Genomic DNA, 53,117 nt, shown 5'->3' with positions numbered 1-53,117 from the left:
TTTTGGGTATATCAGCAAGCCTAATGCATAATTGATGATATCTTGATTGCAAATCTATCTTTGTAAAGATACGAGCATGGGTGAGTTTATCAAATAACTCATCCACTCGAGGCAACGACTACTTGTTCTTAATAGTGACTTTGTTTAGCCCACGATAATCTATGCACATGTACATACTATCATCCTTTTTCTTGACCAACAAAATGGAAGAGGTCCATGATGAAGAACTGGCCGGTTGAATGAACCCTATATTGAGGTAGCCAACAAGCTGACATTCCACTTTGATAGCCTCGGAATGACTCTGTAGAGTGGTTTACTAATGGGCTTACTACATGCAACCACATCTATGTCGTGTTGCACATAACATGTTGACGTAATCGTGGTGGTAAATTGTCTGGAAACACATCCTTGGATTCCATTAATAGTTCTTTTAATTTACTAGCAACATTTGCTTGTTCTGGTGATAGAGAAGTACTCAGAGGTGGAAGGAAAGAGAGAGGAGAATGTTGTGTTGATTGTTATTTTTCAAACCATTATCAACATTTAAAAAAAAATGACACAACGAGCAACACAAAAAGAGTTCTTCTATTTTATCTTGAGTAGAGAGCTTCATAAGCTCTCAGGTGTACAAATAAGTGTGAGGAAGGAACATCCTTTTCCCCCAATAGCAGCATGTGCACACCATTTGATTCAAACATAAAACTATTATGCTCATAGCTATGCTTTAATGAGGAACATCCTTTTTCCCCAACAACAACATGTGCACACCAATTGGATTCAAACATCAAACTATTATGCTCATAGCTATGCTTTAACCACTCCTGACTTAGTATCACATCTGTCTAATCCATATTCATGACTTGGAAAATCAAAGACTTATGATACCCTTAAATCTCCAGTGGTACATCCTTTACTTGTGTATCCCGCACCTCGACATCATCGCCATTAATCATAGCTACATTAATGTAGCAATGGAAACTTAGGGTGTTTGTGTGGTGGGGGGGGAATTGAGCTATAGCTATTGAAATTGTGCGAAGCACCATCTTCTACCAAGATTCTCACCTTGTGACCTTAGATAAACCCATGCATGCACACCAACTCGTGTGGACCAAAGGTTAGTTGCCACATGGAGACTGTAATACAACACTCGTGCATGCCTTTGGTGTGTGTTAATTTTACATTCAAAAAATGAGAAGAGGACTTAAGGGGAAGCAATTTCATCATGTGCACCAATTTCTCTTTACCTTGAGTAGCAAATTTCCCCTTGGGACAATCCTTTTTGCTGCATGCACTTTCTAAGTAGGTAAAATATAGCTTTTTCTTCTTTGCTTTCTCAAACTCTTCATTAGACAGATTGCCCCTAGCCCCCTTGGGATTTTTGGATGCATTAAATGTAGCTACTACAAATATTCTCTTATTATTTCCACGAGATGCTTGTGCATTTGCATGTGAAGTGTCATGCATGTGTGTGCTATGCAATGCTTTTTCATTGGGATCATCATGTATATGCACCTACACTATAGATTCCTCAAGTGTCTTGGGGTCCTGGGTTTTAATGTGCTTCTTAAGCTCTAGTGTTAATGCATGGTTCTCTTATTATTTCCATGAGATGCTTGTGCATTTGCATGTGAAGTGTCATGCATGTGTGTGCTATGCAATGCTTTTTCATTGGGATCATCATGTATATGCACCTACACTATAGATTCCTCAAGTGTCTTGGGGTCCTGGGTTTTAATGTGCTTCTTAAGCTCTAGTGTTAATGCATGGTTGAACCCATGTACCTGTTGGAAAGCATCTAGAGCCTCCAACTTGAGGATCACATCACGATAGTGCAAAATATACTCCTACAATGTCGTATGCTGACGTATAGAGCACTTGTCCCATGTATTCCAATTTTTGTTCGCTTCGTTGGTGGGCATAAATTCTTTTTTGAACACATTCTCAAAGGCCATCCATGTCTATGGTATGATGCCCTTCTCCTCAAGCGACATCCACCATTTTTAGGCTTTACCCTCCAGTGTCAGATTTGTTTGCAGTGTTGCCGTGACTGCATCTTGAGTTTGTCCAAGATTGTGAATGCCATCCCATTTTCTCAGAAACATGCTCACAATATCCTTATTGCACTCCTTTTTCTCCCCTCAAAAAATCAATGGCTTGGTATGTTTTAATAAGTCATCCACCTCTTTTTGAGAAAGAAGGGGCAAAACTTCTACATTGGAGCCTTGCTCGTGCAGATTAGGGGTGTTTATTCTCGGCACAGGGATCAAAGAAACCCTAGTTCTCTCATTAACCGTGGCTGACTCTTTCATGAATTGCACAAGCATATCGGACATTTTTCTCACATTTGCATTCAACTTTGCAAAATCTGACTCTAAAAAGAACATGTGTGTTTGCACAACCCTAATTTTTTGCATATCAAGTATTTCTATGCTATCTTTCGGCCAGTTGTTGCACAGACACCCTTTGTGGTGAGAATGGCCAACCACGGAACAATAGGAGATGGAACTGGTGCAAGTTTTTGAAATCAAAACTATGATGCATGCCAATATTTGAATCCATGGTGTAAACACGCCGTGTGAGCCAAAAAAGATGAATACCTTATTTCAAGAACTTCTTGTCAAAAGCAAAGAGCGACTGCAAGAGAAAGATTGACTAGCCTTGCTAGATTGAAACCACGAATTCAAAAGAAGTTGTTGATGCCGATTACAAATGCTAAAAATCTCTTTCCCCCAAACAAACTTTCTGAATTTGCTGTTATCTTCAAGTATGACTTTCAAAAGTTGCCAGCTTTCGAACCGTGCTTGATAAGGAGTGAAAGTCGGTGGATACTTTGCAGTAACTTGAAATGTGCAAAGACAGAGAGCAAATTTTTTATAAAAACTCAAAAAAAAATTTGAAACGAAGTTGCCAAAAACTTGTAGGCCTTGCCAGAGGATCTACAAAAATTGCAGAGGCTGTGATGGCCGGTACCTTGCAAATGAGGAAGTTTTGGCACGTAATCACACTTGTTCAAGGCAAGGTTCCTAGGTGTGCATGGCCCCTTAGAGTTAAATGGTTAAGATGCCCAACCTTTGGGCACCTTAGTGTAAACTAAAGCATCCAAGCTATGGCGAGTGCGGGAGCACCATAGGGAGAGAGAGATGGTGAGTCGGCACCTGAACCAGTGGCCAAATGGGGATGCCTAAGAAATGTTTTTGCTCCATGCGGTAGTGCAAATCCATAGAGTGTAACCGTAAGCTGAATCTGTGCATATCGATTTTGCCCTCTCCTTTTGATTAAGGGGCTCATACCCGCGTTGTTGTCGAGAAAAACTCCATCGTTTTCTCCATGGTTTACATGACTTGCAAGTCAAAAAAGGACCACGCCCAACTTTTTTCTAAGAAAAGCCATGATACCACTATGAGGCCTTGGGCTCTAAAAACCTATGCCTCCTAGCCTCATGCCTCTTTTATAGCAACCCCTAAGCTTGGTTTCAGACTTGTCCCTTGGTCTTACACTCATTAAATATGTATATAGCAAATTTAGTAAATAGGATTTAAAAAATTGCAATCTAATTTCCTATATCCATGTTGAAGTGGAAGAGCAAGAAAAAGTTGCATAGATTATTACAAGTCTCAAGGAGAGGGAACCAATTCCTTCCTTGGAGGATGTGATCAGTTCTCTCCGACATAAGTAGAGTAAGCTTTCAAAGGGTGCAAAAGTCCATCGAAGGTGCTTAATGGTTGCAACCTTGAAGAAGAAGTGGTTTCATGTGGTAGAGACACTTGTGTGGCCATGACCATTATCTCATCAACCCATGTGAACACTATGGTAAGAATAACCATCCATACTATGATTTCTATCTCAAGGATTGAAATAAATCTAGGACACTAATCTTAAGGATACAGACAAGGGAAAAGTTCACGTTGTAGAAGAATAAGAAGCCATTTTTGGTTTTTCTATGAATCTAACTTGAATGTAATTCATACACATTTTTATCTCATCACATTTGGTTTCGAGTTCCTAGGCTCCTACACCCATTGAAAGGAGCGTGTCCAAAATTTGTTATTTGTTTTGGTCGTTAAATGTGATGTATACTCTTTGAGGGTGGATTTTGTGTGTTGAACCTAAGGCTTGTAGGCATTCCATAAGCTTGTAGTAGACATGATAGGATAGACCAAACCAATAAAGTCAAAACCATCAAAATCGACTCTACTGCCAATTTACTTATTAAGGACATTCTTAGCCTTTTGGAGTCTGGACTATGAATTTCCATTTCCCACATGTTGCAAAAAATTGAAATGGTGTAACAATGTGAAGTCCACTTTAATCACTATTTTTGGACTTGAAGGAGAAAGCAAGTTACTTTACTATTTTCAAAGAAAACAAAAAAGGAAGGACTGTCAAAGTTGTGGGTCATGTCTGGAATTTTCTAACAGCAATCATGCACCAAAGACCACAAGCAAGACAAGTGATTTGGGAGCATTATGACCAAGTGAGCTAGTGTTTTTGCCCCCTTTCAAATTCAACATAGAAGCTCCATCAAAGCAATGATTCATAAGCTACCCTTTTGGATCTTTGACTCCTCTCTACTTCTATCAACCTTCATCTGTACTCTCTTGTCTTCTCTATATTGCTCATTTATCTTCACATAATTGTTGGGCTTAAATGACCACTATGCTCGATGGCTGTGTCTGACCACCCACTAATATTAACTCTGATCATATACACACAGAATAAGCCTGCATATTCTGCAAGAGTACCACCCCCACTCATTGGGCAACCAATTCAAAAAAAACTGTGGAGGAATGCAAAGAATCTACCGCTTAACTGGGAACATGTGACAATGTCTCTGCTCAAAGAGAACAACACCTATAAGTGGTCATTGCAAAGAAACACTACTTGCAAATTGGTTAGTAGTTGTAGCTAAAGACCATAATTCCATTCACGACATAGACAAAACTTGTGTGTGTCAAAACCTGTCGTCAATACCTAGGAGCACTATGCTCAACCAACAATGCGCATACATCCACAATCACATACATGGAAAAACACTGCTCGCCGATGCCGATGCCGATGCCGATGCCGATGCCGATGCTGAGAGAGAGAGAGAGAGAGAGAGAGAGAGAGAGAGAGTGAGAGAGTGGGAAGAATGATGGGTTGATCTATGTGTGTGTGTGTGTGTGTGTGTGTGCTGAATCATCCCTCTCTCGATCTTTTTGATATCGAAGGAGTACACATCGACATTCTCTCTCTCGTTGCTTCCGATGTCAGTCTTCTCTCTTTCGATGCCCAAGAAGAGACCGTGGCTGAGAGCTCCATCTCTGTTATCTTGCTGTGTTGCCCAAAAAGTGTGTGTGTGTGTGTGTGCACACCTTCTTCTGTTACGGCTTCTCTCCCTCTCAGTGGTGCATAGAAGAGCTCCAGATTCACCAATGTCGTGCTTTTCTTTTCCTGCAGCACTGCTGACAAGCCCAAAAAATCTCCAACACCACTAAATTAGACCCACTTAGCGCTGCTGTATGCAATTCATGGCACTAAAATTTTTCAACATTGCCTTTGTTCCTTGCCTGTAGCACTACTTGTCTTCACTACAATATCCATCAATACTGTATAAAAGCTTTGTAATGCTTTCAATTTTTCTTTGCAAAGCTTTGCAAAATTATATTCAAAGATTTTCTCAAAAACTTGCACACAGTCAAGCTTTGCACACCAAGGTCCAATTGCTTTAGCTCGTCTCAGATCTTGTGCACACACGTCAGAGTTGAGAAGAACTGTGTGCTTTGATACCACTTGTGAGGCATTGCGACAGTGTGTGCGTGCAAGTGCGTGAGTGTGGTGCGATGTGAGAGAGGGAGGAAGACACACATTGTGGGTTAGATGTCATGTTCAAGGCAGTGAGTGAGTCTCCCTTATTATTTTATCTATGAAAGAATAGGGTTAGTAAGTAAGTGGACGGCCATATCCAAAGTGTCTGGCTCCATGGTTAAGGCACATCCCGACTTTACCCCAATAGGTTTTTGGGTCTAGGACATGACTAAATGAATTCAATTTTCTTTGTGTCTACATGAATTTTCTTTCTTGATACAACACATCCCAAATACTCAATTTCAAATTGGAAAAATGAACTCTTTTTGAGACTCAAATACAAGTGGTTTTGTGAAAGCAGATCAAACATACGTGTTAAATGTTCTTTATCTTCTTATTCAGATTTATTGAGTATCATAATATTATAAAAAAAGACAAAGACGAAATCTTGACGGTCAATAAAAATCTTGTTCATCATATGTGTGAAGTGGCTTGTGCATCTGTCAGACCAAATGGCGTTTTGAATGCAGTTTTGTAAACATCTTCCTCAAGAATTTTGACTTGGTGGTACCCCAATTTAAGGTCAATTTTAATGAAAATGTTTGCCCCCTTTAGTTTTCCTAGCATAGCATCAACTCTCAGAATAGGAAACCTATTTTTAATGTGGTGATGTTGTTTAATTCCTTGTAGTCGATAGACATACAAAAGGTTCCATTTATTTTCTTAACAAGAAAAATTGGAGCCTCATATGGTGAACTACTAGTCGTATGAGTGCTTGGTTAAGTAAGTCAGAGATCTGGTTTTGTATCTCCTTGTGTGCAATTGGGTTTACACAATATGATGCTCTACAAGGAGGTTCACTATCCGATATAATATCAATTTTATGGTCTTAAGCGCATGAAGGTGGAATTATAGGAGGCAAATCATGCATGAAACAATCCTTAAAATGTGAGAGAACGTCATCGTGTAAGGAGTGATATGGAGTTTTAGTTTTAGTAGAGACTTGGCCAGCAAGCACTAGGTATGTTTTCCCTTGCTTTCTAGTGGCTCGTTTGGCGTAAGTGTGAGAAAGAATTGGAAATTTTTTATGTTCGAGTGATGCTTCGACGGAGAAAGTTTTATGTTCATAAGTGAGAGTCTTTCATAAGTGAGAGTCAAAGTTTGTGTTTTGTATTTAACAAGGGGGGTTAAACTCATATTGGAAAGTCATTCCCAAAATCATATCAATACTATGTAGTGGTATCACTAAAAATGTATGTGTATGTGAAAATTCAAAAATGCAAACTTCAACAGTGACTTCAATTTTACAATTGAAATGCTAATTATCAGAACAATATTTACGTTGCGGGGTGAAGAGAATTTAGAGAGAATTGAGAGTGAGAGAGAGAGAGAGAGAGAGAGAGAGAGAGAGAGAGAGAGAGAGAGATCTATTGTGATAATCGTGCAAAATGAAGTCTTGACTACTTTCATCATTTAAGAGAATTGTGGTATCTTCTCCCTTAATTGTGCCCTTCACTTTAATTAAAGTGTGTGGAGATATAAGAATAACTAGAGAAGGGTTGTCATTGGCATCATATTTGAGATCGTATCCCTCATCATAATTGTCTTCAACTTCATTGTCGTCGGGGATAGCATTTTTAATGAGCTTAACTATTGCACCATTTGGGCGGGTTGTTGTTGAATGGTCTTTGGTTGGGATTATGTGCGACTCCATTGGGTTGGCCATTAGAATGAACATTGTTCTTAGCAATGTTGTTTGGGCACTTATTTTCATAGTGGCCAAATTGAAATCATTTCGCCTTTTTATTACCGTTGGAAGGTTGAGAAATATGTTGATTGGTTGAAGGAGTTTGGTTGTCCCACTGCTGCATGTTGCTGTTGTTATTTCCATGGGGTTGAGAGGGTATAGCAAAATTGTCAAATCTACATCTCTTGAATTAGGTGTGACTTTGGTTCTTGTTCTTGTCAAAGTTTGGAGAGAAAGGAACTCTCTTGTTCAATTAGTGTTAGTAGATTGATCGTTGTGGGAATGATGATGTCCACCCTTCTTTTTCTTCGCATTACGAGCAAAGTTAATATCCATTGACAATGAATCTGGCTCAAACATATCTACCTTGGCACTAATCTATAGTGCTAATCTTGACATGTACTTATGCGTTAGTTTCCTATAGCTGACATGTTCAATGGCTTGCAATTGAATGAGACAGTTCAAGAAACGATAAGTGTAAGCCTATACATCTTCATTTCTACCTTGATAAATTAAATCCCACTGACATCGTGCTTTAGCTGTATATTGTGTGGGTAAGAAGTGGGGTAGAAACAACTTTTTAAAGACATGCCATCTACTGTGTTGTTTGGTGGCATTCCACCATAGTGCACTGCTATTGGTGAGGTGATTTGATGCACATTTAACCATGTCACATTTAGGGAAGTCTTTGTCATGAAAGTATTCATCTTATTGACTAACCCATGCCAAAACAGTGCTAGCATCTTTAGTGATTTCAAAATCTTTGAAGGTAAAACCCTTTCTGTGTGCCATAGCTTCTCGTCCAGTTTTTGTCTATGCATACGCTCATATGCAAGTGATTGTTGCAAGTTTGTAAGTTGTTCAGCAATTGTGGGGGGATGTGGAAGGCATGTATTTTTCTTTTTATTTTTTTCCCTTTTTTGTCTCTCTCTCTCTCTACACACACACACACACACACACACACACACACACACACATATATATATATATATATATATATATATATGGATATGTTTGGTATGCAAGCAGTGAGATAATAGAAAAATAAAAACATTGTAAGGTCGATGGTGACATGCAGTCCATGTGTGACCAAGGTAAGGTTGAAAATTGGTGATAAAAGTATGAAAGAAAATTGAACTTTTGTTTAGCATATGAACTCCCTTGTCCTAGTCATAGACGACCAACAACACAATCGAAACTTTTGGATAAGGAAACCTTCAAAAATATGAGAATTTTCACTTTTCATAGTTTGTAATACGGTTTGAGTTTTGGTTTTTCAAACCTTCAAGAATTTTGTCTTGTATTGCCAAAGAATATTTGGAGATTATGTGTTGCCAAAGTGAAGTGGTAATTGCTAGCACAAACGTCATGGTGTTCTATAACATTTGGCGCTTGGAAAAGTGTCGACAAGAGGCCCTTTATATAAAATAGAAAGTTTGGAAGTTGCATGTTCAACCTCTACGCAAGGCTTTCGTTAAAAGCCTTCTTTTTTTACTTTGAAATATTTTGGGTAGCCACAGCTGAGCAAGGAAAGTTGTGTACCCTTTGAATTTTGAATGGCTTTGGAACTCTATGGGTGGCTCAGAGGAAGCTTTGCTTTGTTTCAATGACCAAAAATTGGTAGGTGGCCAAAGATAGATTGCACATGGCCGGCCGAACAAGGGTTAAATGGAGTAATTAAAGCCACATTTTTAAAGTAAAAGTGTGAAAGTAATGCATGGTAGCAAGCAGAGGTGGAAAACAATAGCACGTAGGGAGAAGGGGCTTGTTGGTGACCTGCTAAAGGGGTATCGGATCACGAGCAAGAAGGGGGAAAGTTTACATAGCCCAAGGTGCCCTGTTGTTACTATCTTTGCAAGATTTGATGAAGGTCAAAGAAAGGGCTTGCATGTGTGTAAGGAATTGAATCCACGGAGGTTTGCTAAAAAATCAAAGATGCTCAAATTTTTGAGATAATTACTTATTCCAAGTTCTCTCTTAATCAACATAAATTTGAAAGCAATTGGGTACTACTTCAAGCTTTTGAAAATTGAATCCAAGCTCCTCATCAATCCTTGGTCGGAACAAACTTCTCAAACCTTTGTATTCTAATCCTTGTAGCTTCAAACCTCTTGTTAGAGCTTAGATGCCTTGAAATACAGTATGCTAGCTTCTTTAAGGGCACAATTAGAGCCTTTTATTGAAGCTTTTTATATAGGGATCTTAAGTGCCTCGTTGAAAACCTTTTGATCTTATGATGCTTGTTCTTGGCCACCATTAGTAAGTATCTTGTGGAAGAACATAAGCCAACCTATGGTGTTAGGGTCATAGTTTGTTGATACCATAAAGTGAAAATGCTACGGTGTTAGGGTCATAGTCTGTTGATATCATAAAGTGAACATTCCCTAAGCCCATAGAGTAACATATAGCCTTCTGGCCATGTAGATTGCCCTTGATGGTGCAATGAACACTAATTGTAAACCAACAAAATCATTTGGCACATCAAATTCAAAAGCTACGTATAGCCATTGAAAGAAAAGTTTGCATAAGCATTAAAAAAACACATAAAGAGCTTTTGTGGATTTTATAATATTATAAAGCTCTACTCCATCATCTCCTTAATGGAGATTTACTTGAGATTCTACTAAATTTATAACTGCTTTATATAATTTTTGGCTTCATGTACTTTAATAAAGCCTAGACTTCTTCTACCAAAGATCTTTCAAAGCATGCCGATGTCGAATTGGAGTCACCAATTTACTCAAATTTCTTCAAAAGTTTCTTCTTCTCAGGTCCTTGTACTTTTGTCTTCACAATTTATAAAATTTAGCTATTGAATTGAATTTGAATGTTTGGCATACGTGCGATTACGGTTGTTGATAAGCATGATTTTTTGGACAATTTGCCAATTAATTGCCAATTAAAATTCTTTGGTTTTGAAGCTTATTGTAAACATGCCTAGAGGCAATTTGATGAGCCAATCAAAAGTTGCCCAAGCAAGCTTGAGGCTACACTCTATGATCCTTGAGGCTTACACTCTAGAGTATGAAAAGATTGTCAATGGTGTGGAGTCAACCTTCAAGGATCGTGTTAACACGCCTACAAACTTTTGACACTTACGAACTCTATAAATGTTGTTATTTTCTTTCAAACCCTATACAAGTATGATTCATCCAAGAAGGGATCCATAGTACTCACCGAAGAGAAGTTGTATATCTTTGCCATAATAAGGCTAAGTATTGAGAGGTAAGATATTTATTGCACTACCTTGGGTGCTTGCATTTTTTTTAAAATTGTAGGTGTCTACTTGAAAGAAAGCAAGAGATCTTTGCTTGTCAGATGCAAGCCCAAAGATGACATGGCTCGTCGCATTTTTGGGATAATAAGAAACTTCTCATACAAACTCATAAGGAGTTCTATTGTACAATAGGGAAGCCATGGTGGAGGAGATGCATTTTTTTTTATTTTTTATTTTTGGGGGGCGGGGGGGGGGGGGAGCTACCTCTAGTTTTTCCACGCAGTTGTACTCAAAATGGTGGAATTTTAATTATTGTTGAGAAATTCAAGGTTGGTTTAATTTTCTACTACTTGGCCATTAGGTATGTTAGTGAGCAACACTCATTGCACAACATTGAGTGGGCTTTCCATGAATTATGTCAAGATATTGGAGCTAAGAAGTCTACCAACAAGATCCCTGAAATCTTACTTCTCAATGATTGGTTTATAGGTACGACCATACAACCTCGCCCAACCACTAATTTTTTTTAGTGATAGTCAATCCTTGCATGCATTTTTACTCCCATTGTAGATGGGATAGACAACCCATTAGAGATTGAGTGATAGAGGAGATGCCACTACCCATAAGGTCATGGACTATGATGGGTGGAGACCATGATATGTTCTCAGCATCATGGAAGGACCATGATTCACTGAGTGGGATCAAAGTCCATTGTCCTTGGTGGCTTGATTATCCACTTGGAAGGCTTCCACCAGGAGAGGCCAAGATGTGGGAAAGGAACCTCTAACAATTTAGGTGAGTTTTTGACATTGTAGCTTAACTTCTAAACATGATTTCTATATATGTAGAGTTTGAGCATGATTTGGTGGAGCATGGGCAACCAAATCACAGCGAGGGCCAGGCTTCACTAGCCTCACCATCATGAGGAGTACAAACACATCCAATGCAGATTCAAGGAGGACACCTCCTACAAAAATTCCATCGGAAGAGGTTGGTTTAACCAAGAGTAGTCATAGAGTACCCTCTTTATAGCAAGAACTTTGAATAAAATGCAAATTGAACAAGTAAGGCAAGAGAGACAACCAACAAAGAGAAAAGGAGCGTGCTATTGTAGAGAGTAATCTTTTATGTGAAGTTTCTTGTTTGTAGGGCAATTTTATGTCAATCCAAAATTATTTTCTAAGACATAGTTATGTAGTAGTATCCAATGCTAATGTGTGTGTGTTCCTATACATTTTTTTAGGCTTGCTGCATTGCCTTTTCATATGTGATCGATTTATCTTCTATTTGTGGTCAGGCTAGAAAAGAAATTTTAGCATAATCCCTAACCACTTATCCTATCTTAGAGAGAGGCATGCATCCATGGAAAGGCATGTTTGGGTCTAGCACTGGTGTCGATCAAGTTAGTAGTGAGTGCCCTTGATGGAACCGGCTCTCCTAGCAAAGTTTCTTTGGAAGGCAATAGAGGGGCAATAGAGCTTGCAATGAGCTACATTGCAAATGACTTGTCTGATCTTTTCCCTTGAGTTCACGTCCGAGCACGAGACACAAAGTTCACTCTACATTGGACTATGATACTTATGGAAAATTTGGGATACTTGCATGAAGATGGCAAGCATGTGAGTTGTGAAGAAAATTTTGGTTATTGCTTGTATTTGCTGCTATAGAAATTATAAGTTCTATGTGTTGCAGGTGCAAACCCTTGTGTTGGGTAATACCATCACAAAGGGTGTGAGATTCCATGGATGATAGATAGAGCAATTGGAGAGGATGTGTGTGGGTAGCTATTTTGTGTTAGTCCCAATGTTATCTCTAAGGCATCTACAACTTTTCCTTTTTAGCATACCATCATTTTGGGGAGGCACATATGTTGTGGGCCAAGTGATCTCCATGTTTCTATAGGTACGTAAGCATCCTTTTAAATTAGCAAATGAGAAAACATTCCTTGTTTTGTCAAAACAATGATCTTCTCTAACTGTGGTGGAGACCTTCAACCGTGAGCACAACTACATAGTCGATGTGTTTGTAGAGTGTGGCTCACTTGGACAAATGTTTCATGATGCCCACTGTCATTATCTAGGCATAGAGAATAACCTTGAGGTTGCGCAATCCTACTTGTAAGGCATCTAGACAACTTTTTGATATTAGAGGATCTCTCATTGTATTGCCATGGGGTCAACTTGACTTTATGTGGCTATGTAATTTTACAATAGGTGTAATTTGTTATCATAAATTGTATCTCTCTGGAGTTAACTGCCTTCATGTTATTAGGTCACTTGCTTCCATGTAACTTGATGTGACTACATTTTTTTTTGCTATGGACCCTCTTTCATACTAGGGTAAGGTATTCTAGATAAGAATACACATGGGTTTATAAGAGTATCTAATAAGAGCATGATGTAGAAACTTGGTTTTTCAATGCTCGGTAATTTTTGTTAAGTGCTCACTTTATTCGATGGAGGAAGGAGTATTCACATAGATTTTATTACCATGAAGTTGGCTACATTGTTGGGAGTGCCATGATCAAGTGCATTGATATATTATAAGAAATTTGTTTAGTATATCCAAGTGCAATTTAGGACCACAATAATACAAGTCAAATTTGATAGCAAACTAACCACACCAATTATAATGTATTGACTGGTGAAAACAAATTACATTGGAATATTGTGCTGATAGTGTTGACAATGCCATAAATGGAGTACATGCAAGAAATGTCATCACAAAGTCTACTTTTATGATGGAGTAGGAATTTAGTACGATGTGAAATATAGATATGAGGTATGGGGTTAAGAAATTACGATAAGAAATATGATATATCATAAGAAATTTGTTTAGTATATCCAAGTGAAATTTAGGACCATAATATTACAAGTCAAGTTTGACAGTAAACTAGCCACACCAATTATAATATGTTTATGATGGAGTTAAAAATTTAGTATGATGTGAAATATAGATCTGAGGTATGGGGTTAAGTGTGGTTAAGAAGTAGTCTACTCTGGCAAGGGTCTTTATCCATTGGCACTAAAAAATACTAGAGAGAAGAAAAAAGAGAAGGCAATGTGTGTGTGTGTGTGTGTGTGTGTGTGTGTGTGTGTGTGTGTGTGTGTGTGTGTGTGTGTGTGTGTGAGAGAGAGAGAGAGAGAGAGAGAGAGAGAGAGAGAGAGTGAGTCTGTTGTGCAAGTCAAGAGCATCAAGGGAGACATCTTCAATGCATGAAAAAAACCACACTCTTAACTTCATAAATTTACTTCGAAATGGAGAAAGTGAGATTTACTTTGTGTGTGTGTGTGCGCTCGTGTGTGTGTGCACATTATGTAGCAATAACTCACTTGAACTTGAGATAAATGGAATGGAGGTCCTCTAGCAATAAATTTTTGCCTCCATTGCATCAAATTACAACAAGATAAAAGAAGGATTAGATCATGACATGCAAAACATTTTTTTCCCCTAGAATGGAACAACTTACAAATTGATCCATGAATTGAGATATGAAACATCATCCCAAACTAAACTAAGGTACTTGACTGTGGGTGAAAAAAACCCTTGGGGGGACAAGAGAAAAAACCACAGTCCCCATAAGTTGCTCATTGTTTCATTAAAGAAATACTATCTCAAAACAATACATAGAGTGAATTTACAAAAATAAGTGTCCAATGAAAATGCTAGATAATGAAAATGATTATCTAGCAGTTTTCGTCCCCAAAAATAAGTGTCCAATGAAAGCGACTATTTTCTAGTTTTCCTCCTCAAAAGGAGGATTGCAAACTTTCTTTTCCAAACACTCTAAGAAGACAAAGAAATTACCCTAATATCAAATAGTGACAGATCTCCTTCCAGTATAAGCCAGCCCCAAGACACCATATTGAGTAAAAACATAAACAACATAATCATCCTCATATGTAAAATTTTGCTAGCACCCCGCACAAGTTCCAACATAAAAAATAAATTGTAATGACGATATGAATTTGAAAAATTATGTGGGAAGAGATCTTGTCATGAAAGTATCAAGATGTGTATTTAAATTTACTAGAGTGTATAGTTAGAGAGTGCTTGCAAAAGTGTTAGTAAGCTTTGTTCCCCCTCCAATTAAATTTCCAGATACCCTTGTATAATCAGTAGCCGAACGTGGTGGAGGCTCTGCGAGATAGCTTCTTGAGACAAGAAAGAACTCAAGGGAAACATTCTCTCCGATCTTTCTATCATAATGAGGTGTTGTTCTTTCGGCATTCTTAAGATAAAACAAACCAATATTGAGATTCATCATTTATGAAAGGACAAACCAAGCATTACTCAAAGAGAAGATCTCCAAGTTTCAAAAGCAAGCTTCACTTAAAGAGAAGGCAACATCAAAGTAGAAACTCACCAGTCTTTGAATGTAATTATCCTCCATCACACATGTGGCCTTTGAGCTGCAAACTAAATCTACTAGTATGTGTGACAAGATCCCCCAAGAAAGCTCTGTGGAATTCAATAGCAGAAAGGGTTAATATCCTGCACTTTGGCTAATCCCTTGCCATTTTTTGAGTGTGTGTAGCCTCCTAAAAACCTACATGCTTAATTTCATTTATTTATTTTTTCGAGTGCCCTCACACAAAAAGTTGTATATCACTCTCTTCTTAAGAGTGTTTGTCTCAAGGATCTCGAGCACAAGGGTTCTTTTGCCCAGGTTTGTGGGCGGATTTATCATTCATTAAGTAGGCTTACGCAAACAACAACACCAATAGGTTCAAACCCGTGACATCTACAACCAAGTAAACAACCCTTACCATCACAAAAAACCTCTTGGTTTGGAGTAAAGCTTCAATTTCCCACCCGTTAGCATCACATCTATTGCTTCACATCATTGCCCTTACCGATCTGCTCCAAGGGCTTCATACATTTTTTGCTACCTCCTACATCATCTGGCTTGGTGCAATTTTGGAAGGCCTTCCCACAATCCACTTTGAGCTCAAGGCATCTTCCCATGTCCATTCACGCCATTGAGAGCCCCAAAAATCCTCCGGCCATATTAGTCATTCCCACAAAATTTAAAAGCCCCAAGGGCTCAAGATACTTGACTAGCAAATTTAACCAAAAGGCTTATTCTCCTCACTTGCTTAAGGGTAGGTAGCACCAAGAAAATTCAAGGGGGAATTCGCAAGGAAAAGTATCATTAAAATTTTCTCTCTCCAAAGCACAATGATATGTATGCAAAATTCAATCCAAAAATTACCCAAGCAACTCCAAACCATGCATTTGCACAAATTTGTTCATGAATTTTGTATGCACTACTTGCATTTAATTTTGCATACATACAAAGCATCATCACATTCAGCTTCAAGAAAAAAATTCTGCAAGGATCATACACTGCTCAGTTTTGCACATTATTTGTAAAGGATCAGACACTACTCGGTTTTGTAAGATCATCCTCACAAGCACATTATTTTCACCAAAATGTAAAATAAAAAATTGGTACACATGCCATGCCGACACCGACATCTACTTTGAAGATTTTGACATCACATTGGGAGAGGAGGAGAAGCATCAACAACAAACACAACAACACCAACACCAACACTTTGCAACCAACAATAGCAACAATGACAAAAATCATTTGAAAAATTAGGAATCACTTTTGGCTCTTCGACATCGGAGGCATGTACAAGCACCATTTGTATTTCGCTGACCACCTTGGCTAGCATATATCCTCTCAAGGGGAGGCATATTTTATCTACTCCCATTGCAAAATTCTCTAGGATAGATTTTTTGACTCCTACACCCTAGTTGGCAATCCCTACAGGAGGACACTTTGTATCTAGGTGCTACTTTGACACACGCGGGGGGAGGCTTGTTGGGATGTGTGACAAATCGCACCACCAACTAGTGGAAACTCCCTCTAGTTTTGAAGCCTACATGTTTGACATCATTGATTACATCAACACATGATCTCCCTCTACTCTATAAAAAAAGCTTAAGCTACACAATTTCTATCCTCTCATTGCCCATCATTATCCCTCCACTCTATAAAAGAAGCCTAAGCTACACACTTTTGTATCCTCTCATTACCCATCATTTCTTCTAGCCCACTTTGTATCCACCATTTGCATTCTAATTTGTTGCTCGTCTATTTGTGATTTTCTACTTTCATTATCATCTCTCTCTCTCTCTCTCTCTCTCTCTCTCTCTCTCTCTCTCTCTCTCTCTCTCTATAATCTATTGTAATTACCATGCCAATCACACCATGAATGGCACACTCTCATTTACGCCATAATCCCAATCCCTTTCATCCACCATTCCCACCAAAGCCTTGTAAGAAAGGATCGCGAGCCAAAATGGTGTCTTTGAGTGAGATTGAAAACATTATCCGAAAAGCCCCTTTTCCATGTGTGCTTCAAATAACGGATTAAATGAACAATTTGATAACAGGGAATGCAGCTGAGGACATACTATTCTTGATTTTGTCATAAGGCAATTTTTGCATAAACCATGCAAAGGGGGCCATCTTGAAAACTTCCATAAACTTGCATAATGATAGCTACTCTGAGAAAGTTTAGGTTTTGCCGTTGTAACCAACCCCTTTTGAGAAAGGTAATTTTTCAATGAGTTTCAAGTTCTAATATTGACATATGATGTGGGCGTGCCCAACCATTTTGGGTCATCATCCCCCCAATGGAATAATCACCTTGATTGTGTTTGAATGGGCTAGGATGGCCAAATTCCCACACAAGAGGATGAGGGGGGAGCGTGCAATGCATATAAGGGGGGGGGGGGGGGACTGAAGGATGCGATGTGCAAAATCCAACCAAGGATAGTAAGGTCACAAAATGCCCCTATCACCACGTGTTATGTCCTCTGTATGTCATGGTGCACATAGCTTGACAGTCCTCGACAGTGTCACAACACGTATTTATGCCCCCGGGCCCCTCCCCTATGGTGATTTAGCGCCCCCCCCCCCCCCCCCCCCCCCCCCCCCCCCCCTCACCCGTCTCCTTAAATTGGGAGGAGATCCAACAAGTAGCTCGTTTTAAGTCAAATGACTCATTGAAAATGTCCTTAAACCTTGAGAGTTCCTAGATTTTGTAGAGAAATCTCATCAATTTGTAATCTACACTCTTTAATGTCGTCGAATTGAAGCCCTTTGTACTCTGCCATCCTTATCTCTACTAAGACATTTGAAGACAGATGATAAGATGATGACATGCTTCGGGTGAGGGGGGGGGGGGGGGGGGGGGGGGTATTCACCTTGTACGCAAAATGTGAAGGGCCGAGTGACCCACTCGAATACCGAGTGGGTCACTCGGTATGCAAAATATGAAGGGTCCTTCATTGAAGGGGCCAAGGGGGGTCACTCAGAATGCGAAGGGAGGCCACTCGGTATGCGAAATATCAAGGGTCCTTCATTGAAGGGGCCGAGGGGGGTCACACGGTATGCGAAATAGGAAGGGACCTTCATTAAAGGGCCCTTCACATTTCGCGTACCAGGTGAACCCCCCCCCCCCCCCCCCCCCCCTCCCTTTTCCACACAGAACTCCTATTCTGCTCACATTGAATACATGGGTACATATGATCTGATAAAAATCCTAATAGGCATTAAAAAAAGACAAACAATCCCTAAGAAAGAGTGTTTCACTTCTTGTTCTCTGCAAAATTGGGAGGATTGTACATGTTGCCCTTGGTTTAGGAATTATTGTCGGTGTTGTAAGGATGGCAGCTAGGTCGCTAGAGCTATCTACCACTTCATAGGATAGTGGGTAAGGATATAGAGGCCTTGCCTACCTTTGTCTTGCACAAGGATCAAGGAGGATTGATTGAGTCCACATGACCATTGGGCACATTTTTTGAGGCAAAAATTTTGTTGCTATATTAGAGATGAGTCTCATTTCCACCATTTTTTGAAGAGAAAACAAATAGGCTACACAACAACCAGTAGAGGCAAAGTACACTACAACAAAAGGAAAGATTGGCTACAAACAACCCTAAGAGTGACTGCAATGTCTATAACCGAGAGAGCTACTGAAGAATCTGGCTGCAGGCTTGGTGAGAGGTTGGTTACAATATTAGGTTGCAAACTTGCCCGAGGCCTGAGATAGTAATCAAGTAGATGACACATGAAATGCTTTTGCGCCAAGTGCTTGTGGATAGCAAGCTCTTAGCGTATTCTATTAGTGTGCTAGATGGAGAGCCAAACAATACCTACGTGCTAGGAGAATATGGGGCTTGGATTAAAAAAAAGTAACAACTAGTGTATGGGGCTTGGAGAAGCTGAGACGCATTGAATTTTCGACCACAGCTTCATTCCCCAGGGCTGGCAGCTTTTCAAGAGGAGCAAGCTTATGGATGTGAGGAAGGTGGCAAGCTTTCACACGTGAGGTTGTCGCGAAGCTTTCACACGGGATGTGAATTTGTGATGCCACGTTGCGAGGGCTTCAATCTAACTTGCAATGTTCATACAAAGGAGATGCCCAACAAAGGTTTGCATGGAAGATCCAATTAGACTTAAGGACAGAGGAACGAAAATTCATAATGGGATTTTGATTAAGGTGTTACGTAGGTGTACAGGTGTGATATTTATGCAGGGAAAATGGAAAGCACACACTAATTAATAGCTTGGTTATGTAGACCCCTTGCAGGAACATCCATAATTGAAACCGATTGTCAATGAGTCTGCTTGATTGTATGGCCATAGATGCACACAAAGTGCTGACGTGGCATGGCCTACCGATCACGAAAGGACCAACACTAGTGAAGGAAGCAACCGAAAAAGTCGCCCAAAAGATCTTCACCTAGAAAGAAGGAAGAGAGAAGTGAAAGCCTTTGAAACGCACAGCCTAGGCCTTGGCTAGGCAGGCCAAAAGATCTCAACAGTAGTTCACAGTATCGCATCTTGAATTACAGTTTCATTCATGCAGACAATTTGAAAGCAAAACAATTAGCAACGTTCCTACAACTACAAAGTTGAGCCTTGTACTACTAACGACACGGTCAAGCGACAAGGTCCCTTCATGCATTGCCTCAACCTCCTTTTTACTACTCTTTGTTTCCTTAAAAGCTGTTATTAATTACAAGAACAATCAGCAAATCAAGTACAATGGCAAGCAGCTTTCGGCACGTTAAACTGGCAGTAATTAATAAGAATGGATGGGTTGTTGAATCCAGACAGCAACAAATAGACCTGCATTTCCTGTCTCTTTTTACACCTCCACCAAAATAGGGTCGACCCCACCTTTGACAGCCATCAACCTTTCTCACCCCCAACTTACTTGATGCAGCAGTTCAGGTCTGTTGCTTCTCATCATCGGTGGTAGTTGGCCATTTTACTGTCTGTACTAATCGCTCACGAAGAAGTTCCAGATTCTGATCTGTTATTGCCTGATACATTTTTGCATGATCATACTTCTGCAATCAAAGATGGGTAGATCTGAGATGGTTTTTGCATTATCATCTACTTTGCAATAGAAACGACACGCAAGCCTCTACATGATCAGGCTCCATAAATTACAAATTATCTACATCAACGAAACAAGAGGGAAATTATTTGCTTACAAAAAAGGGCAAGACAACCTATTAAATCAAAGACTGGTGGATACTTCTAACACTACGCATTCCCATCCTCAAAGACAGATTTGGTGGGTGATCTATAAGTGCCTCATCATTTGAATTTCCAAAAATAACCAAAGCTGAGCATGAAATTGAACCTTCCTCGTACCACAGGCCCCACAATGGACAAGAAAAAGGATGCACAGAACTAAACGCAAAACAAGACTTTTTCTTCTTACTCAGTGGCATGCCTTTGAGCATCTAAAACACACTAAAGTTCTGTGCTTTTCAATGCAAGTCTCCAGATAAACTTGGCCCTTCAGGCCTTTAGATCAAGTTGAACTCGAAATGAACCTCTTACTTCCAAAGAAAACGTCTACTCTATTGAATTCTCACTCAAAATCCTTACAAGAATTTTCCTTCAACTCAACCTAGCTAGCTGCATTTTCAAGAAGTACTCAATTTGTTTTGGAGAAAAATATATGAAACATTTACAAAGAGGTGAGATATAATGGTGTCTTTTTGTCACGAGCACATGGGCTTGATGTCCAATGAACCATGGGTTGACCTTGCCATTTTGTAGTCATCTGGTGACATTAGTTCGTAGCTTAGGACTAGGAGGAAGTCAATTGGGCGAGCGTAGACATCCAAGCAAGCGAGAAAGTCAGAGAGGAAGCATTTATCAGCAAAATGTTTAGAAGGTATTTCCTCAGTATAATATGGCAAGATGTTACAGCAAAGACGAGTGTCTAATGAAGGAAAGAAACGAAGTAGCACTGGTTGCTGAAACAACACATAGAAGGAGAAGACGTGATGACAAAGCCCTCTTAGAAACAGCCTTTGTGAAGACGTTTAATGCACTGTCCATTGTAAGACAAAGAAAGATCTCCAGCCAAAACCCACTCATGAACATAGTGGTACTGACCCTCAATCCGCTTCGTTCAAGCATGACACACTGAGTTTTTGGAGATTGTAATACAACTCTAGTTGTCGCACAAAAGAAAATCCCAACTCCCTAAGTAAACTACGAAACTAAATGCCTTCACAAGCAACAAAATAAGATCCTCTGAACTTCACTTCTATCAATGAAAGCGCCACCATTGGTTGTTGCTTCCTACTCCAAGAAATGGTCCCTAGTTGAGTGTGAAAACTAATCTTGTAGTAGAACGCTGAGAGATTGGGTTACCGGCCCAGTCTGCATCACACCAACCTCTCAATATGCATCCTCTGCCACGACCGTAAAATATGCCATACTCAAAGGTGCCATAGATGTACTGCAAAGTACAGAAAGCACACTGCCAATGTTGCTAACAAGGCTTAGCCAGAAAAAAAGTTGACATTGAGACTGAAAAGGCAATGTTTGGGGGAGAGTAGATGGGCTGCTAAATGAAATCACTGTCCAAATAGTGGTCATCCTTGCTGTAGGAGCAACAGTCTCGTCAAAGTCCCCGGGAAGGCGCTCCTTACCACAAGTCTTGCCTTGTGCTTCTTAATGGAGCCGTCGACCTTGTGCTTCATCTTGAAGGTCCATATGGTCCCAATGACTTTCCGTTTCATTGGCAAAGGAACCAATGTCCAAGTGCTGTTTGATGAGCGAGCGGCGGTGTGTGCAAGTGATAGAGCACGCGAAGATGTGCAGGCCTTGAGGCTTGAAGCGGAGGCACTGTGCTGTAGAAGGGAAGCGCTAGCAGAACGAAGAGGGAGAGAGAGAGAGAGAGCTCATGTTTTTGGGAAAAACTCAATAAGTGAGTTTTGGGTTTTCCCACTTTTATTATAAGTGACCTTTAAAAAATGTGTCCAGGTTCAATATGAACCTGGACGAAGTATAAAAATGTACAAAAAGGGGTTATTTAGGCCTTTAACCCAACAACCTCCTGGTTAAAGGCATAAATGATGCCTTTAAGTTAACCAACTCCCACCAGCTGTATGCAATGCTCATGTTGAGCCTTAGCAAGACTCTTGGTGAGAACATCTGCAAGGTTATCCTGTGTGTGAATCTTAGTCAAGGTGACTAGACCATCCTCCAATATCTGTCGTATGAAGTGGTGTCGCACATCAATGTGCTTTGTCCGTGCATGAAACATGGCATTCTTGGCCAAATAGACAGCACTTTGGCTATCACATCCCAAGACAGGAGTACTAGCAGGCATACCAAGCTCTTTGACAAGTATGCCCAACCATATGGCCTCTTTAGAAGCCTCAGTGGCTGAAATATATTCAGCCTCAGTAGTACTCAATGCCACAATTTTCCGCAGTCGTAAACACCAAGAGACAGCACCACCAACAATGGCAAATACATATCCACTGGTAGATTTCCTGGTATCCATGTCACCTGCCATGTCTGCATCACAATATCCCTGCAACTTTAAAGTCACTTTTGCCATAACAGATACACTTTGATTGTGTACCTTTCAAATATCTCAGAATGCATTTGACAGCTTCCCAATGCGCTTTGCTAGGATTCGACATGTATCGACTAACAACTCCCACTACATAAGCAATGTCGGGGAGTGGCAACCATAGCATACATAAGAGAACCACAAGCTGATGCATAAGGGATTCCCTTCATTGCTTTCAATGTTACCTCATCCTTTGGGCAATCTGCTTTGCTAAGCTTAGTGTATGGAGGTAAAGGTACTCCAAGAGGCTTAGCATCAGCCATATTAAACCTATCAAGTACTTTTGCAATGTACCTTTCTTGAGATAAAAACAACAATTTCAGCTTTCTATCTCTTTTAATACGCATGCCCAAAAAATGCTTTGCATCACCCAAATCCTTCATAGCAAATGTTGAATTTAGCTTACGTTTCAGAGCATCAAGACTAGTCCTTATGTTTCCCGGCAAGCAGCATGTCATCAACATAGAGAACAAGTATGATGGGACTACCATCTTCATCCCTTTTCGTATACAAACAATGATCTGCATGGCTGCGTTTAAAGCCTTGAGACAACATAAAAGTGTCAAACTTCTTATACCACTGCCGTGATGATTGTCTCAAACCATACAAAGCCCTTTTCAGTTTGCATACAAGTTCCTCACATGTAGGGACTACAAAACCTTCAGGTTGTTTCATGTTGTCCTCTTCAATGTCACCGTGCAAAAACGTTGTCTTTACATCCATTTGATTCAATTCCAAATCAAGCACCGCAACGAGAGCAAAAAGGACACGTAAAGTTGTAAGCTTTACAATGGGAGAAAAGATTTCTTGAAAATCAATTCCTTCTTTCTGTGCATATCCTTTTGCAACCAATCTTGCCTTGTACTTGGGTTTTTCATCCACAATCTTAATCTTGTATACCCATTTGTTAGGAAGAACCTTTCTCCCTTTAGGCAATGGCACAAGATCCCAAGTATCATTTGCATACAAGGATTTCATTTCCTCTTGCATTGCAAGCTTCCACTTACTGCTTGACTCACATGTCTTTGCCTCTTTATACGTAAGAGGCTCTCCCTCATCTGTCAACATAACATGATGCAAAGAGGGCTCAAAGCGTTGTATCAACCTTCTGACACGAGTAGACCTGCGTACCCAATGATCTACATTCTCAGGCACAGGTTCTACATCAGGAGGCAACTCATTTTCAACATGCTCATGCTGCTGAAAATCATTTTCAGCCATGACAGGTGGCTGTCCATCCTCATTTGGAGCATCTAAATCATGTCCTACCTGTTCTCGCTCAAGGTTAACCGGCTGATTATCAATTTCAGCTTGTGGTAATGCATCCTGAGACTCTTTTTCAACATCAATAGGTGGCAAGAGAGGCTGAAATTTGACCGATTTCTTGTCAATTTCAAAAGATGTAGCATTTTTCAGCAATTTAGCCTCATTGAACACTACATCTCGGCTACGTACTACCCACTTAAACTGAGGCAACCATATCCTGTAGCCCATTTCACCCTCTTCCCAATAACCTAGGAAGAGTCCTTAGATGGACTTGGCATCTAGCTTTGTCCTCAAGTCATTACGAACATGGACAAAAGCCTCGCAGCCAAACACTCTTAAATGATCATAAGAGGCAGGTTTGCTAGACCAAACCTCCTCTGGAATGTCATTTTTCAACGTACTGTTAGGAGAGCGATTGCATACATGAACTGCAGTTTTCAAAGCCTCTTCCCAAAACCCATGAGGGAGATTAGCCGTGGACAACATGCAACGCACTCTCTCACATAAAGTACGGTTATACCTCTCAGCCACACCATTAGAAGATGGATTATAAGGGGCTGTCAACTCCCTTTTAATCCCATATTCTTCGCAATAACGTTGAAATTCAACTGATGTGTACTCCCCCCCATTGTCAGATCTCAGACATTTAAGCTTACTACCCTTTTGCGTGGTCACAAAAGCATGAAACCTATTAAATGCATTAAATGTTTCACTCTTATTCTCTAACAAATATGCCCAGCCTTTCCTAGTGCAATCATCAATGAATGTAACAAAGTATGATGCACCACCAGAAGACTTAACAGGCATTGAACATACATCGGAGTGAATTAAATCAAGAGCATTAGCTTTGCGCGAGACACCAGAATAATAAGAAGACTTTTTTTGTTTACCATACAAACAGTCATTACAAAAATCTAACTTGGTGCCCTTTAATAACCCTACAATGTACCACTCTTGCATCCCTTGACAATGAGCATTGATCCCTTAAGCAACTTCCATGAACCCCTAGTAAAAATGGTTGTATAACCCTGTGCATCCATTTGGCCAACAGACAATAGACTCTTCTTGATGCCTGGTACATACCTTACATCTTTAAGCATAAACTCTTGGCCATTGTTTAATGCCAAGCGCACAGGGCCCATTCCTTCAATGTCACAAGCATGGTTATCCCCAAGGTAAACCTTGTCATACTTGCCTGCATGATAAGAAGCAAAACACTCCACAGATGGAGTCACATGAAATGAGGCACCCGAGTCTACTATCCAAGACTGTGTAAGGCCATCATTTGCACTTAGCAATGAATCAATGACATCTCTACGTGAGATAAGCATGTCTTCTGCATTTGCTGCAACAAAATCTGAGGGGCATGAAGCTGCAACCAAGATCTCCTCACTGTCGGAATAACTCTGTGATAACCACACTAGAGGATACATTGACAGTCTCCGAATCCTTGGAGGAGGTACCTACTGATTTTTCCCCTTTCTCATCCTCTGTCTTCTTCTTCTCCTGTGATTCCTTCTTTCTTTCCTGCTCTTTCTTGAAATACCTGCAATCTGGCTTCTTGTGGCCTTTTCTGCCACACTTGTAACAAGTCACATCCTTATCCCTAGACTTGCTTTTGCTCCTATTTTGAGTCTTGGTACCTGTATTTTGCTTCTGATTTCTGCCTCTAGCATTGTAAGCAGAACTGCCACCTTCCCCACCACTAGACTTGCGTCTAATTTCCTCATTTAAGATGGAGCCTCGCACTCCATCATATGTGAGGTTGAGGCTATTACTCAAAGAAACCACAAGCGTTTCCCAAGAGTCTGGCAAAGTCATCAACAAAAATATGGTTTTCAACTTGTCATCAAAAGGTTGAAGCCCAGTATCCTGTAGTCGACTCATAACACTGGTGAAAGCACTTAAGTGCTCAAAAGCCGACTTGGCTTCGTCAAGCATCATGTTCACCAGTTTGCGCATCAAATGCACCTGATTCACAGGGGTGGCATTCTCATAAGTGGCCTTCAACTTATGCCAAATTGCATGTGCAGTGTCCAAGCCCTTTATGTCCACCAGAATATCATCGGTCACAGCCATTTTGATATAGGCCTTTGCCCTCTTGTTGAGCTTGGCCCAATCCTCATCTGGCATATCCTCAAGCTTTACAGCCAAAAGGGCGTCCTCACAATCCTTGAGGAACAAAATCCCCTGCATCCTGTCCTGCCATAGGTCGAAACTTGTACCGTCAAATCGCTTGATTTCCATCAAGCTCTTGGCATCAGACGACGAGGAAGTAGAGGCCATTTGCACGGATAAAAATGCAGCAAAAAGTGTCTACACAAAATCTGAAAATTTTCAGTGATCACAATGTTCCGCACTTCGCATACAATGTGCTGAAAATTTCAGCAATTAACAAGTATCCCCAATACGTACTTGCATAAGCCCACAAAAGGCGTACATAAACCTCAATTTGTATACATAAAAACAGTCCAATTCTGAATTTTCTGCAAATTTACTATTTTTGGCGCATCAATTTGCATCAACTAGACCTGTTTTGAGTGGGAAAAGCAAGGGGCATTCACGGGAATCGATTTAGAACACCTGCGTTTTGCTGTTTTGACCTGTAATTTTTTGGTTTTTACCTGTTTTGACCTAATTTCAGCCTGTTTTGGAAACCCTAATCACCCTAGGTGACACCGGAAGCAAGGGGCTTCGCCATGAAAGCGGATTTTTGACGCGAGGGAAGACTTTTTGCCTCCTGTCCAACCACCTGCGCAAAGCTTCTGAAACCCTAATCTGGCTCTGATACCAGTTGATGAGCGCGCGGCGGTGTGTGCAAGTGATAGAGCGCACGAAGATGTGCAGGCCTTGAGGCTTGAAGTGGAGGCACTGTGCTGCAGAAGGGAAGCGCTAGCAGAACGAAGAGGGAGAGAGAGAGAGCTCACGTTTTTGGGGAAAATTCAATAAGTGAGTTTTGGGTTTTCCCACTTTTATTATAAGGTTCATATTGAACCTGGACAAATATGAATCTAGACAAAGTATAAAAATGTACAAAAAGGGGTTATTTAGGCCTTTAACCCAACATTGTTATGCTCGACTGTGTCCAGCTCACGCGTCCAAGTGTTATGCTCTAGGGGCTTCTTCCCAAAAGGAGGCTCAGCTCGTGTAGACTCAATCTGCGACATGAGGGCGAAGTGCACGAGATGGTTCCCCTCGTACATAGGCGCTCCTTACCACAAGTCTTGCCTTTGAGCCATTCTGAACGTCGAGGTTGCCCACGCTTAGGCAGTGGCGGTAACTCTAAATCATGACAAAGCGATCGTTTGGGACAGCCAACCAGGTATATGCTTCTCCCAACGGGGTGCCGCGGATGTACCTCAAAAGAATCCTCAGCATCATCAAAGTGGTCCTTTGACATCGCCTGATTTGGGGACTATACTGGCTGTTGGGTAGGTGTAATAGGTTGAGTTGGTAGAAGACAAGAAGACAAAGGAAAACTCCTTGAAGATGCCTTCTCTGAAATAGCAATGAAGGTCTCATCGAACACAGCATCACGAGTAGACCTGGTATCCAGATCACGAAGCTGGAAATCGTGGGACTCCTGCGAATAACCAACAAAGATCATCCTCTGAAATAGCAATGAAGGTCTCATCGAAGACAGCATCACGACTCATTGTAGTAGACCTGGTATCCAGATCACAAAGCTGGAAATCGTTGGACTCCTTCAAATAGCCAACAAAGATCATCCTCGTTGACTTGGAATCCAACTTCGTTCCCCTCTCCTTGGGAACATGTACGAAGTCCAAATGCCCAAACACCCGTAAGTGTGCCACTAAGGGCTTGCGCATGAAGTAAGCCTAAAACAGTGTCATATCCTCCACGCAGTAATACACGATCTATTGTAAATATAGATTGTTGGGGAGCAAGCCTCTACCCAAAACATTTAAGGAAGGGAATCATATTCAAGCATCACTCTAGCCATCTCCAAGATTGTGCCGTTCTTCCGTACAACTCCATTCTCCAATGGAGTGTGGGGAATTATCAACTCGCATTGAATGCTCCTTGACTTGCATCAATGTGTAAACTCCTTCGAGGAGAACTCACCCCCTTTGTCTATGCAAAGAGTGAAAACCTTGAGATCTTTCTCTTCCTTGACCATAGTCCTCCAATCTCGAAAGAATATAAAAGCCTCTGACTTGTGTTTTAGGAGGTAAGCCAAGTGTACTTGCTGAAATCATGCACAAGCACATGCATGTATAGGGATCCATTGAAAGCTGGGACGGATATGTCCACACACAAGTCCGGATGAATGAGTGCTAGGGCCTTTGAATCTCGATTATTGGCGTGCTTTGGAAAGGCATCTCTGTGTTGCTTTCCGAACTGACAAGCGTTGAAAACGCCAGACTAAATGCAAATGTTGGGCAATCCATCCACGAGAGATTCCGAGATGCCTTCTGTAGCTGTCCATAGTTCAAACGGACAAATCTAGCATGCCACAGTGAAGAACCCGCTCTAGGAGAAAGCAGAGCAGTTGGCTTGATAACCACGTGCAAGAGCTGAACCTGTAGCTAAATCGAAGATAGTAACCTGGCCTATGCCAAAGAGTACATGTGCTCCAAGCATAGTTACAGGGGACGGAGGGGCGGACCCTAGGGACGGGGGACGCCCGATTCCGGGACGGGGACGGGCGGGGACGGGTGGGGACGGACGGCAAAAGGGCTGCAAGGCCGGAACGCAGGCAAAACGTCCCCGGGACGGCAGGAGACTTTTTTAAAAATTTGAAAAATTGATCATTTCTAGTGGCTAGTTCCTCTCCAATAGCCATATGTTTGAACTTTGAAGCACCCCAATGGCTATAAAAGCCACCCTTTGGTCCTCATTTCTCGATGTTTTATAAGCACATTTGCGTCTATATCACTCATGTTATTTGGTCTAATTAGTGTAAATTTGTGGTCAAAGTGATGCTCTACGTGTGTTGCATGTGTGTAGGTCAAAAAATGCCAAAAAAAAATCTTCTTCTTTTTTTTGCCGTTCCGACCCCCGTCCCCGTTTCTTGACTTTTGCCGTCCCGTCCCCGTCCCCGTTCCCAACCCTGGCCCGCTGTCCCATGTAACTATGGCTCCAAGGTGGAAAGGTACACAAGATATGATACGGATTCAATATGTAACATACATACCTGTGTACTGATAAAATTTTAAGGTATGTAACAATGCGTACTCTTTAAAACATAAATTCTACATTTTTACATACATCAGTCATGTATCCATTACATAATGTCTGCAATGACCCTGCTCCATAGACAACTATCATAACTCGTAACGGTTTTTTTCCATGAGTGTGGGAACACTTGTTAGAGTTTGGGCATGTCTCAGGATTTGTTTAGTTAGTCCCGGTATCTCCTAAGGATAGGTGATAGGGAGTGAGGGCAGTTTTGTGCCGGAGCCCAGCCTGAATGAGGTAGTTTTCTCATGTCAAGATTTTCCTAACCACCAAACAAACACCCCGCCACCAATAAAAAAAGTAAAAAAAGCAACGAATCCGTATGTACGGTTCCGTTTCGTAAGGATGTACTCTATTGTACGGATCGGTACGTACATACGGATGCAACCTTGCTGTGCTCCTTGGGAATCCAAGCTAGCCACAGAAAGTAGGTTGCATGACATGATTGGCCGATTAAAGAATGACAGTTTAGTTAGTCCCGGTATCTCCTAAGGATAGGTGATAGGGAGTGAGGGCTGTTTTGTGGCTGTGCCCAGCTTGAATGAGGTAGTTTTCTCATGTCAAGATTTTCCTAGCATCCAAACAACACCCCGCCACCAAAAAAAAAAGTAAAAAAAGCAACAAATCCGTATGTACGGTTCCGTTTCGTAGGGATGTACTCTATTGTACGGATCGGTACGTACATACGGATGCAACCTTGCTGTGCTCCTTGGGAATCCAAGCTAGCCACAGAAAGTAGGTTGCACGACATGATTGGCCGGCTAAAGAATGACAAATCTGTATCTGATGTGCACCAGACACAAGGGACCTCATGGGAATCACCCGAAGTAATAGACTATCTATGAGTAGGGCGAAAGCTAAAAACACACTCATAGGAGTCATGTACGTCGTAGCACCACTGTCCACAATCCAAGCTCTGAATGAGACAAAGTGAGAGCAGTCTTGGTAATTGCTAGCAATGGCACTTCCTTTATGGCCTTTGTAAGTGCTGTAGAAGCCGATTTGCTTGTCCTTGCCCTCCTCTTGATCATTCTGTTGTACAGATCAGTATGTACGTACGGATGCAACCTTGTTGTGCTCCTTGGGAATCCAAGCTAGCCAAAGAAAGTAGGTTGCACGACATGACTGGAGTCTCATCGGCTAAATAATGACAGATCTGTATCTGGTGTGCACCAGACACAGGGACCTCGTGATAATCACCCAAAGTAATAGATTGTCTATGAGTAGGGCGAAGATAGCTGAAAACACACTCATAGGAGTCATGTACGTCGTAGCACCACTGTCCACAATCCAAGCTCCTGAGTGAGACAAACAGAGAGCAGTCTCGGTAATTGCTAGCAAGCACTGCCACCTTTGTAACTGTTCCTAAACCGATTTGACTACTCCTCCCTCAATCATTCTTCTCTGACAATTCAACCTCCAGTGTCCAATCTACCTTCTCCTGAGTGAGACAAACAGAGAGCAGTCTCGGTAATTGCTAGCAATGACACTGCCTTTGTGGCCTTTGTAACTGTTGTAGAAGCCGACTGCTTGTCCTTGCCCTCCTCTTGATCATTCTTCTTCTGACATTCAGCCTCCTTGTGTCCGTTCTTCTTGCAGAAGTGACAATGAAGGTTCTTGTTCTTCTTCGCCTTTATCTTAGCTGACTGCAAATCTTGCTTCTTCTTGACTTTGCCTTCACCGCCCTTTGCAACAAGAGCACCATCCGCTCCAATAGCCACTCCATCTCGATAGACAAAGTGGCCCTCAATCATCTTGAGCTACGGAACTTCTTCTTTCCCGCATAGGAAGAGAGGTAGGAATGGAGATGAGCATACTTTGAAAGTATGGGTCAAACTCCTCAAAAAGTTTGAAGAGAGGAAGTGCCTGTCACCAGGAGGTGTATTTTTCCTGTTGCCTTTTCTAAATATATATTACATATTTTTCTTTATTTTATTTTTATTTGTTTTCCCGGAACCCTTGAAAAGGTGCAAGTGGACATTGCATGACCAGTGTGAAACGGCTACGGCCGAATAGGTTTCTCACATCGGGAGTCTAGGCCGGTCAGTAGGTCTGGGACTGGTCAGCCAATTAACACTGAATGCTGATGAGTATGGAAGCCTGTGTGCGCCAAATAAAGTCTAGGCCACTCGGAAAGTCACTCACAACTTTATAAGTCAGTGGGAACTAAAGAATTAACTCAAAAGGGGCATACTGGACACATGGCGGCTCTAGAAGACTTTGCCACATCCATCATGAAGAGGGGGCGCCCAATTTGAGAGAGGAGGCTGATTTTTGTTGAGTGCAATTACAGTGTGTGTGTGTGTGTGAGTAGTGGGTGCAGGTCTACAACTTTAATGGAAAGCTTGCCTTCTCCTCTGTCTCATGTAGTGCGATGATTTTCTCTCATGCATCTCTCTCTCCCCTTTGGCACATATGGTAATGCCCCACTAGTTGGGCTACTTAGATGCATATGTACAGTTCCAAGGGTTTATGCGCGTTTGCCACGGCAAGAGCCTTTTGAACAGGAACCGGATTAGCTAACTACTAATCCCCCACAGGTACGCACAGTTCCATCGTGAAAGATTGCGAGTTTGGAGAGTTTTCTTGCGTGTAAACTCGTCCAATTAACAGGGGAACTATCCCATTGTGTGCGGGAGCCCTTGGGACACGTGCAGGCGTGTTCGCTCCGTGAAAAAAGATCCAAAACAAAGAATTACAGCCTGCTGTGTTTTTCTGCAGGTTTAGGGTTTTACACCTAAACTGCAAGGAAACATAAGGGTAGCCCCGCAAAAGCCTTGGGATGCGTGTACAGGTTTAGGCACCCGACAGTGAAAAACAGAGAATTACAGTACACTGAATGTATGTCACAGCTCACCAGAAAGCTTCCAAATAGCGAGGGAATTCGTCCTCGACATGTACTTTTGACCTATAGGGGTTTTTGTGCTGTTATGCTGCCGAAATCAGGTCGGAAACCTGCGTTTTCAGCCCTTGCCAGGTTTGGACAGGTGTGAAAGCTTGTACTAAGTGTTCGGATCGTCTACTTTAATTGAATAAAGAAATACCAAAAGGGGCGCCAATCTTTGGGACCTACAGGGTGTCGGTCTCATGTGCGCAGTGACATTCTAGTCGCTGGACGCATCTGTGTTCTCTTTCCTTCTAAATGCTCTGTGTAAAGTTAACAAGTAATTGAAATAGTATCGCCCGCTCCGTTGTACAAGCCAGTTATATAGTTCCATCGACGGGATAGTCACTTTTTCTTCAAAAAGTGCAACGTGGATTGTTGTGGGTGAAAGCAACACAGAGCTTGTCTTTATGGGAGAGAAGAGAGACCAAGTACCTAAAGAGGGATCTTCCTCACATGACACAAAAAGTTCCTTCAACTCTTCAAGAAGAGGACAGGTTATTTAGAGCTCAATTGCGTTCCTACATGGATATGTTTCAGCAATTGGCTAGCAACCCAAGGATGCAGGAGTTCTTACACGCTCCGACACAAGGTTTTTAGCCTCCTACACAGGACATGACTGAGCCGTTGCAGGAAAAGGAGATTTCCAATGCGCAGAGGACTCACGATGCTCGAGGAAAAGCCCGTGTGGTTGAGCAACCAACGGTGTCCAATGATCCAAAGCAACTTGCTTTAGTTGGACTGAAACCGTTTGTGAATGGTCAAGGGAGTAATGAACAGGCTATGCATCAAACCCTTCCATTACCTATTACTTATCCTGGTTACTTTGGAGGTGGTTCACTGTTTCAAGCTATGGCTGGACCTTCCACAGGTTATATGCCAGGCAATGTGTTCGGGACAATGCAAACAGGCATGGGTAACCCTATGTACACGAACATGGGTGTCCAACCACCAACCAGGGTTTCACTGTGCCTATGGCCAGTTTCCAGTGCCTGGAGCACAGTTTGGTATGGCTGATTTTTCGCAGCCATATGCCCAAAATGCAAATATGACATGTAAAACGGGTGATAAGTGCTGAAATGAACAATCATGGAGCACCACAATTACATGCACCTCTTTATGATAATGTGGCCCCTTTGAGTCAACCAAAGGATTACAAGGAAGGTGGGCAGGAAGTGAAGTTTGAAACTTTCAGAGGAACTGAAGATCAATTGAAGGCTTTGACCTTCAAACAACAGTTTGATGCAGCTTATGCTGGAGGAAACTTCGCGGAATCTTCAGAGATACGCAAGGCTGCCACTTTCTTGAAAGGGAATGCGCTTCAATGGTGGACCGCATTGTTGAACCAGGGTCAAGCCCCAACAACGTGGGTCCAATGCAAAAAGCTTTTTGCGCTTGGATGGCTGACAAACACTTTAAAAGTGGATGTGATGACAAAATGGCACGAGTTGAATGCTAAACAGTGTGCGAATCTGGAAGAGTACAATAAATAGTTTTGGGCCGCACTGTTACCAGTCACCTCTTACAGATTTGTGCCATTGTCAGAACAAATTGAGAAGTACTCTTGCGGATTGCCCAAGAAAATCAGGGACTATTGTAGAGACTACTCGTGAATATGTTCCAGTTGATTGAGAATGCAACACTGGCTAGCAATCTGTCGACCACAAACAAGCCCTCCAATGAAGAAGCTGATATGTCCAAGAAGCAGTCTAAATCTTCTTCAGGTTGAGGACAAAGACAAAAAAAAACATTTTTCTGGCAAAACTTTTGAAAATAGGAAAGTGCTTAGAGAGGCCAAGAAATGCTACATTTGTGAAGAGGAAGGACATTTTGCAAATGAATGCCCACAGAAGAAGTCACAGGATAAGGATGATAAGTCAAACCATAAAGGGAAGAAGCCAAAGCCGAGTGCACGACTTGTCCCAGATTTGGTTAGAGACCAGCCAAACATAGATGCCACGAAACTAGGCAGAGCTTGAGGCAAAGTTAGAGACCAACCAGTGCTGGTTTTCCTTGATCCAGGAGCTCGTGCAACTTTCATATTACCAGAATTGGCATCAAAGTTGGACATTCGTGTAGAGGAGATGGGTATGACAGGCGAAGCAAGTTTGGCATGCCCAGGTCATTCAGAGCTTGTTACTCCCATTATGGGGAAGCTTCGTCTGCACATTCAAAGCTATGTGGATGCGGAAGAATTTCATATTATGCCACTTGAGGGATGTGATGTGTTACTGGGTATCCCATGGTGTTACAGGCTGCATGCTATGGTGGATACTTACAACAAAAAGATTACCTTTGTACATAGAGGAAAGACTCATGTCCTTGATGTAAAGCTTAAAGGCGAGTCTATTCCAGTTCTTTCTGCTTCTGCTATTTCATCTGTAAATAAAGAATCATCTTTCTGCGTACTTGATCTTTGCAAAAGAAGTAACTGAAGTTGTATCTAATTTGTGTACCTTAGATAAAGACATGTCAAATTTTTTGAGTGGTTTCAGTGATTGTTTTTCGCACTCTTTGCCAGGGGAGTTACCTTCTGAGAGACCTGAGGATCATACCATAGATCTCGTGCCAGATTCTAGTCCACCGAATAGATCACCATACAGGGTTAGTGCAGCCCAACAAAAAGAGATTATGAGTCACGTCAACGAGCTTTTAGAGAAGGGGCTGATTCAGCCTAGTTCATCCCCTTATTGTTCACCTGTACTCCTAGTGTAGAAGAAGGATGGTTCATGGTGCATGTGCATTGACTATCGTGCCTTGAATAAGAATACCATCAAGAACAGGTTCCCCATACCGAGGATAGATGACATTCTTGATCGGCTTGAGGGAGCGTCATTGTTTACAAGGATAGACCTAAAGAGTGGGTACCATCAGATACACGTTCAGGACAACATTTGGTCTCTATGAGTTTCTTGTCATGCCATTTGGTCTCACAAATGCTCCTGCCACGTTTAATAGAATGATGGACATAATTTTTAGACCACATAGAAACTTCGTGGGTACCTTCTTTGATGACATGATTGTCTACTCAAAGTCCGAAGAGGAGCATAGGGATCACTTGACCGCAGTTTTCAATAAGTTACGTCAGAACAGGCTACTCATTAAAGCGAAGAAGAGTGGATTCTTTTTGGAAGAGAATCACTTCCTTGGGCACAATGTTTCAAAGGATGGGGTACGCATGGATCCCGCCAAAGTGGAAGCAATTAGGTCATGGCCAGACTTGAAGTTCGTACATGACATTCGAAGCTTTCTAGGCTTATGTTTCTACTAAGGAGGTTCATCCGAAATTTTGCTGAGATTGCTTCTCCACTCCATGCACTGCAAGGAAAAGGATTTACTTTCAAGTGGACAGCCAAGGAAATTTTAGCCTTCAAACACTTGAAAGAGAAGCTGACTTCAGATCCGGTAATCATTTTGCCAAATCTTTCGAAACCTTTTGTGGTTCAATGTGATGCGTGTGGCCATAGTCTTGGTGCAATTCTAATGCAAAATGGCCGATAAGTCGCATATGAGAGCAGAATTCTTTTGAAGACTGAAAGGAACTTGCAAGTCTATGAGAAAGGATTGTTGGCAGTAATTCATGCTCTCACTAGTTGGAAACACTGCTAGGAGCTGATTTTGTTGTCCAAACGGATCATCAAATCTTGCGCTATTTTCTCACACAAACGAAGTTGTCTGAGAAGCACATGCGATGGGCAAACATCTTGTCAATGTTCCATTTTCAGATTGTGCATGTGCAAAGGAAAAAGAACGTGGTGGATGATGCGTTGTCACGAAAGCCCCAAATTTCAGCAATGTCAATTCCGTACCATTGTGAACTACACGAAATGAAGACACAATATGCTGAAGATTCAGATTTTGCAAGGATTTATGACCAGCTTGTTGATGGGCAACATCATGAGCAATATATGCTTAAGAATGGCTTTCTCATGATGCATGGAAAGTTATGGAATTGATGTGACAGTGAAAAGGGTTGAGGCATTCTTCTATTGGCCAACTTTGCATCAAGATGTTGACACATTCGTAAGATCATGCTTAGTTTGCCAAACAGTCAAATTGACAGGCAAAAGCAACCAAGACTATTGCAGCCATTGCTGATGTCACGTGACACATCCCAACCCTATGTGTCCGTGGACAAGCTATACCACAGCAGGGTTCAATCAGTTCAATCAAGTCTAGATTAGCAGTGATCTGGCACTTTTGTGAGTCTATTCGGAGACCGTGCATGCCCAGTCACTTAGCATAGATGCATATCCTCCGGTTGCACACAGCATGATCACAAAATTCCCATCACAATCCATTAGCATCAATTAGGGGAATTTTCTAGTGCATTTAGCCTATTTTCCTATTTTTGGTTACCATTTTCACTTATTATTTTGAGGTGACTTTCCAACAAAAGTAGGTAGGACAATTTTGCTAAGTTAATATATAAGCAAACCCAAGTTAGCACTTTCTAGCAGAAGAGGCAGCAGCAGCTTCCCGCTCAACAGGCAACTTCTCAGCAGTACCCCCTCTCAGCACCCTAGGCCATCCTTGGCATTTTTCCCGCGACCGACCACCCTCAGCCATTAGCGTTTTCAGCATTCACTAGCGCCAGGCAACATCAGCAATTCCAGCGTTTCCAGCCTCAGCAGATACAACACCAGCCAGCGTTTTCATGCAAAAACGCCAGCACCACTTGCAGACTCCAGCGTTTTTCAGCATGGACAAAAACACGCAGGTTGCAGCCATTGAACAACGCAGATTTCAGCCATTGACAAACGCAGATTCTCAGCAGAGGAACAGTAGCAGATCAGCCCCCATTCAGTTGCTGAAGTCCCCCCAAGTTTAGCCTCGAAAAACGCAGCCAAAACAGTCATTTTCAGCCACCGAAACAGTCACCAAATTCAGCGATTAGAAGCCTACAGATTTCAGCCACCGAGTCGTCGTCGTCATCACCGTCGTTGTCATCGGCATAGTCCCATTGCATCACTCCATTGCATATGCATTGTACACCTCTTCCACATGCATAATCTGGAAGTGGGAACATGGAAAGAATGTTTGCCCATCGCATATGCTTTTCGGATAACTTTGACTGTGTCAAGAAGTATCGCAAGGTCTGATGATCTGTTCGGACAACAAAATCAGCACCTAAGAGGTAGTGCTTCCAGCTAGAAAGCGCATGAATCACAACCAAGAGCTCTTTCTCATAGACTTGCATAGTCCTCTCTTGCCCTTGCAAAAATCAACTTTCATAAGCTACTACACGCCCATCTTGCATTAGCACTGCTCCGATGCTACTGTCACACTCGACCACAAGTGACTTCCTGAGATCTGGCAAAACAATTAATGGATCTGAAGTCAACTTTTCTTTTAAGAGATTAAAAGCTGAAATCTCTTTTTGGGTCCATATGAAAGTGACCTGTTTCTTTTGCAATGCGTGAACGGGCGATGCTATCTCTGCAAAATTTCTGATAAACCTTCTATAGTAGGAATACAATCCCAAGAAGCTTCTAACATTGTGCACAGTCTTCAAGTCTCGCCATGTCTTGATAGCTTCGACCTTTGCGGGATCCATTCTAACACCATCTTTTGAGACTATGTGGCCAAGAAAGTGGATCTCTTCCAGGAAGAATTCACTTTTCTTAGGATTGACAAGTAGCCTCTGACTGCGCAGCTCTTCGAACACAATGGTCAAGTGGCGCCTATGCTCCTCTTCATTCTTCGAATACACTATCATGTCATCGAAGAACGTCCCAACAAACTGTTGATGCGAGCGGAAAATCCGGTCCATCATTCTCTTGAACGTGGCAGGAGCATTCGTTAGACCAAACGGAATCACTAGAAACTCATAAAGACCAAATGTCGTTCTAAACGTAGTTTTATGCACATCCTCTGGCCTTATATGAATCTGATGGTACCCACTCTTAAGGTCTATCCTGCTGAAAATTGCAGCACCCTCTAAACGAACGAGAATACCATCAATTCTAGGAATAGGAAACCTATTCTTGATGGTATTCTTATTCAACGCACGGTAATCAATACACATGCGCCATGAGCCATCCTTCTTTTGCACTAGGAGCACTCGAGAGTATAAGGGTTAGAACTAGGCTAAATCAGCCCGTTCTCTAATAACTCCTCAACCTGGCCCATAATCTCTTTCTGTTGCGCCGCACTAACCCTGTAGGGAGGTCTATTTGGTAGGCTACAGCCTGGCACCAAATCTATCCGATGGTCCTGGGGTCTCTCTGGCAGTAATTGTGACGGTAATGAATCAGAAAAACAGTCACTAAATGTTTGCAAAAATGCTGACCTTTCTTTCTCTAACCTAGATAAATTTGTATGATCACTATCTGAGACATCACGCGCAAAAATCAAGTACACAGAAAGATATTCTTTGTTACAGAAGTGATAGCAGAAGCAGATACAATAGGGATTGACTCTCCTTTAAGCTTTACATCCAAGATGTGAGTTTTGCCCCTATGCTGTACAATGATTCTTTTTTTGTAGGCATCCAAGACTCCATGCACTCGGGACATCCACGGGATCCCCAACAAGGCGTCACATCCTTCCAGTGGCATGATGTAGAACTCTTCTGTGTCCACTTACGACTGAATATGCAGACGCAACTTTCCAATGATGGGGGTAACTCACTCTGAGTGGCCAAGACATGCCAACCCTGCCTCTGCTGTGTACCCCATCTCTTCAGCTCTGATGCCCAGCTTCATATCTAACTCTCGTGAGATAAAGTTGGCTTTGGCACTTGGTTCAAAGAAGATGAGTGTCGTTTGATCCTTAACTTTACCCCTTGTCCTGCATAACTCACTGGCATCTGTACTGGGCTTGTCACCCATCATGTCTGGTACTAAACCTGCCGTGGGTTTAGGCTTTTTGCCTTTCTGGTCCTCTTTATCCTCTGAGTCAGCTTGTCTTTTCCTTTGTGGACAATTGGTAGCAAAGTCACCAGGCTGCTCGCATATAAAGCATTTGTTTTTAGCCATTAGGGCCTTCTTTTCCTCGAGCGACTTGCGCACAAAAGGCTTCCTTTTCTGTTTCTTTGTCTGCGCTCCAAAAGTCCTCGCTGAATCCTTGTCTTTGGTGGCCTTTTCTGACCCCTGTGACGCATCAGGAGCCGTTTTCACAAAGGGCTTCTTCGCTGAATTTTTCTGTTGCTGCCCTCCTTTGTCATTGCTCAGAAATCCACTGTCCTCTTCTTTCAACAAGGTAAGACCAGTGTTCGCAACTTGCATAAGCTGAGTGAGGGTAGCCACTCTGTTCTTTGTACACTAATTGTGAAGCCCTTTAGGCAGCCCACAACACTACTTCTCTATCTGCTCTGTCATTGGCACAAACCTGTAGGAGGTCACTGAGAGTAACGCTTTACACAACCTCCTATTGTACTCCAGCAAGCTCTTGCACGAAGCTGAAGTAAGCTAGTGCCAATCTGTCATGACGTCGGCTTCAAATTCATTTGACAGCCAAGCAGATGCAAACCTTTGCTTGAAGTAAACCCAAGTGGCGGGTGTCTGTCCTTGCATTAACAATGTCGTCCACCATGTAAGCGCATTGTCCTTTAAGAAAGTGGCAGCTTTCCTGACTTTTGAGGCCTCTGTAAAATTCCCTCTTGCATAAGCTGTAGCAAATTGCTGGAGGAAGGTGAGAGCCTGTCTTATCCTCCAAACCACTGAAGGTACTGAACTTTACAACTGCACCTTCTTTGTAAGCTTTTGGCTTCTCTAGTGCCCCCAAGTTGTCATAAAGAATGGTCTGCAACATGGGCACTGTAGTATGAAAGCGCGAAGCAGAAGGTACCGGTAGGTGCGCGTCGCGATCTAGTGCAGGATTGGGGCAAGAAGCAGGAGGCGGAGTGTAGCAAAGAGGAAGCGCAAGGGATCGAAGCAGGGAGAGAGAGATAGAGCTCACGTTTTTGGGGAAAACTCAAGAAGTGAGTTTTGGGTTTTCCCACTTTTATTATAAGTGACTTTAAAAAAATGTGTCCAAGTTCATATTGAACCTGGACAAAGTATAAAAATGTACAAAAAGGGGTTATTTAGTCCTTTAACCCAACATAGTAGGCATGATCGCCACATCCTGGCCATTCACATTTTGCATCAGATGTGCGATATCTGGCTGCTGTCCGGAAAAACCAGCCATGCCAAAATGACCCCAAACTCGCCGTGGTTGGTCTGAAAACTTTGTTGCATGCCGATACTACCATACATGGGGTTTGGCATGGGGTTTGGCATGATGCCTTGCATACCGAAACATTGTTCCTGGCATGTACGGCTGACCTCCAGGCGCATAACCAGCCATACTTTGCAACACTGATACACCCCTAAAATACCCAGGATGTACCGTGGGTGGTGGAAAAACTGGGTGCATAGCCTGGTATCCAGTTCCCTGTCCATTCAAGACAGCATGCTGGCTCTGAAAGGTGGCGGGCTGAACTGACATAACCTGTGGAATAGTCGTTCTAGCCACTTGTTCAAGGACGGGAGGAACATGTTTTGCAGCCCCTGACTCCGCAACATGCGAGTGTTCCCTATCCTCCTGAGCTGCATGAAGTACCTAGGCTTGAGCCTCAACAAGCTCCGTACGCGGTGTAGGTTGCCTATTTTGCTGTTGCATGGGTGGCGCTTGCAAGAACTCCATAAACCTTGGGTTCTGCACCGGCTGCGAAAAGACATTACTGAGTCCTGAACGCATCATTCTCAAGTTGCCCAGTCATCAAGCCCTGTACTACTGGAGGGACATTCACATTGACAAACGTCGTTCTAAAAGCAGTCTTGTGCACATCCTCTGATCTAATGCGGATGGGATGGTACCCACTCTTTAGATCTATCCTGCTAAACATAGCTGCTCCTTCTAATTTGTCCATAATATCATCAATTCTAGGTATAGGGAACCTATTCTTGATGGTATTCTTGTTCAGTGCACGGTAGTCGATGCACATACGCCATGAGCCATCCTTTTTCTGCACCAACAACACTAGAGAACAGAATGGAGATAAACTGGGCTGAATCAGCCCCTTTTCTAACAGCTCCTGTACTTGGCCCATTATCTCTTTCTGCTGAGCCGCACTAACCCTGTACGTAGGCTTATTTGGTGGGCTATTGCCTGGCACCAAATCTATCGCATGGTCATCGGGTCTCTCTGGCGGTAATTGAGACGGTAATGAATCGGAGAAACAGTCACTATACTGTTGTAAAAACATTGACCTTTCTTTATCTAGCACAGATAAATTTGATTCATCACAATCTGACACTTCACGTGCAAAAACCAAGTACGCAGAAAGATGCTTTTTCATTACAGAAGTAATAGCAGAAGCTGATACAGTGGGAATAGACTCCCCTTTAAGCTTTACATCCAGAATGTGAGTCTTTCCCCTGCTCTGTACAGTGATCTTTTTGTTGTAGGCATCCATGATTCCCTGTACACGAAACAACCAAGGATACCTAACAACACATCACATCCGTCCAGTGGCATGATGTAAAAATCTTCAGCATCTACATAGGACTGGATATGTAGGCGCAACTTTCCAATGATAGGCGTCACAGCCTCTGTATGGCCAGGACATGCCAAACCTGCCTCTGTTGTATACCCCATCTCTTCAGGTCTAATTCCCAACTTTGAAGCCAATTTTGGGAAAATAAAGTTGGCTTTCGCACCTGGATCAAAGAAGATAAGCACTGTTTGATCCCTGACCTTTCCCCATGCTCTGCATAGCTCACTTGCATCTGAATTTGGCTTGTCGCCCACCATATCTGGCACTAGACCAGCCATGGGCTTCTTTCCTTTCCTGTCCTCCTTGTCTTCAGAATCAGCTGGCCTTTTCTTTGTAGGACAATTGTAAGCAATCTGGCAAGGCTGCTCACATATAAAGCATTTGTTCTCTGTCTTCAAGACCTTCTTTTGCTCTTCTGACTTGCGAGGAAAATGTCTTTTCCATTTCTTTGCCGGTCCCTTTTCTGATTCAGCTGTAGCTTTATCTTTCCGTGCGTTGGCTCACTCTTGAGTCCCTTTAAGAGCCTCATTGGGAACGTGCTTCTTGGCTGAATTTTTCTTGCCTGATCCTGCCTTGACGCCAGTGTTAAATTCACAATCTTCTCCCTTGAGCAAACCATTGCCAATCTTTGCTACCTCGATGAGCTGCGTCAAAGCAGTGACTTTTGTCTTCGTACAGTACTTTCTCGATCCTTTAGGTAGGCCACAACAGTATTTTTCAATCTGTTCTGTCAATGGCACAAACCTATAGGAAGTTACTGGAAGTAGAGCTTTCCAAAACATCCGATTGTAATCATCCAGATTTCTGCAAGTGGCAACATTAAGCTGGTGCCATTCTGTCATGACATCTGCTTCAAAGTCATCAGATAACCATGTTGCTGCAAAAACCTGCTTGGAGTAAATCCATGTGGACGGAGCTTGCCCTTGAAGCAATAAAGTTGTCCACCATTGTCCCGCATTCCCTGTCAAGAAAGTGGCTGCCTTGCGGACCTTTGAAGCCTCTGTAAAGTTTTCCCCTGCATAGGCCTTGTCAAACTGCTGGAGGAATGAGAGAGCCTTCTTCCTGTCATCAAACCGTGTAAAGGTCGTGAAAGACACACCTTTGCCACCTTCTTTGTACGGAGTTGGCCTCTCCAGCGGCGTTAAATTGTCATATGGAAGTGACTGAAACATGGGAACACTATTAGGGTTCATCTGTGTTCCTTGGCCGCTATTAACTTGACCTGGAAACGCCATATTTGGCTGCTGATTTGTAATTCCAGCCATACCAAAATTTGCTTGTGGCATCCCAAATTGGCCCAGAGTGCTCTGAAACCCTGGTTGCATACCCATGACACTGTACATGGGGTTAGGCATCATCGTTGAGCACCCCCGAACACTGTTCCTCGTGTGTAAAACTGATTTCCATGTGCATGACCAGCCATACTCTGGAATACCGATCCACCTCCAAACTAGCCAGGGTGTACTGAAGGTGGTGGGAAGACCTGTTGCATAGCCTGTAGGTTGCTTCCCTGCCCATTAGAACCAGCTATAGGCTGCTGAAAGGTGGCGGGCTGAATTGGTACAACTTGAAACACTGGCATCTCAACCACCTGTTCTTGCACCTTAGGCACAGGTTGTGGAGACTGCATGTTCTCCGTCAAGTGTACAGGTGTTTCCATTGACTGTGCAGTATGAATCACCTATGCTTGAGCCTTAGCAAGCTTTTGAATATGATCCAGTGAGCCAACTTGCTGAGACGGAACAGGAGGTTGCAGAAAGGCTAAAAACCTCGGGTTCTGCATTACTTGTGTGAACATAGCCATAGCAGTAGCCAACTGGGTCCTGAATATATCATCATCCGTCTGTGGTGGTCTTGAGGACTCACCCACTTCATGTGTCTGTTGACCCTGTGAAGAGGAAACCTCTTCGGTCACATCATCTGGGCTGTCAGCCATAATTGCAATTCCCTGTGTCTTCAAGCCCAAAACTGACCAAGGCTCACTTCTACGGGAAAAAGTGATTTAATCCCGTCGATGGAACCATGAAACCGGCCTGTTCAATCCAAAAAGGACGATAGACTTTACTTCAAACCTTGATTTAGCTTTCACCCATTATTAGTCGTCTATTCTACCTGTACTTTCAAGACACAACAAAGGGGAGAGGGATACAGGCTGCTAGATTGCACTTGTATGAGTAGACCGACACCAGATTGGCCCCTAACTTAGGCACCCCTTTCGGTATTTCTTTATTGTTCAAAAGAGGGAATAAACGTTGTGGATCCCTATAAGCTGCCCCGCACAACCTTGGCTGAATTTTGACTTTTCCGGCCTGATTTCGGCAACATAACTGTACTAGTACACTTCACAATCAGTATTCCCACACATTGATTGACTTTACCGACGCATACGGGCACTTTGCAAAACCTGACGAGAATCTGCAGCACGCTGAATTCTCTGTTTTCACCCCTGAAAATGCGCCAGATCACCTGTACCGCGGTCCCCTTGCATCCCCAAACCTCCTGGGGGTATTAGGGTCTGTTTAGGGCCAAAACCCTAAACCTGCAAAAATACACAGCAGGCTGTAATTTACTGTTTCGGGCTCCGTTTCGCGTGCCGGTCCCATCCGTAGCAAGTCCTCGAGCTCCCACACCTGTAGGGCTACTTGCCCTTTGAATCGGACGAGATTTCTGGCGTGAAACCTCTCCGAAGCCACCTGTACCTGCAGGGGATTAGCCGCTAGCTACTCCAGTACCTGTGCAAGAGGCTCTTGCCTCGGCAATCGGGCATGAACCCACACAACTGTACATTGGTCAAATGAAGAGCCCACTAGTGGGGCATAACATACTGCCAAAGGGGAGAGAGAGGGCAGTGCGTAGCGTGCAGGGCATCACTCCTGGCACCGCACTGTACATAGGAGGGAAAGCAAGCACTCCATAGCTCTTAACCTGTGACAGAGACTTGCAATATGAGCCTCCCAGCTATAAATTACGTTTTTGCCTTCTCTATAAGTAGTAAACTGGCCTCAGAGTGCCAAGTGTCACTCATTTGTGCATTTTCCCGCTTTAGACCCTCGGGTCTAAAAATATCTCACCTGCAGCCTCTGTTGACTTGGCCACAGAGTAACAAAATGATCCCCATGTAAAACTGCACGTAATGACGCGAAGACATTTTCAGGTCCCAAAATAGCAGTTCCCTAAATTTTAGGAGATGTTGCCGTTGTATCTTTCTAGATCATCCGACCCTCTTTGTACACTGCGGCCACATCCAGAACTGAAATGTAGCCTCTGTAGCAAAGGATTCCACTCTGGCTAGTCAATGACCCCACTTTGGCTAACCATAGTCTTTGTCCAACCTTAGTGCTCTCTTGCTCTCAGGCCTTGACTCCCTCTGACCGTTCCACACTAGCTATGCAATGCAGGGCAGTTAGATTTCCCGAGGGGTGTTTCCAAAAAGTGAAAGTAAATAAATAATAAGAAAGAAATCAACAAAAAGGATAGATAGTAGTCACACGCTAGTGACAGTGTCACCCTTGGTCATCCGAAGATGGTTCCAAGCGGTTGTCACATCTCTTTCGTACTCCTGGTAACCAAGAAAAACTAAAGAGCCGTTTGACTTCAACCACTTTGTCGGAGCTTCTTTCCTCCAAAGAAGAGAGGACCACCATGTTCGTGCATTTCCCTTCAAAAACGATGTTGCCCTCTTGTTCTTGGAGTGCTCTAAATAATTCCCTCCGGAGAAGGCTATATCAAACTGCGGAATGAAAGCCAAAGCCTTCGAAGCATCTCCGAATCCAAAAAAAGATTCAAATTTCATCGATTGTCCACCCTCTTTAAATTCTTTTGTCTTTCTGCTCTTGTCTTCGAGGAAATCATACTGGTTGGCTCTGTAAAAGTGTTTCTTCTTTGCATAAAACATGTGATTGTCGGCGTCCGAGCTGTCAGAGGAAGATTCCTTGGTAGGACTGTCAGAAACTAGTCGAAATCTGATCTTCTTTGCCTTTTTCTTGTTCTTTCCAAAACTTTGTTTCTTGCTTCACTTCTTGCCCTTCTTGCCCTCCTCGCTCGAGTCAGAAGAGGAAGAACTAGAAGAACTGTCGAAAGAAGAGGAAGAAGAACTGGGTGGTCCTTCAAAACGCACACGCTTCTTCTGTTTTCGTGCGGTTGCAAAAGAAGATGCCCAAGTAACCGGGGTAGTCAATCCCCTTGTTGCGCTTTTTCGATTGCTTCTTTGATGGTTTCTTTGATGGCTTCTTCGTGTCAAGAAGCTCATTGATTCGGGTCTCGACAATATCATGAAGTTCTTCCTCAGCGAGCATCCTCGGAGTAGGAGGTTTCTTAATCTCCGGTTTGATTGGTGTCTCAATGGCTTTCAACCACTTCATCCATCGAAAGCTGGGTCAAAAATTTTGCATATTGGGGATCCTTGGCAAACTGAAGCATCTGCTTTGCGCACTCGTCAACCCGCTGTTGACGTTGCATCTCCATGAGTTCACTCTGTGAGGGCCGAGGTGGCCTGTACTCATTCTCCGCTAAATCGCTTGAATTTCTGGTACTGTCTCCCACCTCGGGGGTGGGAGATGGAGTCGTCTAGTTTTCTTCGGAATCCATAAGTGCCGCGAGAAGAAGGATCGGATTTCCCTCTAGAAGAGAAATCGGCCGTGCTCAGATACCACTGTAACAAACTTGGGCACCCCAAATCTAGGTTAGGTTCTGTCGCGACACGAGAGATTCACTTAAAACACTTCACAATTTATGGAGTCCACACGGCCCGGCGTAGTTCCATGCCAAGAGAGATTGGCCCCTAAGACAAGCGCCCCTTTCGGTATTTCTTTTTATATTAATTTTTGAGCAAAGTACAACTCCCGTGGGTCCTCAGCTCTCAGACTCTACGTCCAGATGCTCTGAGAAGTGAGGCCCTTGGGCTCCTTATAAACTTACAAGGGAGCAGAGCCCCAAAAGCAGGTAAACTCAAAAGCATTAACCCCAAAATCAATTGGTCAAAAATCTGCCAGCAAAAAGCATCAGCAAACTTGCGGAATTCCGTACAGTTCTGCCACGTCAGCAGCCAACGCAAAAAGCGGGATTCCATACATGCTTCCACGTCATCGCCATTTGTGGACGTCCGTACTGTCTGCCACATTATCGAACGGCCGTGTGTGTGTTTGGGTGGCACTACCCCGTCATCAGTTTGTGGTAGTCCCTATCTGAAATAATAGGCTTAGACATCTCATGCAATCAAAAAATAGAAAAATGTATGAGACAAACAGCTTTGCCAAATGATCAACCTTCACTTTCTTTTTCACTAATACGAGGTGAGCCTGCTTTTGCTGAATTTATCCACAACAGTCCAAATGCTATAATGTTAACCCTGAGTCCTGGGAACATCAAAGATGAAATCCATAGCTATACTCTTCCATGGTCGATCCGAAATTGATGAAGGTGGTAAGAGTCCATTCACTTTGTACCTATCATACTTGATTTTCTAACACACTATAAAAGTATGCACAAACTCATCCACGTCCTTCTAGCAGTGAGCTCAGCCAGAATTAACTCTCCACACCCTTGAATGTCGCCTCAATGCCCCTATGCCCAACAAAAGGAGAATTGTAACACTCCATCAACACTTTTTCCCCAAACCATGTGTCCCACAAAACATGGTCTTTTGCATCAAATGTCCTTCATTATGAGAATATCCCAAAATTGTTTCCCCACTCTGTACTCTAAGAAGATCTCACCAAAATCGGGATTTGTAGCATACTGCTCCCGTATCTCATCGAAGTCCTAATGATGCATTGATGTTACAACAGATATATGTAGCTTGAAAGGCAAGGCGTCTACAACCAATTCTTCTTTTCATTCAAGTATACTACTTGAAAGTGAAACCGAGATAGGATGTTCACCAATCTCATCCGTAATGGGACAAGAAATATCTCAAACTTTCATAATTCGTGTACACTATAAAATTGTCACCAATCAATTAACGCTTCCACCGACTCAAAGCATGCATCACTAATAAGAGTTTCCCTCTCTATCTTTGACAACATTCAACTCTCATAAGCCACTACATAACCCTCTTCCATTAAGACCGCACCTAAACTGCTTCCACAAGTATCACAATAAACCTCACAAGATTTCCGCAAGTCTGGTAGAATCAATACTGGCCTAGTAGTCAACTTCTCCTTGAGCTGCTCAAATGCCGCAATCTATGGCAACTTGCTCTTCTTCTTGATGATCACCAATCTGTGTTCTCGTAGCGCTTTGAACACTCAAGCCAATACTCTTGATGATCTTCTTTGGATTTCGAGAAAAGAATGTTCCCTTATATTGTAAATGCTCTTGAAAAATCTTATCCATCACACTCTTCAAGGTTGCAAGATCATTTGTGAGGCCCAACACCATCACCAAAGATTCCTGAACGCAATCTTGTATAAACCTCCAAGAGCAATCCTGAATCCTGATCTAGCCACTTTTACCATTGACTCTATTGAAATAAATAGAGCCATGCAATCTATCAAGTATATCATTAATCCTCGGTATTGGAAACATCTTCTCCATGGTAATCTTATTAAGAGCCTCGTAGTCTATACACATTCTCCAAGATCCATCCGTCTTCTGTGCAAGTAGCACTCAAGAACACAAACGTCGAGAACTATGTGGGATCAAGCCCTTTTCCATCAAGTCTTCGACTTGGCTCATGAACTCTTCATATCTAACTTTGTTCACTCTATAGTGGACGATTTGGAGGTTTATTTCCTAAAATCATCTCTATAGTGTGATCCTCTAGCCATTCTGGTGGTAACTTCCTAGGTCAACTCTCTCAGAAACAACCGACATGAGCTTGCAGGAAACTCTGACGTTCTAACTCTTAACTCTTGTAAACTAGGATCCTCAGATGCATCCATAGGTTTAAGAAAATGGAGTAAGCAAAAAGACTTTATTTCATTACTTTAAAAATGGCCAAAGCCTATACAATAGGGATTGACTTTCCCTAAAGTTTAACATCACTGACCACATCCCTACCCTTCCTATTCTTCAAGTTGAGTGTTCTAGCCTTGGAATCCACCAGTACATTGTTCTTATGGTGCCAAGGCATCCCCAAGAGCACATCACAACCCTCTAGAGCCATGATATAGAAGTTCTCACGACCAATGCAGCCCCAACAATGTAAGCAAAGCTTGCTAATGGTAGGAGTTACTGTAACTTCATGTTTGGTGCTGCTAACACTGCATCCATCTGCCGTCCCATGTCCACCAGCCTTGCTCCCAACAAGCTACCATTTGTAAACTCTTCCGGCAAAGGATCGTACTGAGCACATAGGCGACTAGAATTCCCAAAACTCTGCAACACTTTCACTTCAAATCAACTTGAATGACTGAATTGAAACACAAAATGAAAAGGGGGGGAGGTGTTGGAGCGGAGTGCCCTGGTTTTCAAAGAGAGAAGATCGTGTCCAGACAGTCGCATCATTCTTGTCGTGTCAAGACATGCCCAAGAGAATGTCACAATTGCCCAACTTCGTGATGTGAAAATCAACTTTTCCATGATAATCTTGAATAGTCACTGGAAGAGCACTAATCAGCGGTACTACTTTCTGAGTTTGCCCTATGGCTAGCTCAGCTTCAATTCTCCAACCTCTGCATCATAATCAAAGTGCATCTGCTTTAAGAATTCTGGATGGATGAAGTTCTCTGTAGCTTTGGGGTCAAAGAAAATAAGGGCTTTGAAGCCATTGACTTTGCCATATGCTCGACACAATTCATTTGTACTCTCAAGGCGTATGCCATAAATATCAGGAACTAGTCCAATAGTGGGTCTAGCTCTCTTAGCAGGAAATGGCGTTGAGGTTCTGTCGACCGTTGGTGCGGGCGTCGGCTCCTCTCGTCTATGAGTGCGTTTGGGACAATTAGAATGATTATGCCCTGTTTGAAAGCATCCAAAGCATCGGCCTTCTTGTAGTAAGGTGTCTCGTTGTTGAGGCGTCAAACGAGGCCTTTGCGGTTGATTTTCACGAGACTCAAGAATTTGTTCGTTGTTGCCGAGAGTTGTGGTTAGAGGCCGGAGATTCTTCTGTGATAAACTCTAGCTTTCCCTTTATCAATTTGTAGCCGACCACGGCATGGTCCATAAGTTCTTGCATGGTGGAGACCTGCTTGGATATACAATATTCTTGCAATGGTGATGGTAGTCCAATGGTGTATCGCTCGCATTGGGCCTCCAAGGGAACAGATCTAAAGAAGGACATCGGAAGGTACACGTCGAGAAACCTTTGGTTATATTCGTCCATGGTTTCAATGGCAAGCATTTTCAAGTTGCACCTCTCTACCAAAATCCGGACTTCAAACATAGAAGTCATGTAACTACGAGCAAAAACTGTCTTGAAAGCTTGCCAGGTTGTTGGAGCATGCGGTTGTGTTGCGATTGAACTCCACCATTGCATAGCATTATCTTTAAGAAATCCCGCTGCTCGAGAAATCTTGGATTCTTCTATATAGTTCCCTAAAGCATAGATGTTGTCAAATTGTTGTAGGAACAACAATGCTTTCTTGCGATCTTTCATCTCGGAAAAAGTACAAAATTTGATAGTCGTGCCGCCATCTTTGAAATCTTTGAGGTTGGTTAGGTGAAAAGCTCGAGTATGGATAATAAGGGTATCCATATGGGCTCCAACCATTGTAGCCTGGTGGCGCTGGTGGTGGAGGAGGTGGGGGCAATGGCTTTGGCAAAGGCAACTGCACTCGATCAAGGTCAGATGGCTGCCATTATCTTTAAGAAATCCCGCTGCTCGAGAAATCTTGGATTCTTCTATATAGTTCCCTAGAGCATAGATGTTGTCAAATTGTTGTAGGAACAACAATGCTTTCTTGAGATCTTTCACCTCGGAAAAAGTAAAAAATTTGACAGTCGTGCCACCATCTTTGAAATCTTTGAGGTTGGTTAGGTGAAAAGCTCGAGTATGGATAATAAGAGTATCCATATGGGCTCCAACCATTGTAGCCTGGTGGCGCTGGTGGTGGAGGAGGTGGGGGCAATGGCTTTGGCAAAGGCAATTGCACTCGATCAGGGTCAGATGACTGCACCATATTTCTGAAAACTCCCCCGATTGGAAAAGATGGCTGAAAAATTTGCCAGTTGGAAGCTCTCGTACTTTCTGATGCTGAAGGAGGAGATACCACCTAGGGCATCAAAGGGGATAACATATAGTTCAAAAATTGTTAAAAACTTTGCAGCATCGAAAGATTCTGCTGAGGATGCCGCGAAAGAATGTCGTGGAGTTCGTTGAGCAAAAACTACAAATATTCTGTTGAATCCATGAATTCCAAGTCTTGGGTTCTTTATGGCTTATGCCTTGTAAAACACAGCGATGAAGACAAGAGCGCATCCGATGCGTGATGAAGTAAGGGAGGGAGTGGCTAATATGTCCGGGGTCAGAGGCCGAAGAAGATACCTCAAATAAAATTTCAATAGCTCTTTCTTCTCTTTTGTAGGACGGGTATGCTTTCAGAAAAGCGCACGCCTGATGCTCTGATACCACTGTCACAAGACATGCACCACGTGCCGATAGAAAAGAACAGACTGAACGGACTTTTAGCACTTCAATAAATACAGAACTGAGACAGAGAGAGAGAGAGAGAGAGAGAGAGAGAGAGAGAGACGACACGCGACATGGAGTGGCGGAATTCCACCCCAAAGAGTATTGGCCCTAAACCTTGGCGCCCCTTTAGGTATTTCTTTATATTGCATCAACATAGTACAAGCCGGTACTCCAGACTCTGCACCTTCGCCAGGAAGCATGCCAAAGAATGAGCCCTTAGCACATATTTAAAGGCCCTAGGCCCCAAAAGCAGTTTTACATGAAAAGCCTTCAAACTCAAAAGCTTCTAGTCCAAAAGCAATGTCAAAAAACTGTCAATGTAAATCACAAAATTTCGTACAACAGTCAACGCAAAACACGGAAATCCGTACAGCACCATGTCAGCGCAATTTTTGGAATTTAACCGTACAGCTGCCACATCATCAGTATTGGCGCAAGTCTTTCTCTGTGTGTGGGTCCTGCTTTATTTTAATAGTTTATGTCTCTTGGGGCCCCATCGGACAAGGTCCATAAGTTGGTAGGACTTCTTCTTCTGTTACTTGTTCTTCTTAGGGTTTAGGCCCCTCGGCAGACATCTGCAAGTTGGCTCCCATCTTCATGGCTTTGACACGTCAGCAGTTTGTGACATAGTTTATCACATATGTATGCCCATGCTCTGTTTGAAAGCCTTGGCAAACAAATGGCAGCTCCACTACAGAATATTATTGCCCTCAATGTGCTGGCATCTACCATATCATCCTCAGTGAAAGAACAGATATGTTCTCAACTCCCATCAAAACTGTGCAACTTTGGCCAAAAACAAGTTTAGACTGACTTCCATGGGTAATTTGGAGACGAGCATAGATGGTATAAAATCCTAATTGGTGTGAAACTGAGAGGTCAAATCAATCAGAGAAACTACAAGTGAAAGAAAGTGAACAACCTTGATCCATAGATTGTACAAATGTAGCCGGGTTACCATCACTCGTTCTCCCAACTCTTGCCTTTCCTGTGTCCACACACAGCGCATTAGTATATGAATTCGCATCACAACTGTACCACAGGTGATATTCGACAACCCAGTATACCTTGACAAGCATGCTGAGAAAAACCTTACTGTCTTGAGGCTTGTTTTCCACAACAAATCTGAAGAAAAACAGCTTCCTTGTGAGAACTAGCGAAAGCAGTGCAGGATAGGCCGCTCGATAAGTTTAAAAAACACCTGTAGAACCAGGTGTATTGAGCAGGATTCATCTCGTAGAGCTGCACGAGCACCGTTCTTACGGCTTTGAAAGTAAAATAGTCGAGTAGGTGCTGCCAAGGGCACGCCAATCACAAAATGGGACGGAGTGACGGAGAAAGCAAACAGATCGAACGTAAAATGAAGCTTTACCTTATCCACATCTGCAAAGCTCTCTTCGTATTGGCCCGCAATTTCACATTTGACTGGCACGCAAGACCGCCTGCCTACATGAGTGGACTTACCCTTTCGAGCAAGTAGCAGACGAGCGCGCCCATCGTACCGGAAGGGCTGCAGAGAGAGAGGAGAGAGGCGCAGCCGGGTATGCAGCCGAGGCCGATAAAAGGCACTGTAGAATGAGGAGGAAGAGGCGGTGGTGGTGGTGGTGGTGGGCGGGGTGGGCGTGGAGGAGGAACAGGAGGATGAGGTGTTGTTGGCAGCAGCCAACACCATTGCGTAAGGCTCGCTGCTGCTGCTAGTTGTGTAGCAGCGCATTACCACCGATCAATATTTGGACATCCACTTGGCTAACTAGTTACCACCCAGTTTACATCGAATACGCACATTTGCCGACATCCACTTGGCTAACTAGTTCCCACCCAGTTTACATCGAATACATTTGCCCGTGACACCTCCTCAATTTTTGGCCACTAGGTCTTAGTGTTCACCTCTTCCAAATGTCAACTTCATTGACCAATATTTAACTTTCTATACCAGTTCAGATTCTTTAAGTTTTGGATCTTTGAATCTTGGATGTCATGTAGCCATTGCAGGTTCACTGATTGTGTGAACTTTGAATGCGATATAGCTTGCCTTTGTTTT

General features: G+C 42.6%; 1 protein-coding gene across 2 annotated transcripts; it reads right to left on the bottom strand.

Moving 5' to 3' along the window:
- Positions 1-19,718: 19,718 nt before the first annotated feature.
- Positions 19,719-52,834, bottom strand: RBCX2 (Chaperonin-like RbcX protein). 2 transcript variants are annotated; one of them, XM_086510192.1, is made up of 5 exons: positions 52,449-52,823; positions 52,278-52,369; positions 52,144-52,201; positions 51,999-52,064; positions 19,719-20,129 (listed from the first exon to the last, which is right to left on the bottom strand). In XM_086510192.1, the coding sequence occupies exons 1-5, from the start codon at positions 52,788-52,790 to the stop codon at positions 20,007-20,009; spliced, it is 681 nt and encodes a 226-aa protein (XP_086366318.1). In that variant the 5' UTR covers positions 52,791-52,823; the 3' UTR covers positions 19,719-20,006. The 2 variants fall into 2 exon arrangements, with proteins under 2 accessions (XP_086366318.1, XP_086366319.1); XM_086510193.1 differs by lacking the exon at positions 19,719-20,129 and adding an exon at positions 51,179-51,862 and having other exon boundaries at positions 52,449-52,834.
- Between the last annotated feature and the right edge of the window lie 283 nt (positions 52,835-53,117).

The sequence above is a fragment of the Adiantum capillus-veneris genome, chromosome 4, assembly GCF_014529385.1.
Source record: "Adiantum capillus-veneris isolate H3 chromosome 4, ASM1452938v2, whole genome shotgun sequence".
In the NCBI taxonomy this organism is placed as follows: domain Eukaryota; kingdom Viridiplantae; phylum Streptophyta; class Polypodiopsida; order Polypodiales; family Pteridaceae; genus Adiantum; species Adiantum capillus-veneris.
This window is presented reverse-complemented; position numbering and strand designations above follow the sequence as displayed.

Excerpts from the sequence above, each read along its gene's own strand:
- RBCX2 (XM_086510192.1), bottom strand. The coding sequence starts at position 52,790 with ATGCGCTGCTACACAACTAGCAGCAGCAGCGAGCCTTACGCAATGGTG. Across the intron at positions 52,065-52,143 it reads TTCTCAGCATGCTTGTCAAG|GAAAGGCAAGAGTTGGGAGA; the intron begins GTATACTGGGTT and ends GTGTGGACACAG. Across the intron at positions 20,130-51,998 it reads TGTACAATCTATGGATCAAG|AAGTATGATCATGCAAAAAT; the intron begins GTTGTTCACTTT and ends CTTTGATTGCAG.